General features: G+C 53.8%; 4 protein-coding genes across 4 annotated transcripts in view; 3 read left to right on the forward strand and 1 right to left on the reverse strand.

Moving 5' to 3' along the window:
- The first annotated feature begins 960 nt into the window (after nt 1–960).
- DCAF15 (DDB1 and CUL4 associated factor 15) lies at nt 961–9,901 on the forward strand. The gene is made up of 13 exons (XM_040240907.1): nt 961–1,124; nt 2,930–3,027; nt 3,116–3,251; nt 3,833–3,939; nt 4,020–4,159; nt 4,247–4,417; nt 7,419–7,853; nt 7,962–8,053; nt 8,147–8,275; nt 8,363–8,448; nt 8,678–8,782; nt 8,858–8,973; nt 9,352–9,901. Exons 1-13 carry the CDS (start codon nt 993–995, stop codon nt 9,405–9,407), a joined length of 1,803 nt encoding a protein of 600 aa, XP_040096841.1. The 5' UTR covers nt 961–992; the 3' UTR covers nt 9,408–9,901.
- A 94-nt stretch (nt 9,902–9,995) lies between these two features.
- Nucleotides 9,996–43,136, reverse strand: RFX1 (regulatory factor X1). The gene is made up of 21 exons (XM_040240906.1): nt 42,935–43,136; nt 34,935–35,302; nt 27,569–27,678; nt 27,237–27,320; nt 26,122–26,229; nt 25,096–25,212; nt 23,985–24,080; nt 22,392–22,486; nt 18,194–18,566; nt 16,246–16,427; nt 15,167–15,286; nt 14,960–15,075; nt 14,692–14,810; nt 14,501–14,610; nt 13,915–14,066; nt 13,730–13,827; nt 12,520–12,669; nt 12,208–12,416; nt 11,704–11,857; nt 11,575–11,620; nt 9,996–11,438 (listed from the first exon to the last, which is right to left on the reverse strand). The coding sequence occupies exons 2-21, from the start codon at nt 35,245–35,247 to the stop codon at nt 11,269–11,271; spliced, it is 2,922 nt and encodes a 973-aa protein (XP_040096840.1). The 5' UTR covers nt 35,248–35,302; nt 42,935–43,136; the 3' UTR covers nt 9,996–11,268.
- Nucleotides 43,137–64,731: 21,595 nt separating this feature from the next.
- RLN3 (relaxin 3) lies at nt 64,732–67,424 on the forward strand. The gene is made up of 2 exons (XM_040240911.1): nt 64,732–65,198; nt 66,589–67,424. The coding sequence occupies exons 1-2, from the start codon at nt 65,021–65,023 to the stop codon at nt 66,816–66,818; spliced, it is 408 nt and encodes a 135-aa protein (XP_040096845.1). The 5' UTR covers nt 64,732–65,020; the 3' UTR covers nt 66,819–67,424.
- Nucleotides 67,425–67,604: 180 nt separating this feature from the next.
- The window catches only part of IL27RA (interleukin 27 receptor subunit alpha), a 22,817-nt gene continuing 21,669 nt past the window's right edge, over nt 67,605–68,752 (forward strand). Inside the window, exons 1-2 of the mRNA XM_040240909.1 lie at nt 67,605–67,809; nt 68,244–68,361. Of these exons, the coding sequence (XP_040096843.1) occupies nt 67,710–67,809; nt 68,244–68,361 (218 nt within the window). The 5' untranslated portion in view covers nt 67,605–67,709. The remainder of the gene's footprint in view (nt 67,810–68,243; nt 68,362–68,752) is intronic.

A 68,752-nucleotide genomic window follows, 5' to 3' on the forward strand; every position in this document is an offset into this window, starting at 1 on the left:
CTCACACATCTGAGGTGTATATGTGCCAGCTGTTCAGGAGCAGTACACTGTAAGCCTCAGTTTCACCACGTTTAAAAATGAAGATAATAAAAGGGTCCATCTCCAAAACGGCTTTGAAAGTTAAATAAGCTAAAGCACAGGAAGATGATACTCATATCTGACATTAAACAACTGTTATTACTATTATCTATAAAATGGGCATAACAGTGGTCTACTACATAGGATTCTAAGTGCAGAACTGTTTCTGGTAAGTATAAAGTACTATATAAGTGATTAATGTTGTTATTACCATCATCATGATGTGGTCAGGCCGCCCGCCAGTCCATCTGAATTTGTTTTTTTCTCACGCCCCTCTGCACCGTGGGATCTTAGTTAGTCCCTGGACCAGGGATGGAACCCAAACCTCCTGCAGTTGAAGTCATGAGGAAGTCCTGAAACCACTGGACCGCCAGGGAAGTCCTGAAAGATGTTTTAATCAATTTCATCCTTTTATTTTGTAAATCCCTTTCCTCAGCCCGGCCGGTGGCCCCAGGATGTTTGCCGGGTCCCTCTGTACCCAGACTGGGCGCGGACATCCTTGGGCCGGGGATTATGACCCTTCTGGACCACAGGCTCCCATCGCCCCGCCCACAGGCCAGGACCGCCTGGATCTCCATGGAAACCCACCAGCCACAAGGGGGCGTGACGCCCTGGAGACGGATAGGGTCCTCTGCCTATTGGGTCAAAGTCATCTCAGCAAGGGGCGCAAACGGGGCCTCTGACGGGTGCGTCCTTGCGGGAAGGCGGGAATACGGCGACGGGCCGCCGGGACTGTACCGTCTCTACCAATCAAGGGCCGAGATGGCAGTGATGGACAGGCGTAGAGGGAAAAAGCCAAGAGTGAGGGCTTTCACCCAACCGGCGGGCCGCAGTGTTGAGCAACGGCCAATGAAGAGGCGGCAGGGGTGGGGCGAAGAGGCCGGTTGCTCCGGAAGTGGAGGGAGGGGGTGAAAATGGCGCCCAGCTCGAAATCGGAGCGGAACAGCGGGGCCGGGAGCGGCGGCGGCGGCCCCGGGGGCGCCGGGGGAAAGCGGACAGCGGGGCGGCGGCGGGAGCACGTCCTCAAGCAGCTGGAGCGGGTCAAGGTGAGGCCTGGAGTCTCGGAGGAGCGCGTCGGAGGGAAGGGAGGAGGGACGAGGGAGGCGGCGGGGAGGGAGGGCGTTCGCGGGGTGAGGGGTTGGGGGCGGAGCCCCGTGGGAGGGGGCTTGGAGGAAGGGGGTTGGGCGGGACCCCGGGGAGAGAGCTTAGATTGGGGGGCTGCGGCGGGAGTTTGGATGGAGTGAGTTGGGGGCGGGGTCCCTGAGAGGCGGCTTGGATGGAGGGGCTGGGGGCGGGTTCCCGAGGACGGGCTTGGATGAAGGGGGCCTTAGAGGCCGCTGGAGGAGTGAGGAGAAAGGGGGCGACGCAGGGTCAGACTCGTTTTTCAAAACCCTGCTCCCCCGGCCACTCCGTTATGGAGCCTTACCGCCCCCTTGGCACAGTCTCTGCTACCGGCTTTGGGATTCCTCCGCCTGGGGTTCCTCTGTCTGTCCAGCTCTGACCACAGGAGAGCTGGGAGTTCCTTTAACTGCCTCCCCCATTGAATGGGAGGGAGCTCCCTGAAGAGGGCCTGATCTTCAGCTACCTGAGCAAGGCTCTTGTCTCCCCATGAGACTAAACTCTCAGCGTGCTGGAATCTTTTTCCCCGTCGGGTTGCCAGCTCTGGGAGGGCACGCGTGTAAATCTGCTGTCAGGTCAGCAGCAAGTGGGGCAGGTCTGTGTCTCCGTGGGTCAGGAGTCCTGCCGTCTTCTTCATCAGGCTGGGAACTCTGTGAGGGCAGGGCTGTGTCTTCTCCTTTTGACTAGAACTTCTGGAGCAGGGACAGTCCCCACCCTCAGCCTGATTGCTCCCTGGGTTGGGCTGTGGCTCCGCCCTTAGCTTGGAAGCTCCGTGGCCGGGGACTGTGTCCCCCGGGCAGCCTGGGCCTCACTGACAGGGTTATTCCACTCTGGGATCCCCTCAAGGGCTGGGCTGCATCTCCCCCATTAGACTGGGTAGCAGGATCTGAGGTGCCCTGATTGCTCAATGCTCAACTTGGGCCTGCTCCCCACCCAAAACCTTCCTTGAAGTTTTGGGATGAGGGAGTCAGTTGGAGGGCAGATGTTAATTGAGAAGGGGGAGTCGGGCAGGAGATGGACAGTCACTGGTCAGGCTTACCCCCACAGGGACCTAAGCGCCCCGTGTATAGGCTAGTGGATTGGGAACAGGTAAGTGGAGTTGGTCAAGCCCCCATCTCAGCTTCCTTAGTGATCCTCAATGTCCACAGCTCATTGTGCCTTCAAGTAGCCTTCAGGAAGACAGCTAGGTGGCCCAGTGTGGGCCAGGGGTGACTGAGGGAAGCAATGCCAGTGATAGTCCTCATAGCCTGGGAAGAGGAACGTGTGAAAATGTCAGTCACTCAGTCATGTCCAACTCTTTGTGACTCCATGGACTATAGCCTGCCAGCCTCTTCTGTCCATGGAATTCTCCAGGCGAGAATACTGGAATGGGTTGCCATTCCCTTCTGCAGGGGATCTTCCCGACCCAGGGATCGAACCATGTCTCTTACGTCTCCTGCATTTGCAGGCAGGTTCTTTACCATCTGAGCCACCAGGGAAACCGCAGGCAAGAGGAACCCTTAGGCTGTGGAGTTGGGAGGGTGGCATGAGGCCCTGGTGGAGAGACAGGCTCAAGCCATTCACACCTTCCAGAGCTTGGACCACCCTGAACCGTTATGGTTGGTAGGAAGTAGGCCTGTGTGGCTGGGCTGGACCCCAAAGGTGTTGCTCTGCCTTGGGTGAGGGGAGTGGGGGAGCTGCAGGCCGCTTCTACCACATAGTGTCTCAAGAGCCCTGGCTGCCCCTTCCCCAGATCAGTGGGCAGCTCTCTCCTCGCCTCTTCCGGAAGCTGCCACCCAGGGTCTGCGTCTCTCTCAAGAACATTGTGGATGAAGACTTCCTCTACGCAGGGTGAGGCGAGGGCCAGGCAGGGGTTGGCGGGGTGGGACGGTCGGCCGGCCCTGACCTGGCCTTTGGCCCCTCCCTGCCATCCCCACAGACACATCTTCCTGGGCTTTTCCAAGTGTGGCCGTTACGTTCTCTCCTACACGAGCAGCAGTGGGGACGACGACTTCTCTTTCTACATCTACCACCTGTACTGGTGGGAGTTCAATGTGCACAGCAAGCTCAAGCTGGTAGGGCCAGGCCACCTCCCTTTCTGACCGCATGACCCCACTCTGAGCTTCAGGTTCCATGGCCACAAATTGAAGATAGTGTGCTCGCAGGGCCGTTGTCAGGACTCCAAGTGTTAGGTCGAACTGTAGGAAATTGCCATCTTCAGAGCCCAAAGTGGGTAGATGGCAGGATTTCCTATGGTCTGACGGCTCAGAGCAGGAGGAACCCATGAGGTCTGTTAGAACCAAGCAGGCTGCTGTGCCTGGTTTAGCCCTGACCTTGACTCCTCGAATGTCCCACCCCAGGAGGTGAGTGCTGTTACCCCAGTTTCCACGTGAGTTCAGAGAGGTGAACCGGTCTCAGGGTGGGTCGGGCTTGGAACCGACGGGTCTGCTGTGTCCTATCCTAGGCCTGGCTTCCCTGTGTCCCCTACCTGTGAGGGGAAATTCTTATGCACCTCCTCAGCGTGTTCTCAGGATGGCAGAGCGGGGTGTGGGGTGAAGGCTGCTTGGGGCTCCCTGGCCCGAGACTGTCTGCCGGTGCAGCCTCAGGTTGGCCCCGGCCCACTTGGACCCCACCCCCACGAGAACCTGCTGCTCAGGTCCGCCAGGTGCGGCTCTTCCAGGACGAGGAGATCTACAGTGACCTATACCTGACCGTGTGCGAGTGGCCCAGTGACGCCTCCAAGGTCATTGTCTTCGGCTTCAAGTGAGACTTGGGGATAGGGTGGTGGGCAGTGGGTGGGGGCGGGCGCCCAGGCCAGGCTCTGAGGCTCCGCCGGCCCCCAGCACCCGCTCAGCCAACGGCATGCTCATGAACATGATGGTGATGAGCGACGAGAACCACCGGGACATCTACATCAGCACCGTGGCCGTGCCGCCGCCGGGCCGCTGTGCCGCCTGCCGGGACGCCAGCCGCGCCCACCCAGGTGAGGGGCTGGGGGCCTGGGGCGCCGGGCGGCCTGCTTCCCTGCCCCACGGCCACAGCTGAGCCCGCGTGGCCTGTGTCGCTGCAGGTGACCCGAGTGCGCAGTGCCTGCGGCATGGCTTCATGCTGCACACCAAGTACCAGGTGGTCTACCCCTTCCCCACTTTCCAGCCCGCCTTCCAGCTCAAGAAGGACCAGGTGGTGCTGCTCAACACCAGCTACTCTCTGGTGGCCTGCGCCGTCTCGGTGCACTCGGCAGGTAGGCTCCCGGGTCTGCCCACAGGCCCTGCGTACGGGCTCCCAGCCTCGGGACCCTGTGACCCAATTACTTGACGTCGGTGCCATCACTACCCCGCATCACAGATGAGGTGACTGAGACCCTGGAGAGGTGAGGTCCCTTGTTCAGGAAGTGGCAATGTGGGCTCCAAACGCAGCCACCCTGCCCCCTCCAGCCCCGCCCCAGCACTGCCTACTGGAACTGTCCATGGGGCTAAGAGGGGCCATATCTGGGGTATCTGCCACAGCTGCCACCAGTGGCCACTCGACAGCGGCTCATGTGACCAAGGAACTGAGCTGCTTAATTTTAGTGACGTCAAGGTCAGGTAGCCACATGTCCCCCATGCCGGACAGATTCGAAGAGAGAAAGGTTGATTAAAAACCTAAGGGAGTGGTCAGTGGGTAGAGGGCCATCTCTTGGTTTTGGCTGTTGTTGACAATGGGGCTGGGGATGCAGGGCTCCTGCTCTCCCAGGGCCTTATGGCAACAGAGGGTGCCTGTGGCCCAGCAGCAGCCCTGCGCACAAGCGTGTCCGAGGATTTAGTGGCAGCAGCTGGGGCCCGCCTGGCATTTGGGAAGGTAGGACTGGGTGGTTACCTCCCCCGGATCATCAGGGAGTGCCCCAGCATGCCTGTCTGTGGACAGTGTGCCTTAAAGACATGTTCACGTGCAAAAGAAACACAAGGAGATCTGTAACCTGTTACTGAGGCTGTTTATATATGAGTTTAAAATGTGTTCCCGTTATGCCAGAACCCAGTCCAGTAAAGATGACCACTGGGACTTCAGTGGTCCCAGGGGTCCAGAGGTTAGGAATTTTCACTGTGAGGGCCTAGGTTCAGTCCCTGGTTGGGGAGGACCTAAGATTCTGCACACTGAGTAGCATGGCCAAAAAAAGGCATCAACTGCCTGCATTTAAAATGATTGCCCCTTGGGGAGGGAGGGGATGGACGTGAGAAGAGGTTTCTGTATACATGCTCGTGTGTGTCTGCCCAGTTGCTTCAGTCATGTACAACTATGACCCCATGGACTGTGGCCCGCCAGGCTCCTCTGTCCATGGGGATTCTCCAGGCAAGAATACTGGAGTGGGTTGCCATTTCCTCCTCTGGGGGATCTTCCCAGCCCAGGGATTGAACCTGGGTCTCCTGCATGGGCAGGTGGATTCCTGGCCTCTGAGTCACTGGGAAGCCAGGGGTGTGTTATATGTGTATATATAACTGAGCCCACAGACCAGCAAGGGGCAGTGCGCCTTGTCCTCGAGCTCTTCCAGGGGCCTCCCATCCCTGCCCTGGCCACCTGTACCAGCATGGGCAAGGCTCTGCTTCTCGCCAAACCGTGATCCCCCAAGCTAGGCCTGGATGGGTCAGCTGCCCCCCACCCCGTTAGGAAGGACTGCACGGGACAGGATGTGGCCGTGTGCACACGGCCCAGCTGAGGGGCACTGTCAGCGGATTCGACACTCCTCTCACCCCAGGAGGGTATTTACACAGAGGGGGAGTTTGACGCGAACATTTTCCACTCATCCGCCTCCTCTCCGGAAGTGCCACCACCCTGGCAGACAGGAGTGTGTTGGCATACTTGTATTATTTCTCAGTGTGACCTTGGACAAGTTCCTCTGAGCCTTGGCCCTGAGTCTCTGAACTGAAAGGACAGCTCCCCTTTACAAGGGCTGCTTCTAGGGGGGCCCAGTGGAGTGGGGCAGGCAGAGCCCAGGGCCCGGTGGTGGTGCTGCTTGGCGGATGCATTGGGTTCTCCACATTGAGATTCTCCACAGGGAGATCTGGCCCCCGTCAGGTGGAGCCACAGAGAGGCCTGGGATCCGGCCAGGCTGTGCCTGTGCTGGTCTGTCTTGAGTTGAAAAGGACAGAAGACAGTGTGGTAAACTGTCAGCCTTATGTATTTGACTATGCTGGGTCTTCACTGCCGTGCGGGCTTCTCACTAGTTGCAGAGAGCAGCTCTCCAGTTGTGGTGCGTGGGCCTCTTGTGGGGCGGCTTCTCTTGTTGTAGAGCAGAGCCCCCAGGTGTGCGGGCTTCAGCAGTTGTGACCCGAGAGCACAGGTTCCGTTGTGGCGCGCAGCCAGCCTTGGTTGCTCCTGGGCCTGTGGGATCGTCCCAGATCAGAGATTGAACCTGTGTCTCCTGCATTGGCAGGCGGATTCTTTACTGAGTCCCCAGGGAAGCCCTTACGTAGCTTTTATCTTCTGTCATCATCATAGACTCTCAGCTCCCCAGTTCGGTTCAGTCACTCAGTTGTGTCTAACTCTTTGTGACCCCATGGACTGCAGCACGCCAGGCTTCCCTGTCCATCACCAACTCCCAGAGTTTGCTCAAACTCATGTCTGTCAAGTCGGTGATACCATCCAACCATCTCATCCTCTGTCATCCCCTTCTTTTTCTGCCTTCAATCTTCTCTAGCATCAGGGTCTTTTCTAATGATTCAGTTCTTCACATCAGGTGGCCACAGTATTGGAGTTTCAGCTTCAGCATCAGTCCTTCCAATGAATATTCAGGACTGGTTTCCTTTAGGATTGACTGGTTGGATCTCCTTGCAGTCCAAGGGACTCTCAAGAGTCTTCTCTAGCACCACAGGTCAAAATCTTCGGTTTTTCGGCGTTCAGCTTTCTTTATGGTCCAACTCTCACATCCATACATGACTGCTGTTATCCATACATGTCAGCTCCCAAGGGCAGGGAATTTTGTCTTATTCCCTCCTGTGTCCTCAGTATGGGGCATATGGCAGATGCCTAAGAGGAAGGTTTGAATGAACATGTGTGTGTGTGAGTCCTTTTTCCGTTTTGGTTGGTTCGGACTGATGGCAGCATATGTAAGTCTTCTTGAAGGGCCTCCTCTTGGATTTCTAAGATCCACACCTGCCCCCGACCCCCGCCATCCCCGCAGGGTAATGAGGGAGGTCAGGAGAGCGTTCTGACCTAAACTCATCTATTGACTTCTTCTACCTCCTTCACTTTTTATTTTTATGTTCCAGGAGACAGCAACTTCTGCCAGATCCTATACGACCACACCACCTACCCCCCGGCCCCTCCCAGTCCCCCTGGACCCCAGAGCCCAGAGTTGCTCCCTGTTCTCCCCAGCCTCTGCCCTGAAGCGGCCCCAGCCTGGCCCTCTGGGACCCCCGATCCCTCGCCTGCCATTGCCAAAGCCAAGGAGTTTGTGGCTGACATCTTCCGCCGGGCCAAAGAGGCCAAGGGTGGGACCTCGGAGGAAGTCCGGCCACCCCCATGCCCAGGGCCCTCAGGCAGCCGCTGCCGCCTGCCTTCTGAGCCCCTTGGCTCAGGTGGGGAGGCGGTGCCCCGGGACAGCCCCCCTGCAGCAGAGGCACCTGCCCTGGAGCCTGGATACGTCAACTACACCAAGCTCTATTACGTGCTGGGGTCCGGTGAGGGGACGGAGCCAGAGGATGGTGAGCGGGGAGCCCCTCTGGTGGGCAGGGCCCCAGGCATGGGAGGCTGGCCTTGAAAGCCTCTAGGCCTCCCACTGCCATCCCTACCCCCTTGTCCTGCCCACTCAGAGTTCGAGGATGACAAGATCTCCCTACCCTTTGTGGTGACCGATCTCCGTGGTCGCAACCTGCGGCCCATGCGGGAGCAGGCCGCTGTCCAGGTGGGTGTGGGTGGTGGGGAGGCCAAGGGGCAGCTCCTGGGGCACCTCCTGGGATGGCGGTGGGCGCAGTTCTCCCCCTGCCCTTGTCCACAGGGTCAGTACCTGACAGTCGAGCAGCTCACACTGGACTTCGAGTATGTCATCAACGAGGTGATCCGCCACGATGCCACTTGGGGTCACCAGTTCTGTTCCTTTAGCGACTATGACATCGTCATCCTGGAGGTGGGTCCAGGTGTTGAGCAGGGCAATCCAGGGCCTCCCTCTTGGTGGCACTCTCAGTAGCTGTCACGTCCAACCCCCGCCCCCCAGGTCTGCCCAGAAACCAACCAGGTCCTCATCAACATTGGCCTGCTGCTCCTGGCGTTCCCATCCCCCACCGAGGAAGGCCAGCTCCGGTGAGTGGGCAAGGACCCGCCCTCACCCTTGCCCAGCAGGGCCTGCTCTCATGATAGCTCAGTGCGGGGAGCTGGCATATGATAAAACTCCCCTTGACTCCCCAAAGCTTGGATAGGCTCTTCCATTATTGTTCCAAAGGTAAAAGCCCCTTAGGGTAGCCTGGGTTCAAGCTCAGGGACCCTGTAGTTCCCCACTTTGTCTCGTGCTCACCAGCTTTCCCTCCTGTAGACCAAAGACCTACCACACCAGTCTCAAGGTGGCATGGGACCTCAACACAGGCATCTTCGTGACAGTCAGTGTGGGCGACCTCACTGAGGTCAAAGGGCAGACCAGGTGAGGCAGGGTCAAGGCAGGGCAGGGCTGGGTTGGGCCCAGGGCTGGGAGAGTCGCTCATACCCTCTTCCTCAGTGGCAGCGTCTGGAGCTCATATCGCAAGAGCTGTGTGGACATGGTCATGAAGTGGCTGGTACCTGAGAGCAGCGGCCGATACGTCAACAGGATGACCAACGAGGCCCTGCACAAAGGTGGGGCACTGCCCTGACGACAGCTGGGGACTGGGGTCCTGGTCCTGGGGCTGGGCGGGGCCTGGAGCGGGCGCTGATTGCTAGATGTTGCTGAATGAAGGAGCTCGTTGACTGAGCAGTGGCATGGGGGTGAAGGCTAGGGCAGCCCAGGCCAGGGCCAGGGCGCCAGCTCAGATGTGGCACCTGGTGGCCCCCCAACTATTCATTCATTCATTCAGCAGACATTAACTGAATGGCTGCAGGCCCGAGGCAGAGATAACCTGCACCTGCCTTGCTAGAGCCTTCTGGGCTGCCATCAGGTCAAGGAAAGAGAGAAGCCTCTCCTGCAGACTGAGCCGGCTAGAGGTTCCAAGGCCTTGTCCTCACCTTCCCCTGTAGGGTGCTCACTGAAAGTTCTGGCAGACAGCGAGCGATACACGTGGATTGTGCTGTGAGGGCCCGGCCGCCCTGGACACTGACTCCAACTACCTCCGCGGCCTGGGAGCTGGCCGCCTTCCTGGTAGCCGCCAGCCGGCCGGCCGACCAACCAACCGACCAAGCGATGACCGGCACTAGTGTTAGGCTGCGGGAAGGGGGCTGGGCCGGGCAGCCCCTGGTGGCCTGAGAGTCTGGACGCTTCTTATTTATGCCTATTTAAGTGGGGAAAGGGCAGAGGGAAGAGAGCCCCCTGCCCCGCCTGCCTTGAGCGCCCGCCTTCACCCTAAGCTGGGCGCGGGCGCTCGTTCCTCGAGAGTTCGCCCCTTTCCTCAGTTACAGGTGTGGACATGGCCCCCCACACAGCCCAGGGAGGCCAGATGGATCCCAGACCCCTGCCCCGACCACTCTCCGTCTCCCCTACCTGAGGTGGAGAACCTAGTGGCCGTCACACCTCCCCCTCCTGGCCCTGCTGTTCCTCTTCACATAATAAATGTTTTATTTCTGAACCTCACCAGTTCCCTTCATTGCCTGCTACTCATGAGCTCAGGGCCCAGCTGGCCCCCCTCCAGCCCCCAGGCTCCCACCAAAGCCCGGCAAGTCAGCAGTAGCCAAATATGACAGTGGAATTTATTGTGTTTTAAGAAAGACTACAAAAAAGATAGAAAACAGCTCGGCACACTAGACTACCACACGTGTGGACACTTTCACCGCCAGAAGGGAGGCCCAGAGGAGTGGGGGAGGGAGTGGGCAAACCACTCCCAAAGGCTGTAGCACGCAGAGCACACAAAATAGTGATTTTTATACAATAGGTCAGGCGTGTTTTTTTTTTTTTTTTCCTTTTTTCGCTTTTTGCCATAAACATCTATCTCACAGGTTGAAAACACTGAGAAAACCGGAACAGATAAGGCCATGATGGTTGGAAAAAAACCCAACAAGTTACCGACTCCGCTCACAAATCGCACAATAGTCATGGGCGGGGGCGGGGGGCAGGGGGGCAGAGGTCCCACACACGGAGGAGAAGCATGGTCTCCAGGAGCGGAGGTGGGGGTTGAGTAGGAGCGTGGAAATTCCATTACAAACCAGCGGCAAGGGGGCTTGGGAGCTTGGATACGAGCAAGCGGAGCACCCAGCCCCGGCTGGGGCAGGCGTGGGCACTCTGGGCCCGCTGCCTGCAGCAGGCCCCTCCGGGCTCATCACCCGGCCCAGCCTGCTGCTCTTTGGAAGCCAGAGATGGTGCCCCTTCTGCCCTCCCCCTCTGTCCAGGCTGGGCAGTGTCCCCTTCTGGGGCTGTGGGGCACGGGAGGGTCCAGCGCTGGAGAAGATGCGACACCCACAGCTTTAATTGCACTTATACCAAGGAGGGGGAAGCGGTGGGGTTACTGAGGGAGGGGTCCCGGGGCTGCTGCTGCCGACAGTGGTGGGTCCCCAGGTGATGCCCACCTGCGCCCACCCGGGGCTCAGGGCTGGGCCCAGGACAGGCTGTGCAAAGCCAGCGAGCTGAATAAGTTAACAGTTCTGCAAGGTAGGGGGCCTGCCTGCCTGCCCCCTTGGGTGGCGGGGGTGGGGCTGGGGGAGGGAGGGAGATGATGCAGCCTTTGGGGCCAAGCTGGCTGCCCCAGGGGGCACCTGGGCACGGCGGCGGGTTCCTTAAGGCACGTCTTTTGTGTCAGAGTTTGCAGCTGCGGCTCCGCCTGGCCCTGTGATTGTGCGGGCCCCATGGGTGGGGGGGTACCCCCTAGCCTTCCCTGTCTTGGAGGCCCCCTCCTGGCCCTGGCCGAAGCTGGAGCGGTGACAGCGAAGCCACAGAAGCTGTGAGGGACCCTGGCGAGGAGGGGCGACGGGGAAGGGCGGGCGGGTGGGGAGCGGAAGGCCAAGGGCTTAGCTGGAGGGCAGTGCCTGCACGAAGAGGCCGCGCGCGTCTGTCCGCGCCAGCTTGGCTGGTGGCTCCAGAGCCTCGGGGCCCAGCGCGGGCGACTCGCCGCCGGCCGCGAGCGAGATGTCCTGCGGCAGCTCATCCTCGCTCTCCTCTTCTTCCTCCTCCTCCTCGTCTGGGGCACACGGACCGGGCCTGGCTCAGCACGGCGTGACCGCGCCACCAGGCCCCTACGCGGCGCCCCAACTGGCGCCTCCTCCATCCCAGCCCCCCTGTACCGACCTCCGGACTCAGGTCCTGGCTTTACCTACCTTTGTCCGGGTCCAGGGGGTTCAGAGAGGTGGCCAGATTGGCGAACTGTAAAGTGGGGAGAGGAAAAGGGGTGAGGGTCCCGCCCAGGGGCGCCCCGCCCCGTGCCCTCAGCGTCCCGCTGTGCACACCTCGCCCATGACGGCGATGGGGGTCTCGCCCTTAGCCTGGGCCACACGATGTTCGATCAGGTAGTACATGTACTCATCGTAGAGCAGCCTGATGAGATGGAAGGAGCCGAAGCTGGCGGCGCTGCGCAGGGTCAGGTCCCGGATCACCATGGAGCTGGAGGCGGCGACAGACAGGAGCCCCTCAGGCCCAGACCCACCTCTCGCCCCACTTCCCTGCCATAAGAACCAGGCTTGAGCAAACGAAGCTACCACCACCCAGCCCTGAACAAGTTTCCCCGGGGTGTCCGTCAGAGAGGGGCAGGGCCCTAGACCCACCCACTTGCAGCAGAGTCCTGGCCTTCTTAAAAGGTATCAGAGTGCCTCAGGGAGGCGGGGCTTTCTCTGGCCCCACCCTCAAGGAGATGGTCCTCGTCTAGCCCCACCCTCCTCGAAGAGGCGGGGTCTTCTCTGGCCCTCTTTTGCCCTGCCTGCAAAGCGAGCGCTTCCCGCCCAGCCGGCGCGCACCTGTAGAACGACCACTTGAGGAGGAAGAGCTTGGCGGCCTTGGGGAAGCCGGTGCTGCCCTGGTAGGGCTTGAGCACCTGGCTCACGACGCCGTCCAGCCAGGCCGCCCACTGCTCCAGTGAGTTCTGCTGCTGCAGCGTCACTTTGAAGTCCTGCTCCAGCCGCTGCACCACGCGGTCCTCGCAGCGGCACACCCACGAGGCCTGCTCCTGGGACAGAGCAGGAAGGCAGGTGCCCGCGACTCAGCCGCCACTCCCGGGGCCCGCCCCGCCGGGCCACCCCACGCTCGTCGCCTGCCCCGCCGGCGCTAACCTGCACATTGGCGAAGTCCACGCGGTTGAGATCGCTCAGCATCTGGTTGATCTGCGCAGTGTTCTGCAGCACAGCGCGCGCCGCCTGTGCCAAGTGGTTGAGCGACGTGTAGCGACGCAGGGTCTGCGCGAAGGCGCCGGCTGCTGCCACCTGTGGGGCCCCAGGCTTGTGGTTTTCTTGGAATTCACCCTTGCCCCCGCCCACTCAGGTCCCTTCCCTCACCCACCGTGACCTCTCCGAGCCTTTCTTTCTCCAAAAAGGGAGAAAAAACCTTGTTGCTTTTGTTGGGAGATAAAAGGGTCAGGATTTTTAAACTTTGGGTCATCAGCCATACAAATAATGCGTCCAAAAAAAAAAATCAATGTATCTGAACAGTATTATTCTTCATCAAAGCACACAAGATCTGGGAGGGCACTGCCCAGAAAAGGCACCGCTTCCATAACCTTCTGCTTCATTCTGTTTGGATTATTATTCCCTTGAATGTCAGCTCCGGGAGGGCTGGAGTTTTGTCCATCTTGGTCACTGCTGTGCTCCCAGCACTTAGAACCAGGCCGAGCACACAGCAGGCACTCAATAAATGCGTGTGTAATAAACGAATGAATACATAAGTCTTGCTAATTCCGAAGGACTCCCCCTGGATCCAGCTTTCAGTTTCTCCACAGACCAAGCCCAGCCTTCTGTCCAGCAGACCCTGGGTATCATTCTTCTGACATCCAGTCTTGTTAGCATTTTCAGGACTTTAAAAGCTTTTCTTTCTTTTTTCCTTTTGCTCAAGAGCAAGCCCATCCCATCTATCTCCAAACATCTTGGTAGTTAGTGACTGTGTAGCACTGACAGAGACGGCCATCATTCTGTTTCCTTATAGGTGTGGTTTTTTTTTTTAACATTTTATCTCTTTCTGAACATCTAAAGCACTTTCTGCTGAAGCTCTCTGAAGAGAACTACCTCAAGTTTGCATTTGGTTTTTATTTTAAGATGATGGGTTGCATACAGAAATACCACAAATGGGTTGTGTCAGAAGTGGGCACCTGAGGAAGCTGGCTTGTGAAGACAACACCCAGAGCTCACTCTGAGGGGACAAACATAGGGACGCATCTTAGAGCCTTGGTCAGGCAGAGGAGGCTGAGGTCCCCAGCCCCCCTAACCAGGAGGGAGGGCCTGAAGCTGTGGGCCCAAGCTGGCCCCTCCGTCCCCTACCTCACACCCTCACCTTCACCCGCAGCATCTCCTCGGGGATGTTCACCATGGCGTGGGTGAGCCAGCTCTCCAGGCTCTTGGCAAAGTTCCGGATCGCCTGGGTCAAGGCACCTGGGGGCGGCAGGGGGGCTGGTGGGGACGCGGAGGGAGGTGGGGCACGGGGAGCAGGGGCAGGGTGGGGCAGAGGCGGGCACTCACTGGGGATGGGCCGCAGCACATCGGGGATGAGGATCTCCACCAGGCCCTGGTACAGCACGTTATCACAGTGCTTGGTCCACTGCAGCACGGGCTCGAACTTGGAGAGGAGCACCAGGCTGGCCTTGGGCAGCCGCTTCTCAGCCTCATCGTGCCTGTGGGCACCCACCCGGCCCGGGGCATTATGAGGCTGTTCCACAGTCCTGCACGCAGGGTCAGAAAGGCACAGCACCCTCACCCCACCCTGGGCTCAGGCAGGTACCCTCTGCCTCCTGAAGACCCCCGGGGTCAGGCTGATACAGGCCTCACTGCCCCCAGGATCAGAGAGGGATCTCAATATCCTGCACATGGGGACCCAGGCACCTAGCCACTGCAGGGAGGAAACGGCTCGGTGGGGCCCGCCATCCCACACACAGAGCCTCAGATTGGTACCCAGGCACACTCTGGAGGCGGGTTCAGAAGGCCACAGGGGCCCCACAAACTGGGGGTCAGAGAGGAGCCCCCACCCCCGCATGGTCTGGCCACCCCAGCCTTGAGGTCAGACTTGCAGGTGCCCAACTTCCTCCCTTCCTCCCCCCGGGGCACTCACACAGCCAGCGGCGGCGCCTCGCTGGGCTGGCTCAGGTTGTACCTCCAGAAGGTTTTCCAGAGCGTTTCCACCAGTGGGAACTGCAGGTTCACCATGACATCGACGATGGCCTGTTGGGGAGGCCAGATGCTCGAGGGGGTCGGGCGGCAGCATGGTGCCCCTCACCCCTGCCTGCTGCCCAGGTGCCCTACCTCACAGTGTTCCCGGTATAGGACCTGGAAGGCCTTGATGTCCCCAGGTCCGATGCCCTCGGGCAGCACTTTGCCCTGGAGATCAAGCTCTGAGAAGTCAGGGAGGCTTCTTGAGGCATCTGAGGGGCAGAGAAGAAACCGTGAGCCGCTTCCAGTCCTACCTGCCCATGCCTTTCAACCTCATCCTGGGATCCTGTTAAGTTGGCACCACTTGGCTACCAAGCTCCCCCATGACCAGTTGGGGTGATGAGGTTCGGGGAGCCCTCACCCAGAAACTGCTGGTACTGCTGGACCTGGGAGCTGATGTCTGAGAGTCCAGTGGCCTGCTGTGGCCCCACGGCCACACCGTTGGTCATGCCCTCCATCTTCTGGATGGGTTTCAGCCTGGAGAAGGGATGGGTAGGCAATGGGATGGGGAGTTAGGCCACCACATCCTTCCCTGCCTGTCAGTACCCAGCCAGCCCCGCCTTCCTACCTCTGTTTTTGGGAGAAGGGTTGGCCCCGCATGGCCATGTGCTGCTGGTCCTCCATCAGCCGCAGCAGGGGCGAGCTGGCCTTGATGCGCAGGCCATAGTAGTGGTACTTGGAGTTGCCCCTGGGAGGGAGGCAGAGGGTGAGGGCTGGGCTGGGGGTGGCCCCCGATCATCCACCAGGAACTTTACATCGCACGGACCTCCTCTCTGCTAGGGGGCCAAACAGAGCCCAGGGGGTGAGACCCATGTTCCACAGAACTGGGGGTGCTGGGCTGGGGAAGCCATGGGGACTATGGGGGCCAGGAGAAGCCCCCACTCTTCTGAGCTCTATGAAGATAGGATCAAAGTCGGGGGCAGGCACTTAGCAGTTCTTTGCTGACTGCTAGTCATAACAATTTGCCAGGCACTGTTCTGAGCACTGAGCACGTGTGAAAGCATGTGTTCCTCATCTCTACCCTATGAAGGATACTCCTAGCATCCTAGACTGACAGCTGAGGAAATGGCGGCACAGAAAGACCAGGTACTCTGCCCAGGGTTCTATATGCATGCCTGACTGCAGGAGGTGACACTAAGGCCTGAACTAGGAGCTGGAACCAAGAGAAGAGCAGGGCTCAGCCCAGAAAGGTGTAGGGGATTGCAAAGGAGAGGCAGAGAAGGGTGGGCTCACAGGAGGGCTCCTTGCTCCTTCCTCTGTGAATTCACTGACTCACAAGCCATGATTAAGCAATGACTGTGTGCAGCCCCCATACTCTCAAGGGGTATGCATTTCGGCATTGGGAGACAGATCAGCAATGAGAAGTAACATGAAAGGCATACTGGATGGGTGCTCAGGAGAAAAACTAAGTGAGATGGATGCCACGGAGGTAGAGGAAAGCTGAAGTTTTTGTTAAGAGGGCCGGGGATATTTGAGTCAGGAGACAGGGAAAGGCATGGACAGTACAAAGGCCCTGGGGCAGGAGCATGTGAGTGTCTGAGGAACTGTGAAGAGACCAGTGGGGCTGGAGAGGAGTGAAGGGACAAGCAGAGTGGAGGACCTCGAAAACAGGGTGAGGGCGGGCCTTGCGGCCACTGGGGGCCCCACCTGGTGCCCAGCCGGCGGGTGCGCAGGCCCATGAAGACGGAGCGGATGAGCTTGCCGAAGGAGGCGGCGTTGACGGGCTCCAGCTTCTGTTCCTGGCAGTGCAGCAGGTAGTGGCAGTACAGGGTGCTCCGTGGCAGGCTCACACCCTCGGCCGTCTCATAGTTGTCCACGAGCCACTGGACCTGGGGCCCGAGGGGCATGGAAGAATTGGAAGAATGCTAAGAATGGCTTCCATTTCTCAAGTGCTCGTCGCTAAGTGCTCTATTTATTTCTAATTGTGGTCTTGACAACCATGCTGGCAAGGGTGTCATGTCACCCTTCCCCATGGGAACTAAATTCAGCAGAACTCCCTAGAACTGCGCTGTCCCAGGCCGTCACCACTAGCTGTGGAGAGCTGTTAAATGAATGTAGGCGGAATGGAAAAAGCCAGTGTCAAAAGGTCACGTCAAGTATGAGTCCATTCACAGAACATTCTCGAAATGACAGTGTTAGAGAAATGGGGAACAGATTCGTGATGGCCGGAGGTCAGGAATGCTGGAAGGGAAGAGGGTAAGAGAGACTTTAAAAGGTTAGCACCAGGGAGATCTTTGTGGGGACAGGACAGTTCTGCATTCTGAGTTTGATGGTGGTTCCCAAATCTACCCATGTGATAAAAAGACACAGAAGTAGATACCCCCATATAAGACCAATTGTCAATTTTTGAGTTAGATACTGTACTACAGTTACATAAATTGTAATGAGTGGGGTAACTGAGGTGAGGGGTCCATGGGGACCTCTGCAGCTTCTGTGACCATAATTCTTTCAAGATCGTTTTTTTTAAAAAACAACTTGGCGACTTTCCTGGTGGTCCAGTGGTTCAGGATCCACCTGCCAATGCAGGGGACATGGGTTCGATCCCTGTTCTGGGAAGATCCCATGTGCCATGAGGCAACCAAGCCCATGCAGCACAACTACTGAAGCCCGCACGCGCTAGAGCTCGTGTTCACAAGAGAAGCCTGCGAGCTCAGAAGTCTGTGCCCCACGACGACACAGACTAGGCAAAAGTCCAAGCACAGCAACGAAGACCCAGTACAGCCAAAAATAAATAATTTTTAACAATTCTAAAATTAAAAAAATAACAATTCTGTTTCTGGGACTGTGAAATTCACATTTCCAGCGCTCAATAGCCTCATGTGTCCTGAGGCCTGCACACACTAGGCAGCAAGCAAAGAACATATCCATCACTGGAGGATGTTCTATCAGACAGCACGGGTCTAGGGGAGCACATTTTCAGAACCCACTCGGGGGTCATGAAGTCAGTTATGGGGGTCATGACCAGCATTAAAAAATTCAGACTAGAAGCCAGGCTGTCTGGGTGCATGAGGGAGGTCTTGTCTTCTGAGAAAGCTTCGGTCTTGGTAATGATGTCCACAATGGGTGGCCGTGGGAGAGGGCGGGAGTTAAACATGAGGGGAAGCCACCGCTCAGACCTCAAGCTCCTGGAGGACAAGGACCATCCCGGGATACCCCACCCACAGTCACAGAGCTGATGACAAGCCCCATCAGGATTAGGCCCTAGGGCTGTTCCACAGAGCCGCCCTGGGCACAGGAAGGTTATCTCACTGCCTTCCGGATAGACACAGATCCTTGCTCCGGGTAGCTCCTGGCATGGTGGTGCCTGCACCTCCTGCCCCATGCTATCTATCCACCATCGCCAGTTACTATCAGACTTGATGACACTTCCTCGGGTAATAGCTCCAAGAGCTTCAGGCATATCAGCTGAGGCCCAGAGAGGCTGAGGAACTTGCCTGAGGCCACACAGTGAGGAGTCAACCCCAGGACCTCTTCACCTGAGCGCCCTGGCACCAGGCTGCTCAGACTCCTGGGGACAGTGGCCGGCACCCATCGCCCGCCGCCCCTGCCCAGGACCCCCCACCCCTGCCTCCTCTGGGGCTGAGTGGGCACTTACGGTGGCTGGTGAGGCACGGGTGGTGTGCGAGTAGGACTGACTGGCACCGCCCAGCATGTAGCCGCCTTGGATCACATAGGTGCCTGCTCCGCCGCCGCCGCCGCCGCCGCCCCCGCCCCCGCCACCCCCGCCACCGCCGCTGCTGCCGCCGCTGCTGCCGCCGCTGCTGCTGCTGGCTCCACTCCCACTGCTGGTGGAGCTGGCGACAACCTGGCTGCCAGACACGTACATGGGCACAGAGCCACTGCTGGCCACCGCCTGGGAAGTGGCAGGGGTGCTGACCTGGGCAGCCGTGCCCGCAGCCTCATAGTAGCTGGTGCCTGCCGTCTGTGGGTACAGAGGCGTCTCAGGGTAGGAGTAGGTGCTGGAGCGGCTACAAAAGAAGTAGAGGGCGGGAGACAGGGGATAAGAGCTGGGTGGCCCAGGGGCATAATGAGGGAGGCCCTGCAGTGGAGGGAAGGGGGGGGCAGGGCAGCAACAGCTCCATGCACAGCACACTCCCCCAGTGCCTGATGGGCAATTCTTCACTGAATCCTCAAAGCAGTCCCGTGACTTGGGAGTCCCCGCTTCAGCCGTGAGGAACTGAGACTGGAAGAGCTGAGTAACTTGCAACGGGCTAAACACTTCAGTCGCTCAGAAAACAAACTATTGAGAGAATTCCCTGGTAGTCCAGGGGTTAGGACTTCTCGCTCCCACTGCTGGGGACTCCTGGTCGGGGAACTAAAATTGCTCAAGCCTGGTGGTGCAGCCAAAAAAAAAAAAAAAAGACCAACAACTATTGAAGGCCTGCTTGGGGACTGTTCTAGGTACGCTGGACCCAACAGCAGACACGAGAGAAAAGGCCCCACCCTGGAGTCCGGGGGAGGTTAATGTCCTAGCAAGGGAGACAGAGGAGAAGCCAAGTGCAAAGGTAAATTGAGGGCACTGTGGAAGGTGGCACATATCAAGGGACACGAGGCGCAGAAGTGGGTGGGGAAAAGTGAGAGCTCTATTTCTAAGTCCACTGGCTGCCACCATGAGGGGCTGGTCAGCGATGACTATTAAGGCGCACATGTGTTTCGCTTTGACCCAGCGACCCATCCCGCCCTGGAGAGGTCTCCAACTATTCGGTCACATGAACTCAAGGATGCAAATCCTAGCAAGAATAACATGGATGGATGGGGGGGTAGGAGTGGGGTGCTGTCTATCTTTACTGGGATGTCAAGTTAAAAGCTGATGAAATCCTACGTGGGGGTGAGAGACGAGGAGGAAGGTCTTGAGGTCCCATCAAAGAACAAGGTCCAGAATGTTCCATCAGGTGAACAAAAGAGGCAGGGAGGGGTATGGATGATAGTTTGGGAAGAAGGGAGAGATCACACGGCATTTCGTTATCTGTATCTGCCATTCATCGGGGTGGAGGGTGTGTGGACAGGGGGCAGCCACCTCACTAAACATGGTTGGATACAGGTTTTGCTTTTGAGCCCTCTCGATCCCCTGGAGAAGGACACGGCAACTCACTCCAGTATTTTTGCCTGGTGAATCCCATAGACAGAGGAGCCAGGTGAGCTACAGTCTGTGGGGTCGCAATGAGACAGATACAACTAAAGCAACTTGGCTCGCACGCACAATGTATTAGTCATTTGAAAACATAAGCTGGGCTTTCCTGGTGGCTCAGTGTGTAAAGAATCTGCCTGCCAATACAGAAGACATGGGTTTGATCCCTGGTCTGGGAAGATCCCACACGCTGTGAAGCAACTAAGCCCATGTACCACAACTACTGAGCCTGTGCTCTGGAGCTCATGAGCTCAGGAGCTCTAGAGCCCGTGCTCCACAACGCGAGAAGCTACTGCAATGAGAAGCCTGTGCATCGCAACCAGAGTAGCCCCCACTTGGCACAGCTAGAGTAAGCCCATGCAGCAATGAAGACCCAGCGCAGCCAAAAATAAAGAAATAAAATAAAAGTAATTATAAAAAACATAAGCTAAAATGTTAAAATCCAGAAAGGGAGGGAAGGTGCATCCAGAAGGTGCTGAAGGACGCTGGGGACGGGAGTCCTATGGGCCTCCCAGGGCAGCAAGAAGAGCAACTGAGGTGGGGGTGGGGGGTGTGGTCACTCCTGGTGTACAGCATCACCCATCAGACCCCAGGATGCAGCTCTTGTTCACTGTGTACTGGTTCACACATCCATACAGTCCACATCCATGGCACGAGTGACTGCAGAAGTGTGGGGCTTGAGCCAGTACTGCTAAGTGCCCAAGCCACCCTCTCTGGCAGAAACCAAAACCAGCCCAGCACCCTACCCACAACACTGTGCTCTCAGACAATGTTGCTATGGCAACTGTTCGATGAATGACTTCAGGAATGAATGTCTGTATCTACCTCGACCACCTGATATGAAGAGCCAACTCACTGGAAAAAACCCTGATGCTGGGAAAGATTGAGGGCAGGAGAATAAGGGGATAACAGAGATTAAGATGGTTAGATAGCATCACTGACTCAGTGGACATGAGTTTGAGCAAACTCCAGAAGACAGTGAAGGACAGGGAAGCCTGATGTGCTGCAGTTCACGGGTTTGCAAAGAGTCAGACATGACTTAGCGACTGAACGACCACAACTGGACACAAGCTAAACAGGGCCAAGGATAGAAGCCCAAGGGGTGTGGCTTTAGTCAGAGGAGGAATCCAGACCAGCAAAGGGCTGGAAACGACCCACTGTGAGGGAGAGATAGAAGATATGATGCCCTCAAGAAAGTAAAACAGTGGAAGAATCTGATGGTAACAGCAGACTCTGTGTGATCACTCACACACTATAGTCACAGAGGGAAGAACTGAATCAGAAACCAAAGACAGACCAGAGAGAGGCAGAAGAGCCCTTGGGGGCCCTCAGGAGCTAAGCTCCTCTCTGGAATGTCCTCTGTGGCCTCCGCCAGCACTGGTCACCTGCACAGATGAGAGCCAGGCAGTGCGGGAAATAAATCAACAGAACCATGAGGTCACTGGATACTGTAGACCCTGACTCAGGGGCCGGGGCCCCACACCCACAGCATCAGGACCCAGGGATCAAGTCATTCCATGAGCTAATCCACCCCCAGTGTCATGCCCACAGGGACAGGTGGTTGGGACATGAGAAAGACATCAGGCAAATGCAAAGAAAGTCAATGAAACTTCTCAAAACTCAGACAACTCATGTGTCCATGGGATTCTCCAGGCAAGAATACTGGAGTGGATTGTCATGCCCTTCTCCAGCAGACCTTCCCAACCCGGGGATCAAACCCGCGTCTCCTGCCTTGGCAGGCGGGTTCTTTAGCACTAGTGCGCCCTGGGAAGCTGAACGGACAACTAGAGTAACTCTAAGTCCTGAATTATTACTGTGGAGAGGGGGAGACAGAAGGTGGTGGTGTGTGGAGGATCCCCAGCAGGGAGCCAGAGCCGAGGTTAGGGCAGGCCTGGGGCTGACATATCCCTGATATGGCAGGTACTGAGGCTGAGCTGTGTATAGCACCAGGGAGTGAAGTCGTCTACGTGCTAGCTGGGGGTGACTGGCCATATGACATTCATGCTGCGACTAAGCAGTGGAGTTACACGCAGTGATTAAAGAGGGTAACCGAGACCCACATGAAGAGCTCCGAGCTGTGTGGCAGGGGAAGAAATAGGGAACAGAACACGCTGCCTCTATTTCTCAACACACAAAGCAGGTAATTTCTATTCTCAGAGTATCTCAGGGAGGAAACAAAGAAATGGGGCGCAGCATCTCCTCTGGGGCAGGGTTGGCGATCAGGAGTAAAGACTTCTTTTTCACTGTTTAACGGTCCCTACTCATTAAAAATTTTATCTTGTAAAATTAAACTTCTTTTCCTATTTTGCCATTTCTTTTCGGGCCATGTCTTGTGACATGTCAGATCTTAGTTCCCTGATCAAGGATCGAACCTGCGCCCCTGACATTGGAAGCGCAGAGTCTCGACTATTGGACTGCCAGGGAAGTCCATGTTTTTTTGTTTTTTTGCAAAGAACCAGACTCCCCTCCCTGACTCCAAAACCTGACACTATTCTGGAATGCCTTTCCCAAGATGCCAGGGTCCCCTCTGCTTCACTGTTATCGCCTGTTTTCACCTTGAAGTCTAGCTGGTCTGCCAGAGATTGGGGCTTCAAGTTCTGGGAAGGGATCCTGAGCAGACCCATGCTCCTCCTCCTGTCCCTTTCCCCACCCCCGCCCCACTCACATGGCACTCGCCGTGTAGCTGGCATCGCCACCCTCCACGTACTGCACTTGGCTGGGGTACACGTGTGGGACCGGCACCTGCTGGAGCTGCTGCACCTAGCACGGGAGGAAGGGAACACAGAGGGTCAGGGGTGGGCTGGCTCCCCACCTCCCTGCTTCTCAAAGTCTGGCAGCTGGCCAAGCTCACGGGGACTCCCAGGTCTCCGGCTGGGAGGCTGCACTTAGGGGCGCTCTGAACACCCTGGACAGGGCCAGGGCTGGGAATGAGGCACAGCGGTGTCAGGAAAAGCCAGGCCTCTCTGCTTGGACTGGGGACAGCAAGGTGAGGTGGGTGAAAGGAACCCCAGACAGGGCCCTACTGCGGGCATGAAAGCTGAACCCCAGCGGCAGAGCCAAGTTCTGGTACAAGCCTGACGTTTAGGCCGGAGCAGGGAACTAGCCATGGCTGCAGGCGCCTGCAACAGGGAGGGACCCCTGCCTATCGGGGCGGGGCCTAGGTGCACAGGATGCGACGGGCGGAACCGGGACGAGGGCTGGGGCCCCATTGGTGGGCCAGAATCTGGAACTACTGACAAAGCAGGGCGGGGGCGGGGCCTGAGTTCCCCACCCATCCCCCATCCCAGTCTGTAGGGGGAGAGCCTGGGACCAGGGGCCCGCTTTGGTAGGGGGCGGAAGGGGATAATCAGAGATGGGTCCCCAGGCTGTTTGGGTGGAGGTGGGGTCTAAAGGGCCTGCGGGGCCGGGCGCGGGCCGGGGCCGGCGGATCCCGCCCCCGCCCGCCCCTCGCACCCCCGCCCGTGCGTCCGCCACCTACTTTGAGGGCCGTGGCGGCCGTGCCGAACACTAGCACCTGGGGGACTCTCTGGATCCTGACCCTCTGGTCGGGGCTGGCTCGGGCCGGCAGCCCGGGTAGTGGCTCGAGGACCACTTTCTGCTGCGGCAGGAGCAGGTGCGGGGGCAGGAAGCCCACCAGCTCCACCCACTGCTCGGCGCCCGGCTCGTAATGGGGCGGCAGCGGCTCGGGGCTGCCTAGCTGCGGGGCCTCCCCGCGGCAAGCTGGCGGTTCCGGGGCCAGCGCACCCGGCCCGGGCCCAGGCGTGGGCGGCCGGGGCGGCGGCGGCTCCGGTGGCGGCGTGGGCCAGGGCTCTTGCTGCTCTGCCTTCCTAGCGGGAAACTGACTGCCTGAGCACTGGAGGACAAACAGAGACACTGCGGGGTCACCGGGGCCGGCAGCGGGCGGGTCTCCAGGCCTCCACCGCCCACCGGGCTGCTGACATTAGGCAGCAACCCGACCAGAAGACCCCCACCCGGTGTCAGGGAAGGGACAATCCAGAGCTCTCTCTTAGCAAAGCCTGGGCCCTGAACTGCCCGGTGCTGGCAAAGAGGAAGGCTTGAGGCCCATGGTTGGAATTGGAGTCCAGGGTGGGGCTGGGTTTCTCAAGGTTCCAGCTGCCTCCCCCAACCCAGACCCCCCCAGGGGGGCTCCATTCCCTCCCTGTGGCCTGAGGGGCCTGCACCTTCCCCCCCCCCCCCAACCCCCCCACCCCCGCGACTGAGCCCAGTTTGCCCAGAGGCATGTGGGGGAGACACACACCTCCTGAGCCACATGCACCGGCTGGAGTCCTGGCACCGTGAGCTGCTGCACAGGGCCAGCTTTGGGCGCCGGTGGAGTGGCCTGAACCACCGACCTCTGCGGGGAGGGAAAGGCAAGTCAGGCTGCGACCGGCCATGGCCAGCAGGGCTGCCCGCCTGTCCTCAAGCGCCACCCCCCGTCCCCAGCACTGGCATCAGCCTTTCTCCAGCTTTTCACTGCTGGCCCCACACCATGAGGCTTCCAGGTTCCTTACCAGGTTGACTCTGGGTGCCATGGAGAACCCAGGCTCTACCAGGTGAGGCTGACGGGAAGTAGGACTGAGAGCTGTACTTGGAGCTGACCGAGGTGGGTCCCTGCTCTCCACCCCCACTGCCTACATGGTCATCCCGCAGGTCCTCACTTCCATGCTATGGCAGGGACGCCGGCGTTACCCTCAGGACAGAGTGAGAGACAGAGGCTGGGAGGCGGGGACCAGCTGAATGATGAACCCAGGGCTAGATTCCGAGGGGCTGTGGTGCCTGGCTGGAGAGTATCTGTTGAGTCCCTCAGGGTGGAGTTTCTGCTTTCCTCCAGGGAGAGGATCTATGGCTTTCATCTGGTTTTCTGAGGGCCTGGGAACCACCCCCCAACCGACTGGTAATGACTAGATGACAGACAACCCTTGCCTTATAACCTGCTCTGGCCACGGTGGCTGGCAGCTCAGAGTGAGGCCTCCTCTGGAAGATGGGGCATGGACTTAACAGGCTGAGGCCTCTCCCTGAGCCCCTTGGGGGCGAGCCAGGACTTGGCCTTGGGATTGCCTCCAGGCAAATGGGCCTGGAGATACCAAGGTTGTTTCTTGAAGCTGTTTCCAGTGCCTATTCAATCTGAGGTGCTTTCCACAGCAGCCCCAACCACCTAGCTCCCTGGCCCTCAGGGCAGAAGCCAGTATTTAGATGAGAAGGTAGAGTCTGGAGAGAAGCAAAGCTGCTTGCCGCAGGCCCCAGTGGCCGGCTAGGGCTGGACCCCCACCGGCTTCCCCACCACCACCCCGACAAACAGCTGTAGGAGGATGCAGAGGCTGCTGGGCCGGCACCCCTTGCCCCTGCCACCACCCGCCTTGGCCTGGCACCTCTTGGGTGACGGGGACACTCTGCTGGACACCATGGACTTGCAGCTGCTGTGGCACTGTGCCCGTGGGGGCCCCGGCCGTCTTGCTGGAGGAGCTGTTGGCCTGCACCGGTGACCGCTGCAAGGGAAGGAGGCACAGAGTGTGTGTGGGGCAGCCGGGCCCTGACAAAACCCTGTCCCTAGAGCTATTCGGGAAGGACAATGGCCGGGGGGACGTCTCCCAGCCACCTAAGCTGATAACTGCCCTGGGCGTCCAGATGCCTGGTCCCTCCCGCAGCCCCTGGGATCCCAGGGCAAGGCTCAGAGTTCAGCCCAGAGATGCTGGGGAGGCCCATCTTCCCCAGCTAGAAGGGTGGGGACTTTGGCTTCCGCTCAGCGGCCCCCAGCTGCCTCCATCAGCAGCTGGACTGCAGCCCTGAGGTGAGAAAGGCTAGGTCTGGGGGTCCCCACTTTCCAGATGAGTTGTGAAGGCGCAGATGGGAAGGGACGTGTGCAGGGCCACACAGCTGTGAGTCGTGGCACCAGGTGCTGACCCTGGGTGGGCTGGCTGCAGAGCCCCCATCAGCTCTGTGTCATGGGAAGTAGATGAGGGGTGGGTATTATTACTTGTTTCATGCCTAGAAAACTCTGGGCTCAGAAGGCTCTGAGGGCCTGCCCAGAGTCCCCAAGACTGAATGGCTGAGGCTGGGACCTCAAAGTCTGACTACTGACACCCATCCTCCCAGCCATCCACAGCTCACCTGCCTCCACACCCACGTGGAAATTAGGGGTCCTAAGTATTCACGCTATGGTTGGAAGAGGGCCACTTTGCTTCCTGGGATGCAGGGCCCAGAGCTGGAACTTTGGGATCCATTCTGGCCCAGGAGAGAAGGTGCCTCCTCCTGGAGCCAAACTCAGCTCAGAGCCAGCAGAGCAGAGTCCAGCGGCCGAGCCCCCCTTACCCAGGCTCAACGGGGGCTTCAGAGGAGGGAGTCCTCACTCCTTTGGGGAGGGGGCGGGGAGGATGGCTGAAGGGGCCACCACCTACCTCGGGGGGTGAGTGCACTTGCTGGGTGCCGTGCACCGTCAGGGAGACCTGGCTGCCCTTGCCGCCCGGAGCTGTGCCCTGCACTACCAGACGCTGCGTGGGGAGAGCCTGGAGCGAGAAGGGAGAAGGACCATAGTTCACTGATAATGACCCGTGTGCACGTAGTTTTTTTTTGCCCTCCTCGAGGCATGTGAGATCTGAGTTCCCGGACCAGGGGTCAAGTTCCCTGCATTAGGAGTGCAGAGTCTTAACCACTGGACCACCAAGGAAATCCCCTGGCCTGTGTGTTTTTAATGTACACCTGTGCTGTGTCAGGGGCGTCCCTGGTGGCTCAGTGGCAAAGAACCCACCTGCCAATGCAGGAGAGGTGGGTTCGTTCAATCCCTGGGTCGGGAAGATCCCCTGGAGAAGGAAATGGCAACTCACTACTTTGCCTGGGAAATCCCATAGACAGAGGAGCCTAGTGGGCTACAGTCCACGGGGTCGCAAAAGAGTGGGACACGACTGAGTGACTCAACAAGGTGCTGAGCCAGGTGCTGCCTTAGCGCTGCCTGCCTGCCGGCTCCTGGAATCGCCCAGACAGTCCCGATGCGTGGTGGCTGCATTTCACAGAGGGTGACAGTGAGGCTTAGGACAGCAGAAGCACTTGCCCAAGGTCCTGGAGCCCATACTCAGCAGAGCTGAAGTATTTTCCCAGGGAGCCTGGCTCCACGGGCCTCAAAAATGCGCTCCCACCCTGGAGACTGGGCAGGACTTTGTCCCAGTCCGTGCTGGACCCCAGCAGCCGCTGTGCGGCCTTGCAGCCCACAGATCGCCGTGCACTTGCTCCCGGTGCTGGGCTCTTGGTTCCTAACTGGCTTTGGGCTCTCTGGAACATCAGGGTTGGGCCCACTAGCCATGTTCCTGTCAATCCTCAGGTCTCTCTGTTAAGACGACTCCTGTACCTCCTTCTTGCCCCATGGGCCCTGACTGACACGGCCTCACTGGCCACCCCCAGGGCAGGCCCCGCATCCTCGAGGCTGGTGGGGGCAGATCCGAGCAGGCTACGGGAGTTGGCTCTACACCCTGGGGAGGCTCTGAGAGCGGGGCATGGGGGCCAGAGGTGGGGAGCTTACCTGCTGCGGCACCGGGATGTTGGTGAGCTGGAGGGGTGACACGTGGCCCGGCTTGGCCTGCACACTTGTCTGGACCAGTAGCCGCTGTGGGGAAAGGAGGAAAGACCTGAACCAGGCTGGTTTCTCCAGAAAGGCCTGGCTGGGGTGGGGGAAAGGCAGGGTGGAAGGGTAGTGATTTTTTTTTTTAGCAGTGAGCATCTTGATAAGAATAGGTAAGCAGATGGTTCCAGCAGCAGGACTGGGGGGTGGGGGGAAGCAAGGTCGCTACGGCCACAGCCTCACTGCCCGCGTGGCGTGCTCTCTGTCCACCCCGGGGGCAGGGCGTGTCCTACCTGCTGGGTGCCCTGCACCTGCTGAACCACCTGAGTGGGGACTCCGGTCTGGCTAGCCGTGGAGCCCGGGCTGGCCTCTGACACAGTCTCGCTGGCCCGCATGGCACCCTCTGTAGGGAAAGGTCACCAGGTCAGCTCTGCCTGCTGCCTCCAACCCCACCCTGAGCCTGAGGCCGTCGAGATGGATGCTGCTGCCTGAAGCCAGCTCCAGATGAGGCTAGGCCTCTCCAGGAATCCTGCCTGGCCCCTGGCCAGCCCCAAGACTGCCCATTGGAGTGGGCTGTGGGCCACAAGGACCTATAATCCTTAACACCCATTAGCAGCCGCACCCCTTCCCTTAATTGTCCTGAAGTCAGTGTCCAGAAGGGTTGACTGACAAGCCAAGATGCAGTGGAGGCTTGAGGAGATGAACTCCTTTGCCCAGCAGGCAGGACTGTGGACCATCACCGACCCCACCAACCCCACCTCCCAGGGGTTCCACAGCCCTGGAAAGATCAGGACCACCTGCCTTGAAGGGCCCCCTGGCTTCCCAGGAGAGGACGCTGGTCAGAGGAGTGACCCCAGAGAGTCTCACCGGCCTGCTGTCAAACACCCCCCCCCCCGCCCCTGCCACTGTCAGAGCCTCCCGGTCCTTGGTGGGGGTGGGGCGCGGGAGGGGGGCGGGAGAGGGGCTGGGCAGGCAGGTACTCACGCTGACAGGCGGCCGAGAAGAGGCAGTCATAGAACATGGTGCCCCCCTCCCGCCCCCAGCCCCTGCCCGTCTGTCCCCAGGAGCCTGCCCGGCACTCCTTGATCCTTGCCCACCTCTCCAGGAACAGCAGGGTGCGCGGGTGGCTTTATACCTGCAGCCTTGGGGAGCTAATCCCCCCAGCGCTCCTGGCAGTCCTCTTGGGATAAACATACTTCCCTCCCAGCCTGAGTGGGGCCTTTGAGGGGCTGGGGCTATGCTCTGGGGTCAAGAGGGAGGCTGGTACCCAGAGATGCTATCAGGAAGGCGCAGGTCGGGTTTCATGCACATCTTGCTAAGTGATTAGCAGGGGAGTTGAGGGGGAGGGGCATGGGGCGAGTGTCCCCAGAGGCATTGGTTCGGAGACCCTCATCCCAGCTGGGACACCAGCCACCCCACCCCCTTTGTTGCCTGGTTACTCCCAGCAGTTTCAGAGGTGGGGTGGGGCTGGGACCAGAGTCACAGGCCAGGCCTAGGCTGAGGCCCCAAAGGCAGGGGGATGCAGACTCAGGCATGTGGGTAAAGAGGCATGTGTCTGAGCCAGGGGCTTATGGGGGACACAAAAGGCTCGGAGCATCCTTTTGGGTGTTAGCCTCTAAAGTGGGGAGCTAGGCTTCAGCTGTTGCAAGGAGACATGGAGAAGGCACTGGCTAGAACAGAAAGGTGGCACGCAAGTAGAAGCAAAGACCTCAGGGGCCAAGTCTGAAGCAGAACATGTGGCTGTGTGTACGCTAGGTGTGGGCCAGACGTGGGGTAGGCCCTGGGACAACTCTGCAGCTCATTCCAGGAGACACTGATTCCTCTGTTTTGCTGGAATCATCCCTCGCAACAACTCAGGCTTCCCTGTCATCATCAAAGAGGAGGCCCTCACTGAGCCGGCCCGTGGGGAGAAACTCGAGAAAGCACACAGTCCGGTGGGGTCCCCCGCACGCCTGGGTGTCCATGGCCCCAGGGGCAGTGCCTGACCCAGGAGGCCCGTGGCAGGGTCAGCCTGGCTCAGGGTGGGCAGCGAGCTGGGGGCTTCTCCCACCCCCTCCAACGCCCTGGTACTCTGATGAAAAGCGCAAGGTTGGTCCTTGAGTGGGGACCTGGAGCAGCTGGGGGCCTGGGGGCTTGCTGGGATCCAGCATCACCTGGGACAAGGAAGCTCTGGGAGGCAGTCTTGCCCATCTCCTGCCTCAGGGGTGGCCCTCAAGGCTGGAACCCCCATCCTGGCCAGGCTGCACCACAAGGATGAGCAGGTGAGATTCGACAGTCTACCCTTTAGACAAGGGGCTTCCTGTGGCCAAGGTGGGACCCCTGCCACAGTGTCTCGCCCTGGCTCTGAGTGTGCACGTGTGTGCCTGGGGGACCCTGAGTCCACGAGCATCAGCATCTGTCTGCAAGTTCCACTTTGCACATGCGCACAGGCCAGAGAGGGCCCTGCCATCTCAAATCTCTAGCCAGGAAGCGGCAGCTGATTTCCTGTGCCGTGATCTGATGAGCGTCTCTTCCTCCCTGGCCCCTGCACTTACTTCCTCACTGAGACCTACTCTGGCCTCACAGGCCACTTTGAGCTGCTTGGGAGAGGACGGAGGGAAGCCTGAGAGGCTGGACTCCAAGATGGACCCAGGTCACCACGGACCACAGATGGGGCCGTCTGTTCCTCTTCCTCCTGATCCTTCGCTCCCGTCCTGCCAATGATTTCAGTCAAAGGCTCACTGGGAGGGGAGCCTGTGGATTCCTGATGCCCCAGGGCCCTGGGTCCCTTGTCTGTCCTGACCTCAGTTTCCCCATCTATGCCTGGGGACACTGATAAACACCTTCCGGGTCCCTCTTCTTGATGCAAGTCTTGGACTTCCAGGGGCTCCAAGTGAGACAGAAGCAGGGAAGAGAGGCTGGACATGATCCCTTCTTCAGTCCAGCCCTACCCTCTTCCACCGGCTTGGTCTCATCTTTCTAGGGACGGCCGGCAGGACTCACAAGGTCTTCCTTCCACTTGGGTTTCGGGTGGTAGCCTGGTGGCCTCTGAGGATGGGGACTTATGGATCTAGAGGATTGTTCCTAAGCTGGAAATTTGAGCTTCCTTCCCATCACCTCCAAAGTCACCTTAGGGCAGAGCTCCCGAGGCCAGAGGAGCTGCTTCTAGGGCGGTGGCGCTCCTGGCTGGCTTCCAGTCTGAGCTCCAGGTCTGGCTCCAGGGCCCCGCCCTGCCTCCTGCCTGCAACTCCCTGGGTCCCTGCTCAGCTCACATTGCTTCTGGCTCAGGAGGAGCCCCGGACACCTTGCTGCAGCCTTTGCTGGTGTTAGTTACACTCCCACCTCTACCCCCAGGACCGGCTCACGTGGCCCAGAGGCCACCCTTAGATAAAAGGGACTCTAAGGGTTACAAAGGAACCCTCAGAAATCACTGCCAGGGGTGGGGGAGGGGTCAGCGAAGCCACAGGAGTCCTCACAGAACAAATGCCCGGTAACCATCCCGGGGACAGGCCTGCTGCTGGCAGAACCAGGAGCAGAAGGGACAGGCAGTTCCCCGGGACCACTGTGAAAGACAGTGAGGCCACTGCCTGACCAAAGAAGAGATTCACACCCACAACCGGTCACGTCAACACCGCAACCCATCCACACTGAGTGCTCCATGGCACAATGGGGGCCAGGAGAGGGGGTAACGAAGGCTTTGACCAGTAGGTACCAGGGCCTCCCTGAGGGTAGAGGAGGGGGGTGCTGGGAGGAGCTGGAGAAGACAGGGGAAGAGAGGAGACGGGCTGGGACTTGGGGGATGCTGGGGTCTGCAGTTGTGCATCCATTCCAGACCCTTGTTCTGGGGACCCCAGACACAGCAAGCAGCAAAAGCCAGCACTCAGGAGGTCCAAGGCCAATAAGATGCCGTGGAGGCTATGAAAAGTCCTCTAGCGGCGACAGGCAACCCCTCCTGCCTGCTCTCGGCTGCGCAGAGGCCCCGAGATGGGATGGGAGCGCTGAGCTGGGTCAGGTCAGCATTCATGAGGGATGAGCCACCAGAGGGTCTGGGGTGGGAGAGCTCCAGGCAGAGGGCAATGAGAGTGCCAAGGCTCAGAGATGAACTGAGCCTGGAAGGTTTGCGGAGCCACAGGAAGGCCAGTGGGGCTGAAGCAGGAATGTGGGGGGGAAGGTTGATACCAGGTGGGGCTGGGTGGCCAGCAGGCCTGGATGGCCAGAGGCAGGAGGTTGGACATTTGTCAGTAGTGGCGCAGGGAGTGTGGAGCTGGTCCCTATCACAGGGATCCAGATCTCCTAGGGGCAAGAAAGGCCAGGCCAGGCTTTCTCAGAGAGTGCCCCCAGGGCCACCTGCTTTGGAATAATCCAGGTTGAGCTGGGACACGATGGAATCGAATCAACAGTTATCAAGAGGCTCCCTCTGGTTGCTGTTGGGGAGGACTGTGAAGGGTCTGAACAGAGGCTAGAGCCAGGGAAGTGGGAGAGGTGGTGGGTTCTGGTTGGACTTAGGATGTGGAGCCAAGACAGCTTGCTTGCTCAAGGATGGGTAAGACAGAGGACCTCCCTGGTGGTCCAGTGGTAACGACTCTGCACTCCCACCGCAGGGGCGGCACGGTTTTGATCCCTGGTTGGGGAACTAGGATCCTGCAAGCCACACCATGTGGCCAGGAAAAAAAAAGTATGGGTAAGACAGGAGTCAAGGCTGACCCAGGCTTGGGGTAGGGGGAGAGAGAGGGTGATATTTGCTAGGACAAGGAAGTCTCTAAGGAGGCCAGATTTGAAGAAGGAAAGAAATTCCAGACTGTCATCAGGCCATGCTGGTTTGAGAGGTCTGTGGAACCGCGTGGATGGGTCACAGGTGGCGAGGACTCAGGGCCGAGTCCCTGGGTCCTGACCTCAACGTGGGCATTGTCGTACAGGGGTGGCATCAGAGGCTGAGGGACAGGACAAGGCCCTGGAGCAGAGAGGAGGCCTCAGCTGATGAGGTCGTGGTGCACAAGGTCAGGGACATGAGGAGGAAGGAGCAAGGAGGAACTGAGATGGGGAGGCAGGGAGGTGGGCAGAGACCAGAGCAGGAGGGCATCTCTGGGGGGCAGGGGGGAGGGGGAGAAACTGTCACATGCTGCCCAGAGGCCAAGGAAGAGGAGAATAGAGGGTGACCAGTGGATTGACAAGATGGGGGCCATGGGTGATCCTGCCTGGTACTCTGGAGTTAAGGAGACAGAGCTCCGAGTGAAGGGGCAGAGACTAAGGAAGGGAGGATGAATTCTTTGAGGAATTCTGACTAAAGGGAGGGCTTCCAGGTGGCTCAGTGGTAAAGAATCCGCCTGCTAGCGTGGGAGACGCAGAAGACACGAGTTCTATCGCTGGGTTGGGAAGATCCCTTGGAGAAGGAAACGGCAACCCATTTCCGTATTCTTCCCTGGAGAATGCCATGGACAGAGGAGCCTGGTGGGCAATAGTCCAAGGGGTCGTAAAGAGTCAGACATGAGTTAGTAACTAAATAACAACTGGGGGAAGAAAATGGGACAACAGCGGTAGGAGGTGCAGGGCCTGGGGGCCCTGGTTAAAATGCGAGCGGCTGTATTTTTACAAGCAGGTAGAAAAGATCTACCAGAGAGGGGCTAAGTGATGAGGCTGGGACGGCAGAAGTCCTGGAGGGGGCAGCCTGGAACTTCCATGGGGCCACTTCACCCTTCTAGCAGCAGGAAAGCAGAGCTGGTGGGTGCAGATGGACCCTGGGTGCTGGGAGGCTGGGTGGGTGGGAGATGGGGTCCTTCTTTTCATATGATGATGCCTTGTCCGCAGGGAGGTCGGGAGCAGGGTCGGGGGTTAAGAACACGGAATGAGAGGGAGGTACTAGAGGTGAGGGCGCAGTCGGGGGCCTGGGTTTTTCAGAGAGTGGGCAGGATGCTGGTGAGGATACTGGGCAGCACTGAGAACCCCCTGGAGATGTGGCCCGGCGACCCTGGCCACATCCTGGGCCTGGCCTCACTCTGTACTCAGCTGACTCTCATATGCCAGCCCTCCTCCACACCAGTCTGTGTTGCAAAGAGTCACTGTCCCGAGCCCCCCCGTGCCCCCCACCCTCCCTGGGGACCCTGACACTGCCGGGAGACTCCAGGACACTGCCAGGGCCCAGCTGCTTCCATCGTGGTCCCACGGGGCCGTGTCAGTTGCCACCAGTTTTGACTCTTCATTGTCCTAGGGTCAAGTTAATTGACCTGCACCTTCCACAGCCTTCCAGAATGTTCTTAGGATCCCCACCACTTCCTTTTCCACTGCAGAAAGACCGGGGCTAGCCTCCCCTCTACACAGGGAACATCAGAAACCACTAAAGACGCCCAGTCCTGTCCTGAGAGCCACCTGTTGTTTTTTTTTTTTTGGCCGCACCATGCAGCGTGTGGGATGTTAGGATCTTAGTTCCTCAACTAAGGAAGGAAGCGGTGTTCCCTGTAGTAGAAGCGCAGAGTCCTAACCGCTGGACAGCCAGGGAAGTTCGTCTGAGCTCCACCTTCTCCTTCAGAGGAGTGACCACCTGTCCTGACTCTCTGCTTCCACTTCCCTCTGCTCAGCCCGTCCCCATTCTAGAGGAAGTGGGCACAGGGAAGATGCTCTGAGGCAGGAATCATGGGTACCATGGCCCAAGCTTCCTGGTCATTTGCTCCACAGCCTCAGGGGGGCGGCTGCAGTAACAAACAGGATCCCCTGGCCATATCACACACTCACGAACTCACCCAACCAAGAGCCCTGCTTGGCCCAAGTCTTGTCAAAAATGAAACGGAAGGGAGGGGGAGCAACCCCTCCAGACCTCCCAGTGGACCTCCCTGAACTGCAGCTGGACCACCTCACAGGCAGCCCCTGAGCTCAAAACTGTTACTTTTTGTTTTTAAAAATTTTGACTGTGTTGGGTCTTGGTTGTATCGGCTGTGCAGGCTCCAGAGCGCTCAGGCTTAGCTGCCCTGCTACCTCTGGGATCTTAGTTCCCAGACCAGGGCTCGAACCCAGGTCCCGTGTGTTGTAAGGTGGATTCTTAACCACTGGACCACCAGGGAAGTCACTCGAAGTTGTTACAGTCCCTTTATGGATGACGGGTGAATGCTCCCCCTCCAGTTCCAGCAGGCGTTTGCAAACTAACTCCACTGCCCAAGCCTTTCATTGAGTGACATCTTACTTGAGGACAGAGACAGAACCAGCTCAAAGAGCTGCCCTGGCGGGGAGCGTTCTGGGGGGTACAGAGTCCTCTTTGCTTGGTCTGACTACTTCTTCCCCAGAAAGTGAAAAAAGTCAAAGTGTTAGTCGCTCAGTCATGTCCGACTCTTTTGCGACCCCATGGACTGTAGCCCGCCAGGCTCCTCTGTCCATGGGGTTCTCTAGGCAAGAAGACTGGAGTGGGTGGCCATGCTCTCCTCAGGTCTTCCGACCCAGGGATCAAACCCGGGTCTCCCACACTGCAGGTAGATCGTTTACTGTCTTGGGCCACCAGGGAAACCTTCCCCAGAGATGTCCCGCAAATCCCACCTGTGAACCTGAGACAGTTAAAAGCTTCCCTCCAGGTGATCAGCACAATAAACGACGACGGGAGGGCTCCGGGATGCCCCCACAACCAGAAGGCTAGGCTCCCCCAAACTCCTGCTGGAGTTGTTCACAGGGTGCCCTGGCTCCGAGCACGCGTCCACTTACCGGAGACGGTGACCACGATGTACTGCTGGGACGCTGGGGACGGGGTGGGTGCGCCGGCCGGCTGCGAGGGCGTGGGGGCAGCCGGGAGCTCTGTCACATACGGCTTCTGGCTGCCCGGTGGCTGTGCCTGGGGCTGCGGATTCTGCAGCTCGGTGACATACTGGGGCTGGGGGGTGGCGGCGGTGGCGGGGGGCTGGGGGGCCTGGGGTGCCGCAGAGGGCGGCGGTGGCGGCTGGGCTTGTGGCGGAGCCTGTGGTGGCTGGGATGGTTGCGGGGCCGCCTGTAACTCAGTAACGTACGCCTGTGTTGCCATGCCAACAGTGGGGAAAATGATAATAAATAAGGCTTTTTTTTTTTTTTTTTGCTTGCTTGGGAAGAAGGAGGGAGGGGGGAGAGAGAAGAGGAGGGAGAAAAAGAAGGAAAAACAAGAATTAATCTACAGGCAGAGGAAACCAGGGACAGCTCCTGGCTCCCCAGAGACATGTTTGGGTTCATCAGCAACTTAATTACATCCCGAGGCGGGTGGCAAGATCTAACCAACCCGTCGCTGCATGGCAACTGACGATGGACCAGGGCTGGTCTGCGCCTCTTCCACTCACCCCGACCCAGGATTCCTGCCTTCTTCCTTCGCAGGCTCCAGCGCCTGGGGGACCCCTGGGCTGGGAGACCTCCGACTTTTGCCCAGAAACAAATAATACAGTTCTCCTGAGGGTGCCTGCAGGCACTGCCCTGCATACTTTCTTTAAAATTAACTTTAATATTTTAATTTTGGGGGCATGGCTGGATGACATGTGGGATCTTAGTTCCCCGGCCAGGGATCAAACCCCTACTCCAGGCAGTGGAAGCACATAGAATCTAGTCTCTACATTACTTAATTTAAAACTGCAACAATCACATCAGTGCTTGAGACTCAGAAAGGTTAAGGAGCTTGCCCCAGCCCACAAAGCAAGGAAGAGGTGGGACTGAATCTGAACCCTGGGCACTCTGAGCACTGGACTAGTGGGCTAACTGCTGGGAAGGAAGGTCATGGGGAAAGCTGTCTCCCAGCCAGCCTCTTCCAGTCCCCTCCTTGCCTGCCATCTGGGCTTGGATTCCTGGCTGAGTGTCATTCCCTGAGGCGGGGGCGGCAGAATGCCAGACACGGGGAAGGTGTTTTGAGTCCAAAAAGCCCCCTGAGCTGCTTGTGGCCATAGAAACGAGGGCATTTGTAGGTAGCCACGCCAGATGTGAGCTCCTCCCTGAACAGTGGCCTTCTAGGGCCTGGGGCGACTGGGCTGGGAGCAGGCCCTGGCCACAGAGCAGGCCTGGTAGGCCCCGCTGACTTCAGAACGGGGCCCACCTGACCATGCAGAGGCAGCTTTTCTGGCTGCTAACCGTCTGTGGTGCCTCTCTCAGGAGCTGGGTGTGAGGCAAGTACTGTGGGTGAGGCGCAGTGTATTGGCTAAGCCCCGCCCCTCGCTAAGCCCCGCCTCAGCAGGGAGGGGGCCGCCGGTTTCCTGGCTTCTTCATTAAGGAGCTTCTAGGGACAGTGGAACAAACGCACGAGTGGTTAAGAGAAGCTCCACCCCTCGCAGTTACGTGGTCCCTGGTGGCCCTAGACGAATCTCAGTGTAAGAGCTCTGCCTGTGGGGTCGCGGTGACCTGTGGCCTTCAGCAGCGTGGCACTGCAGGGCTGAGCCTCTTCTGCATTAATCCTCGAGCACCTGTGTGCCGCGGCCAGCCAGCTGCAGGGTGACTAAAAGAGATTTTTCAAGGGGAAGAGAAAAACAACTGCTACTTGGTGATCAGAAACCCCAGGTAATCACTGTGATTACCTCCTCACGGCAGGCTGGCAAGGGCCACTGTGCCCATTTCACACATGAACAAAACAAGGCTCAGGAGTGACCCGCGCACAAGCCTGCGGCGGCAACCAGCGAGGAAAGGGATTTGAAGCCAGGTCTCTCTGACCCCCAGATATGTGCTGTTAGCCCACAGCCCTACTCAGGGAGCCAGGCCCAGGGCTCACAGTCAGTAGATGGCACCTTTCCTGTTTTTCAGATGGAGACACCTAAGGCCCACCCACAGAGGCAATGCCACCTACCCAGGGCTCTGGTTGGAGCAGCAGAACTCAGGGGCGGGGAGCCCACCAGAGCAGCCCGAGGGAGACCACAGGCCAGGCAGCACCCTGGTGCCTGTGCTCTTCACACTTCCCTCTATCTCGCTCTCTGGGGATCTGGACTCTGCCCCTGGATGCCAAACCCAAGAAGGATCCAGGTCAGCAGGGGGCAAGGCAGGTGAGTCACAAACCCTGGATGGGCCTGTGCAGGACTTGAAGTTGACTACCTCCTCGCTGTGTGACTTGCGGGGAGGGTGTCCCCTCCCTGGGCCTCCACTGCCCCATCTGTGCAATGGGAGGGTAGCAGGCCTACAGTGCAGGGCTGCTGCAGAGCTCCATCTGATGGTGCGGGCAGTGTTTGGCCAAGCTCCTGAGCACTTAAGAAATGGCTCTGGTTCCCCTCATTGCCCAGGGCCCTTGAACAAGGCTCTAGACAAGACTATAAGCCTCCAGGCCCTGCCTCCCTGCTTTGGGCTGCTAAGTACAAAGGAAACAAGGGTTGCTGTCTGCACTCGGGTGGGCTTGCTGGGCTTGGGGTATGCCAGGCTCCGATGGCTGGTGTGAACAGAGCTGGCAGAGCCCTGAGGCCACCCTCCCTGCCAAGCCTGGTCATTACAGAGAGAGGAACGGCAACAAGGGCCCTGGTCCAGGTCTGAGGGAGTGGTTCTGGGCTTGCCCACTGGGCAGGATGGAAAGGTGGCTTGCCAGGGACTCAGGTAGCATGGAGAACTTGCTCACCTGGAGAGGGAGAGGCTACTGCCTGCCAAGCACACAGGGAAAACATCTTCCACCAGCCCCTGCCCTCCCCAAACTCTTTCCTGCCAGCATTAGACCGGCCCACCTCCTCAGACCTCCTTGCACTACTGGGTCCAAACCCTGGTCCAGATCGGATGCTCAAGTCACTGCTGCTGATCAGCGCCTGTCTACCAGTATCAGACCCACTTCCACTTGAACCCTGGCCTGTCTCTTAATTCATGAACATGTAACTGATTTTCCTCTGGGCCTCAGTTTCCCCATCTTTCGCGTGGGGATGATAACACCTGATTCACAGGGCTGTTGCAAAGATCCAATGTGATCAGCAGAGCACCAAATAAGCACTGAGAAGTGGAAGTTGCTATTATCATTATTCACTCAACAAGCATCCATGGGGTTGGAGGGGAAAGGAGAGAGCGCAATCCTCAAGCTCTTGGAAATAGGCACCAAGCAGAGATTCTGACTCTGGTGTTCATCAGCCTCCCTGGGGAGTCAGCTAAATGCAGGTTCCTAGGTCCACTGACAGAGTCTGGGATGACCCTGGAGTCTGCTGTTTGAGCTAGTCGCCTGGATAATTCTGGGGCAGGTTGTACTGGGGGCACTGAGGAGCCCTGGCCCGGACTTTCCTAGCCTTAGGAGAGTGGCCCCTTGTGGCCCCCTCCCACCACAAAAGGGCTTTGAAACCTCCGCACTTGCTGGTGCTTTCTCCCCCTCAAGGTGCAAACCCTGCAGGCCTCCTTGTTTCCGCTCAAGGACAGGGGGAGGTGGCATCGACACAACTGAGCTCAAAATGGGGAAGGGGAGATGGATAAAACAGCTAAGCCAGCTTCTCTATTGGAGACCTTCTCAGCATTGTCATTGTAGTCTCCAGGAAGGATGATACTGAATGCCAAATTTCCCAGGGAAATTATTTCACCAGGGAACCTCCCCTTTTTTTTTTTTTTTTTTCAATTGTGGAAGGCTAGGTTAAGCAGAGTTCAGGAGGGTGTTCCCTGAAGAGGAATAAGTCACAAATATCTATACAGGATGAGATGTGTTCCCCATCTATTTGAGCATGACTCAGCAAATCTGTTCCTTAGCAATGAAAGTGCCAAAAAATGCACCAATGGCTGCACCTATCTTCAAAGCCAAGACCTGTTTTTGGAGAATGTTTGAATCCATTCTTTAGGACACAGGCCGGCATATTTCTGTGAAGGGCCAACCAGAAGTCAAGATTTTTGACTCAAGGACAGAACAAGTCTATTCTAGTGACTCAGCTCTGCCACTGGAATGTGAAAGCAGCCATAGTCAATATGTAAACAAGCAGCTGCGTGGCTGTGTACCAATAAAAGTTTATTTCTAGACACTGAGATTTGAATTTTACATAATTTTCACATATCACGATATATTATTCATTTCACAAAATGTCCTTAAAAATATAAAAACATTCTCAGATCACAGGCTGTAAAAAACAGGTAAAGGTTTAGCTGTAATGGTTTACATCTTGGACAAGGCCCTCCTAAGGAAATGAAAGAAAACCTCACTTTCCTCACCTGTAGACTGGCGTCAAAAACAAACTTTTTTGGGAATGGGGAAATTAAATATAACAGTGTGAGTTTCCCTCATCCTCTATATCCAGTTTGGTTTTTTTTTTTTTGGTGGTGTGTGTGTGGGGGGGTGTTTTTATTTGTTTGTTTGCCACACCACATGGCTTGCAGGATCTTAGTTCCCTAGCCAGGGGTTGAACCTGGGCCCCAGCCGTGAAAGCACAGAGTCCTAACCACTAGACGTTTATTTATTTATTTAGCTGCGCAGGTCTTAGTTGTAGCACACAGGATTGACAGCATGTGGGACCTAGTTCCCTGACCAGGGATCAAATCTGGGCCCCCTGCATTGGGAGCACAGTCTTGGCCACTAGACCAGCAGAGAAGTCCCACCAGTTAGTTTGTAAGACTTATCAATAATTCCTCCAGAACAGATCCTAAGGCTGGGCTTTTCCCTCCATCTTTATCAATACCATGCTAGTATTGATGGTTACCATCATCTCTTGCCTGGACCCACTCCTCACTGGCTCCTGGCTTCACTCTTGCCTTTATAAGAGTCTTTGAAACACAAACCCTGTTGTGTCGCTCCTCTGTTGAAAAGGTTCCAATGTTCTCCATAACGGAGAATAAATAAAAACCAGAGCCCCTCCCATGACCTACAGGGCCTCATGGGATCTGGCCCCTTCCAGGCCCCTTTCTCACTCTGAATGTTCTAGCCACAATATCACTCCTTCCCAAATGCTCCAGGCCTTCCCCTGCCTCAGGACTTTTGCCCCAGCTCTTCCATCTACTGGCAAGCTCTCCTCATCTCCGCCTACTGGCTCCTTATCACTCATGTCTCAGCTCATAGGTCACCTTGTCAGGTCTCAAGCACCCCCTTTACAAGCCCTCTGGAGCACATACTCCTGTTTCATTTTTTTCCTGGCCCTGTATCCTGTTTGGTTATTTCCTTCTTCCATCCACAACCAGAAAGGTAAGGGTGCCCATCACTCTATTCCCAGCTAAGAGAACACTGACAAGCACACAGCTGGGACTCCGCTCCACTTTCACTGCCAAATAAGTGTCCACAATACTGGGAACAACACACTGCTAGTGAGTGTCAAAGACGGTTGAAATCTACCGACTGGTGAGAGAGGCTTGCGGAAAAGTTACTGCCTCCTGCAGCTGTGCCACAGGGGCAGGTGATGCCTCCGAATCCAGAACAGGCCCCTTAGGCCAGGAAGACTGTGCACCAAGCAGTTGCTCTCTGGAGGTGGTGTCCCTGGCAGGTGGAGGAGTGGGGAAGAGTCCTGTCTGGCCCAACCCTTGTCTTCAGCCCCAAGATGCTGGAGCATGTGGCAGGAGGGGAGGGTGAGCCACTTAACTCCAGGGACACCTTTCCCAGGTCCCCACTTTTCCATGACACCCAGTGCCCCAGCTTATGCAGCTGCTTCCCAGAAGGCTGAGTCTGAGCCTGGGCCCAGGGACAAACTTTCTCTCTGGGTCTTCTCCTAAGGCTGGGGAAAGATCTTAGGAGAGTGACACCTTCCCACTAGAAACTTGAGTTCTAGGACCTGGCTTCCCAGGATCCCTATCGTCGGCCCACACGGACCAGCAAGTGAGTCAAGCTTTAAACCCACTAGGCTGTCACCCGATTTGAGATGATAAAAATAAATGCGAGTGGTATAATTCCAAGGGCTGAGCAGGAAGTGACAATCGTCATAATAACAGTAGCAGTCAACAAAGTCTGAGCAATTACTATGTATCTGATGCTCAACATGTATTCTTTTATGGGATCCACAGTACCGTAACATGAGATTAAAGTCGTGACCGATGATCACTGCCCCTAGTTTAGATGGGAGGAAACTAAGGCCCAGAAAAGTTAACTTACTTGCCCAGGAGCACACAGCTAGAGAGCAGTTGATTGTTTCAAAGACAAGCAACCAAAGCCAGTATTCCCTTCTGTAGTCTAATAACTGCTCTGGGCTTGGGCCTTTCAAATGCCTAAGATATGGAGGGTGGGGTGGGGAAGGGGGGCGGTCACAGAGAGTGGAAGAAGCAGTCAATGAGACTAGATCATCAGTAACACTGCTTTCTGCCTCAGAATTTGCGTTTCTAACAGGTGCTGATGATCTGACAACCTGGTTATTTCTAGATCTTTACTGAAAAATTAAATCTCTCCCTTTCTTAAATTTCAAGAGGTTCTGACCTGGGAAAAGTCCCTGGAGAAGTGACATCCCTTCTCCCAGCCTTATCTCAAACTTCTGGGGGAAAGCTTTAGGAGAACCTGGAACATTTCTTCTTGAAGTTTATTGATTGATTTTAAAAGAAAACGGCTGCAGTCTGCTGTCAGCCCTGCTGATGCCAAGCTCCAAAGCAAAATGGAGAATAAGCACAGTGGACTTGGCTTGGCTGGCTATTTTAAAAAATCTTCCTCAAGCTGGCAGATCTTGTTGCCCAGCAAAGCAGTCACTCAGATTCTCCTCTAACAAAGTAGAGCACTTCCCCTTGTCTCTGACCTCAGTGTCCCCGCTCCCTCCCCACGTGGCTCTGGAGGCTGGTACCTCTTCAATGACATGTGATCCAGCTGACACCAACTTGATTGACACAAAAACATGTGTCTGACCAAGAGAAGCTGCTTCAGAAACTTCCTCAGGAGCCATTTACTCCCCATGCCCAGAGAGGAAGCCCAGGATAGGCAGAAAAACTAGGAATGGCCCAATCTCCAGGAATAAGCCCCCTGTCCAGGGATAACAGGAAGGAGATCTTAGAGCTGCCCACAGAGAAGCAATCAAGTTTCGGTTCTTCTAACTCAGCCACCCAAGATCATGTCTCTCAGCCAAGGCCTTCGCTCTCTGCAAACCAAATCATCCAGACTAAAGTCATATCCCTAGCCCACAGCTTCAAAAACTCTCCACCCTCACCTCCTCTCAAAGAAAAGGTAGATTGAGGAGGGAACAGCAACGTTGACATCAAGACCAACAGTTAATCTATAAAACACTTTCAGAAACAGTAGATAGGAGTAAAAACTTCAAGGATGAGACTAGAGAAATTTCTGAAAGGAATTAGGAGGCCTGAAATGCAAAAAAAGAGGAGAGATGGCAATGACTGAACCCACTTTACAGGATGGAAAACTGAGGCCTAGATATGGCAGGCACTGAGTACTGGCAGGTTCTAAAGTGACGAGGAACAGGTGGCCTCCATAGCTTCAGGGAGCAGGAAGGCCTAAGAGCAGCTGCCCCACCCCGTTCCCGGGGCACCGGCCAGCCCCCAACCACACCTTACGGCCTGGCCCCGCCCATCCACCTAGATCCCGCCTCACCCCTCCCTCACTCCCATTGGCCCAACCCTCCAAGTCCCGCCCCCTTGTACCTCCCGACATATAAAAGCCCCCCGCCCGGGCCGGTCGACCTCCACTCGCCGCCGGCTTGCGAACGCCCGCCCCTCGCGGGGGCCGGGCCGCGGGGCCCGGGGGCGGGTGGTGTCGCCCCAGCCGGGCCCCAGCCCCCCTCCCCCACGGCCCCGACGGTCGCCGCCGCCATTTTGACCGCCCGCCCCTTCCCCCAAGACTCTGACCACAGCGACACCCGCCGCCTGGGCCCCGCCGCCCTCCCCGGCCCGGCCTGCCACCCTGGGGCCGCCCGGGTTACCTCGGCTTCTTCCCACTTCTTTCTGCGGAAGGGCTTTCCAGAGGTCTCGGAGGCGATGTTGGGAGGGGGACAGAACGTGCCGGGGTCCCCGGGCCGGGCCGGGGGGGTGGGGGTGGGGGTCGGCCGGGCAGTTGTTGTTGTTGACTCGCGTTGCCGGGTTGCTTGGTCGCCACGACTACCGTGGCTATGGCGCCTCCGTTTCCCTCACCGGGGCAACTGTTGCTACCCACCCTACTTACGTCACGCTCGGGGGGCGGGGTCCAGGGTGATTGGCGACACCGGGAAAAGTGATTGGACGGCGCCAGGCCCTGCCGCTAACCTATTGGCCCCAAGGCACGCTTTTCAACACCCTCTCGACTTCCCGGCGCTCTGATTCACCGGTGTTAATGTCCATCAAAGGAAATTGAGCCTTCAAAGGCCCTGGAGCCCGTCACTCCCCCAAGGAAGCATCGGGCTAAGAAAAAGGGGTGGGGTCTGTGAGGTCGGGATTGGTTTGCTGCCTTAAAGTCTGTCTTCTGGTTAGACTAAAGGGATGTCAATCTAACCCAAAGGTTTGCCGCGCTCTCTAGCTGGCACCTATACGCATGCGCGCCACGCAAAGCCCCCTGGGAGTGGTAGTCCGTTCTTGCGTACTTTAAACGCCTTACCAAATGTAAAGAGCGAGAAAGGACAGATCTCTTCCTTCAGACTTCTACCTTTCCCGGTGGGCCAGTTCTTGGTCTCGCGCGCTGACGTCAGGGGAGGAATACGGTGACGCAGAGCTGCTTGTCTGTGACGTTGGTGGCGGAGGCCGGGCTCCGGGTTCGATGACGTCACCGGGCGCTCTTTTCCGCCCCCCCCCCCTACGCCATTGCCCTACGGAGGTGGGATGAAGGTGGGGACACGAGACCAGGGTTCGATCCCGGGCCCCAGTCACAGACCGACCCCCGCCACCGCTTCCGCTTAGGCTCGTCCGGCTGTCTCCCACCTCCCCGCCGCCTCGGGCCGGGAAAGGTTACGGCTGCCGGGGCGACCGCGGCTATCTCGGCCCCGCAGGAGGTGCGGGCCGCCCTGCGAAAGGTCTCCCACAGGCGGGGGACTTAATTAGCTGCTTCCACCGTGAGCGATAAGCAAAGGTCAGCGTCCAGCCCTTCTGGGGCAGCTCGGATTGCTCAACCAAGCTCCACACGCTCTCCTATCCCTCCCCCGTTCCTGCCCCACTCCTGCACTCCTACGTGCCTCAGTTTCTCTAGGGAAGGAGAAGAGACAGAAGCGGGGTCTGTATTAGGTTGAGCGTCTTTGGTACAAAAATTCGACCATCAAAATGAATAATATTTTAATGCAATATTGCAGTTATGTTTTAAATATCAAATTTAATGGGGAAAAAATAAATCCATAGTGAACAGAATAGCAAAATTTTAAATAAACACGGAATCCGTCAGGACTGGGATTAGGGAGAAGTGAAATCATGCAAGTATAGGGTAGAATCTTACCTTTTACTTTTTTGGGGGAGGGGCATGAGTTTTGACCTTTAAAAATATCTTGATGACAGTTTTTTAACACTTTAAATTTTGTGCTCCAACTCCCACCAGAGACAAGGAAAAAGGAAAAAGAAAGCATAGACTCAGAACTTAACGTTCTAATTCAGATTCTGCTGTGTGACACTGAGAAAGTGGCTCCACCTCTCTGAGCTGCTGTTTCCTAGTTCGGCCAACATTACACTTTCTTCTACAAGGCCCTGGTAGAAAAAGTGAAAAAAGAAGACAAATCCCTAGATTCTGTGGTCTACTACAAATAAGAGACATAATAAGAGAATTACCTGGTGGTCCAGTGGTTGGGACTCTGAGCTCCCACTGCCTGAGGCCTAAGTTCTATCTCTGCAAAGGACATTAAAATAACTTCCTGCAGGGTGTGGAATGTAGTCCCCCTTCCCCACTAAATGACACAGTAAGCAGAGACATTAACACTTAAGAGTCTAGGATGGGACTCGCCTTCCAATGCAGGGGATGCAGACTCCATCCCTGGTCAAGATCCCACATGCCTCTGGCAAAAAACCCAAAACATAAGATAGAAACAATATTGTAACAAATTCAATAAAGACTTTAAAAATGGTCTGCATTAAAAAATCTTTAAAAAAGGTTCATAAGAGCTGTGAGGTGCTATTAACTATAAAATAGATAATCAGCAAGGACTGATTATATAACACAGGAAACTATATTCAACATTTTGTAATAACCTATAAGGGGAAATAATCTGAGAAAGAATATGTAGGTGGCTGAGTAGTAGTGAATCTGCCTGCTAATGCAGGAGACACAAGTTCAATCCCTCGGTCAGGAAGATCTCCTGAATGAGGAACTGGCAACCCACTCTGGTATTCTTGCCTGGAAAAATCCCACGGACAGAGAAGCCTGGCAGGCTACAGTCCATGGGATCGCAAAGAGTCAGACATGATTGAGCAACTGGGCATGCACACACACACATAAATTTTATATATATATATAAAGAGAGAGAGAGAGATCTAGAATATATAGAGATGTATCTGAATCACTCTGTCATACACCTGAAACAAATACAACATTGTCAATCAACTATATTTTAAAAACAGCAACAAAAAAAATAAATAAAAAACAGCAACAGAGACTCAAGAAAAAATGAAAAGCTGTGAGAGCAACATTAGACTGTGTGATAAGAGTGATGCTGGAACCCATGTAACCTGAGGAGTTACACGGGTTACATTTGAACCGAGCCTGAGTGGTGAGAAGAAGCAAGCAAGCCCCCAAAAACAGAGATGAAGGGAACTGCAGGAGCAGACATCTGAGGACAGGAGCAGACATCTGGCTGGAGTGGGATGAGCAGAGAGGAAAGCGCCAGGAGGTGAGTTCAGAAATGTAAAGGTAGTCAGATTCTGCAGAAATCCTCCCCAAGAACCCAGCAAAGTGGAATATTCCCCCCACTTGCCAGGTGAGCAAACAAAGGCTCGGGAGGGAAAGGAGAATCCTCTGGGATCATGTAACAGAAGGCAGCAGCAGGCAGACAGGCTGTCTTCTTTTCTGGGACTTCCCAGCGTGCTTTGCTGCCCCTGGGTGTGACCCTAGATGGAACACAAGAAGCAGCAGTCTGCTTGGAAATGTTCACTGAGCCCCAAGAATTAAGGAGACTTCCAGGAAGGAGTGCCCAGAATAAGTCCTGGTTGGCAAAGCAAGTCACTCAACCCATTCAGCTAATTCTGTGAGACAGTTTTGGGTGTCAGAGCCAGCCATGTTGAGCGGTGGGGTGCAAGAAGCCCTATTTTTACTTCCCACCCATTTCCCCACCTTCCTGAGGTCCTGAACCCCAAGTTGGGTCCAACCAAACCTGGAAATCATTTCTTCAATCAAAACTACTCATTATATAACTTAATGGGAGTGGACAGGGGTTGGGGTGGGGGGGCTTCCCTGGTGGTTCAGTGGTAAAGAATCCACCTCCCAGTGCAGGAGACATGGGTTCAGTTCTTGATGCAGGAAGATCTCACATGCAAGGGAGTGACTAAGCCTGCGCGTCACAACTACTGAAGCCCGTGGACCTAGAGCCTGTGCTCCACAGCTAGTGAAGCCACCACAACGAGAAGCATGCACACACACACACACACACAAGAAGCATGCATGCGCCAACTAGAGCAGCCCCTACTTGCTGCAACGAGAGAAAGGCTGCTCATAGCAATGAAGACCCAGCACAACAACAACAAGAAAAAAAAAGGCAAATATTCTTCAATTAAAAAAAAAAAAGCTGGCAAGGAAGGCAGTGTGGGATTAGAAATGTTGTATATTTTTATCTGGTGGCAGTTGCACAGGTATATAGATGTCAAAATTCCCTAAGCTCTCTATTTAAGATCTGTGCACTTTGGGAATTCCCTGGCAGTCCAGTGGTTAGGACTCAACACTTTCACCGCCAGGCTGAGTTCAATCCCTGGTCAGGGAACTAAGATCCTGCTGCTGAGCCAAAAATAGAAAAAGGTCTGAGCACTTCATATACATTATACCTCACTTTGGAAGTTAAAACACACACACATTAACCCATTGGAAGTAGCTTTTAACTAACTCCTTCCTGGAAACGTTACTTATGAAAAGTAAGGAATTAGCATGATCTGGCCTTCCCAGTAGTAGCTTTCCTTGATCACCAAAGAGCCCAAGAATGCCAGCTAAAAAATGTGGAAGGAAGGAGAGAATTAGAGAAAAAAAAAAATCACCATTTTTCAAAAGCCAATGCAGTAATTAATTTAGAGGGTAATCATCAATGGGTGTTACCAAATATCAGGTGAGGACTTCCCTGGTGGCACAGTGGATTACAATCTGCCTACCTGGTGCAGGGAACAAGGGTTTGATCCTTGGTCCAGGAAGATGCACATGCCTTTGGAGCAGCTGAGACTGTACACCAAAACTACTGAGCCCACGCTCTAGAGACCTACGAGCCGCAACTACTGAGCCCACATGCTGCAGCTACTAGAGCCCGTGAACCTTAGAGCCTGTGCTCCGCACCAAGAGAAGTCACTGCAGTGAGAAGCCCGCTCACTGCAAGAAGAGTAGAAAGTGGAGAAAGCACCCCCCGCCCCCCACTGCAATACACACACGCACACACACACACACACACACACACAAGCTGTGAAGACCCAGCACAGGCAAAAGAAAAAATAATTAATTTTAAAAAGCCTCAGGTGAGAAGATGATGGAGCGAGAGATATGCACCGGGTTTCAGAGGCTTCACTAGGTGTGTGGGTGCAGACTTCATCACGGAGGCCAGACTGTCACCAGCGTTAGCTGCGTGAAGCTCACAGGAGAGGGACCCTCTGGCCTCCTGGGCCTCCTGATTCGATATCAAAGGAAGTTTATAGCTTCTCCCAGGACACCCCTTGTCAAAACATTAAACTTGACTCTGATCAAATCTCTCCACCGAACATCCAGTTTGCAGGAAATAGGAAGCATAGAGGAACAAGCTAAACGACATTAGGAAACAGCTGAGAGTGGAGTGTGCTGCAGGACAACTGTCCCGGTCTCTTCCACGTGTCAGTCATGACAAAACGAAGTGGGGAAATTCTAGGGTGGGTGACGTCATTTATATTTGAAGCCAAATTGTTCTTTGTCCCCCGGGTACGTTCTGTGCACTGTGGAGAACTGAGCAGCATTCCTGGCCACCACTCACTACTGCCAGTAGTGCACGACCCTTCTCCATTCGACAGGTGTGACAACCAAAGATTCCGGGTGTGTGTGCGTGCACACATGCTAAGTCGCTTCAGTTGTGTCCAACTCTTTTCGACCCTTTGGACCATAGCCCACTAGGCGCCTCTGTCCATGGGATTCTCCAGGCAAGAATACTGAAGTGGGTTGCCATTTCCTCCTCCTGGGGATCCTCCCGATCCAGGGATCGAACCTGTGTCTCTTACATCTCCTGCACTGGCAGACAGGTTCTTTAACACTAGTACCACCTGGGAAGCCCCAAAGATGTCTCCAGACACAGGCAAGTGTCCTTGAAGAGACAGCCCTAGAGGATGGTGGAGCAACTGACCAAAGGACCCAGGATCGCTAGACTGTCTGCAAGCAGAGACAAACAGTCTCTCGTTTAAACTAGCTGTTGTATTGAGAGCTGTTAACCTGAGAGAACTACAACTGTGCTAATTCTGTTCCAAGTTTTATTTTACTTTACTTTTGGCTCTGCAGGGTTTTTGTTGCTTCTGAGGCTTTTTCTCTAGTTGCGGTGAGCAGGGCTACTCTCTTGTTGCAGCGCACAGGCTTATTGCAGTGGCTTCTCTGTTGCGGAGCACACACTCTAGGGCACCTGGGTTTCAGAAGTTGCTGCACATGGGCTCAGCAGTTGTGCCTTCCAGGCTCTAGAGCACAGGCTTAATAGTTGTGCTGCACAGGCTTAGTTGCTTTCCCGCATGTGGGATCTTCTGGGACCAGGGATTGAACCCATGTCTCCTGCATTGGCAGGTGGGTTCTATACCACTGAGCCACCAGGAAAGCTCAGTGGTAAAGAAACTGTCCCAAGTTTTTATGTTCACTGAGTTTTGCACCAGATAAGAATGCACACTGAAATAGGAAGTTGGAAGCAATGAAGGTGTCCATCCCTAGGGGACCAGAAAGATGAAATAAGAACTGCATGATACAGAATACTAAGCCAACACTGAAAGCAATGACGTAGCTCTCTAAAATCGTGGTGCTGAAACTCAGACACTACAGCATTTTAAAATAAAGCAACATCTGACCCAAGTGGCAAGAGTGAGAAGTCTCCATCAAATTTTGCTAAAAAAGAGAGAGAGAGAAAAAAAAATTAAGAGCCATCCACTAAAGTGCCAGCAATAATGAAATAAGAATCTGCTACTTGGTACATTGAAATACAAACAAGATGTCCTTCTCTTACACTGGAAATTCATCTCAAACGCACGTGCATTTCTGCTTGTTAAACATGAGGTGTAGTGAATGGTAAGCAAGCTGGTTCTTCTAACTTTCCAAAGTATGTACACAATAGGTATGTGTGTGTGTGTGTGTGTATATATATATATATATATATATATATTTGATATATATATATATATTTGATATATAAACACTGTGCAGATATATGCATGAATACAATGGAGTCTAATGTCAGGAACAGTGAACAGTGAAAGTTGCTCAGTCGTGTCTGACTCTTTTCGACCCCATGGACTATTAGCCTGTCAGGCTCTTCAATCCATGGAATTCTCCAAGCAAGAATACTGGAGTAGGTTTCTGTTTCCTTCTCCAGGGGATCTTCCCAACCTGGGATCAAAACCAGGTCTCCTGCATTGCAGGCAGATTCTTTACTGAGTCACCAGGGAAGCCCAGTGTCAGGAACACACACTCAATCAGGTTTGGGGAAACATATTGGAAGCAGGATTTTGATACACGAAGACAATCTTGTGACTCTGAAAGGAAGGAAGACCTGTGAAATGGACTGAGCTTTGAGAATAAAAACATGCTGTAAATCTACGTGAACCAGTGTCAACCTATCCCCCATCCCTCCATACTCCCACTCCCAGCAGAATTACATCTTTTTGTGGGGAGGAAGCTGAAGGAAAGAAGTTCATAAAAAATGCTGTCTATGTGCTTTTAAAAAAAAAAAAAAAGACAAAACAAAATAAACAAAAACATCCCACAATGTATCACTGAAAAAGATACAGATGGAGATCTAGTACACAGTATCACTGTGCAAATTACAACACACTTGTATAAACATGCAAAATAAACTGTAGAAACATACAAACTGATACATCTTATTAATTTAAGAATATTTACCAGTGCTTCCCTGGTGGCTCAGAGGTTAAAGCGTCTGCCTCCAATGCAGGAGACCCGGGTTCCATCCCTGGGTCGGGGCGATCCCCTGGAGAAGGAAATGGCAACCCACTCCAGTATTCTTGCCTGGAGAATCCCATGGATGGAGAAGCCTGGTAGGTTACAGTCCACGGGGTCGCAAAGAGATGGACATGACTGAGCGACTTCACTTCACTTCACCAGTTCAAGAACATGTAGCAAATGCCTCACAGATGCTGGCAGTGGTTTGGAAAGGGCAAGGAACGGGGCATCTGGGTTGGAAGTGAAAGTCGCTCAGTCGTGTCAGACTCTTTGCAACCATGGACTATACAGTCCATGGAACTCTCCAGGCCAGAATACTGGAGTGGGTAGCCTTTCCCATCTCTAGGCGATCTTCCCAACCCAGCGATCGAACCCAGGTCTCCCTCATTGCAGACAGATTCTTTACCAGCTGAGCCACAGGGGAAGCCCTCTGGGATGGAGGAGGCAGAAATAAAACTAGTGAGAGCTTTGCATGATGAAGGTATGACAGAGTTTAGGAAGAGGCAGAGATGGCTGAGACCTGGGTTCAGTGACATTTGTAGAGGCAGGGGCACAGCTGTCACACTGCAAAAGGCTGAGGGCCAAGTGGGAGGGGAGGAATGGAGACAGTGCCTACTGTTGAGATATATTTGGGTGAGGAAGTCAGATTCTAAACCTGCACTGTCTCACACGGTAGTTGCTAGTCCTGTGTGGCTATTTTTACAGGGAGGGAATGCCTTTTATTTCTTTTTTCCTGCTTAATTGCTCTGGCTAGGGCTTTCAGTGCTATACTGAATAAAAGCAGCAAGAGTGGGCCCCCTTGTCTTGCTCCTAATCTTAGAGGAAAAGTTTTCAGTGTTGAATATATTAGCTGTGGGTTTGTCACATATGGCCTTTGTTACATTAAGAGCATTTCCTCTAAGTAGAAGTTTGTTGAGAGGTTTTTTTTTTTCATCATGAAAGGATGTTGAAATTTGTCAGACGTTTTTTCTGAGTCTATTGATCTTTTATTCTGGGTTTCAGTGTTTTAATCAAAGTTAGCAAGGTTTTGGGTGGGGGTGGGGTTACAAAAACAAAGTCAGCATTTTCTGTAGACCATCAAGGTTACAAGGTTCTTGATTTTTCATCATGATTGGAAGATTGTTTTGATGTGATTTTTGATATGATTTTTGCCCATCAGTTTATTAATGTGGTATATCAAATTGATTAATTTGCAGATGTTGAACTTGCTTGCATCCTTAGACTAAATCCCACTTGATCATGCTGTGTGATCCTTTTAATGTACTGTTGAGTTTGATCTGCTAATTTTTTTTTTTTTGGCTGTGCCACAGTGCATGTGGGATCTTAGTTCCCCAAGCAGGGATCAAACCCAAGCCGCCTGCAGCGGAAACGCAGAGTCTTAACCACAAAGTCCCTGATTTGCTAATATTTTGTTTACCTTTCACATTTAACTTCATCTGGGATATTGGCCTGTAATTTTCCAAGTAGCTATTAAAACTTAAAGAACTAAAATAAAATACAATGAAGAATTCTGTTCCTGTCTCACTGGACACATTTTTTTTTGGCTGTGCTGGGTCTTCGTTGCTGTGCTGGGTCTTCGTTGCTGTGCTGGGTCTTCGTTGCTGTGCCTGGGCATTCACTAGTTGCAGAGAGCAGGGGCTACTCTGTAGCTGTGCGAGGCTTCTGATTGCAGTGGCTTCTCTTCTAGAGCGTGCTGTATGACATTTGGACTTCAGTAGTTGTAACACAAAGGCTCAGGGGCTTAGTTGCCCGCAGCATGTGGGATCTTCCCAGACCCAGGGCTGAATCAGCGTCCCCTGCCTTGCAAGGCAGATTCTTCACCACTGGACCACCAGGGAAGCCCTCACTGGACACATTTAAAGCACTCAACAGCCGAATGTATTAATAACTAGTGGCTACTGTATTGGAAAACACATTCTTATCAGAGAAAGTTCAATTGGCCATCATTGCTCTAAAGTATCTCTAAAAAGACATTTCAGAGATTTGGGGGAATGTTGATATTTGCTCTGGTGTTAGATGATCCTGACGAATGATTGAATATTTTGTTAGGTGTGAAAATGTCCTTATATTATATAGAAAAACGTCCTTATTTTTCAGAACTTTGTGTCGTAGTATTTAGAGATGAAAAACAGTGGTAGTAAGATTGAAAAGAGATGGTGTGGGGACTCACGTGGTAGTCCAGTGGCTAGGACTTTACATTCCCAATGCAGGGGGCCTGGGTTCAAACTCTGGTCAGGGAACTAGCTGCCACGTGCCATGAATAGGACCTGATGCAGCCAAATAAATAAATATTGTTTAAAAAGGAAAGAAAAAAGGGAGATAGTGTCTTTAAAGTATGTAAGACAAAACCAGACTTAACAGCAAATCCTCAATAAATGTTAGTGGTCAGTAACTTAAAAGTTTGGAGGAAGGACCAATTGGGAAAAAATATTTGGTACACATTTCGTAACCATATGGTAAGCTTCCTTAGTATATAAAGAGCTCCTAGGGGAGTTCCCAGGTGGCCTAGTGGTTAGTGTCCAGTCCTGCCCTCAAGGCCACAGGTACAAGGCCTTGCACCAAGGCCGTAAAAACGGAGCCCAGAACGGAGGTCACCTTTGAAGCTGATTGAGCCCCTTTGTAACCATTGCCAAAAGCCCCCCGATATCACTAACAAGCTGATATCAGTTAAGCAAAGATGCCCACTGCAGTTAACACCCTATAGCACCCTGATCAGTCATCTAACGCCACCCTTCCAGCAGGAATTTTCTTTGCCTTGAGTCTATTAACTCATGGAAGCTGACAACTCTCCCTGGTCTGTCAGGAGGTTGGCCCCTTGTGCTCGCAGTGCCCACGTTTTCTCTGCTCTTTGTTCTTAATAAAAGCTCACTCCCTTCTGAAATGCTCTGTGTCTGGAAATTCTTTCCCAACCCGCGCTCGGACTGCCTCCTCGACACTTGGGATTCTGAGCCTTCACTGTCACGGCTCAGGTTCAGTCCGTGAGAAGGGACTCAGATCCTGCAAGCCATGTGGAGCAGCCAAAAAATCATTTTTAAATAAATAGCACAACAACAACAATTAAAAAAAAAAAAAACCCTCCTATAAATCAGGAAGGAAAAGATCAACAAAGAGTAATGGGCAAGGAAGGTGGCCAGAATGGAAAAATAAAACTATAAATAGCTCTTAACTACATGGAACTATGAAAATATGTTCTGCCTCTCTTGTGGTAAGGGAAATGCAAATTTTCTCTGTTCTGAGATAACATTCTTTGCTGGTTCTATTGGCAAACATCCAAGGTTTGATGATACGCTCTTGGTAAAGCTGAAGAGAAACAGGACTCTTACCTGTGTCTGGAGGGAGTATGAGTTAACCTAACCCTCAAAGGGGGAAATTTGGTAATATCTGTCAAAATTACAAATGCACATAGTCTTCGAGCCAGAAATCTCACTTTGCGGAATTTATCTACAGCTACACTCGCATGTGTGTGAAATGATGTTTGTATAAGAGTCTTCACTGCAGTGAACAAACGAATGAAAATATGTTTGTCTCCAGCCGTGAAATTAACTATGGGGCGTAGAAGTGGCAGAATACTTTGTGGTTACAGAAAATGACGAGTGCATAAAGACAGCTTTGGAAAGGAGAGATGGCCAGCATTTGTTGTTGAGTGTGTCAGGAGGTGGGGGAGGAAGAAGGTGTCGAAGACTATGTAAAACCTGCTAACTTCAACTGAAATTCTGACACATTCTACCACATGGACGAACCTTGAACTATTATGCTGAATGCAGGAAGCTACACACAAAAGGGCAAATACTGTTCGGTTTTAATTTGTCAAGTACCTAGAATAAGTAAATTCACAGAGACAAAAGGTAGAATGGTGGTGACCAGAAGCCGGGAGCGGGGCAGGGAATCGCTGTTTAATCGGGTACAGAGTGTCGGCGGGGCAAAGCGAAAAGTCCTGGAGCTGGATGATGGTGAAAGTTACATGACAATGTAAATGTGCTTAATGTCGCTGAATTGTATACTTTAAAATGGCTAACATGGTAAATTTTTATGTTTTATATATATATATATATAGCCACAATAAAAAGAAACTTTTTAATGCTACCTTTAATATAAAAGCAGGTGTGTGGGAGGAGGGACTTCCCTGGTGATCCTGTGGCTAAGACTCTGTGTTTCCAATGCAAAGGGCTTGGGTTCCATTCCTGGTGGAGGAACTGGATTCCACATGCCTGCTGCAACCAAAGACCCCACTTTGCAACAAAGATCAAAGATTCTGAGTGCCTCTACTAAGACCTGGAGCAACCAAATAAATAAATAAAAGCAGGTGTGTGTGAGTGGGTGGGGCGATGAAGAAGAAGTGAAGTGACGTCGCTCAGTTGTGTCTGACCCTTTGCGACCCCATGGGCTGTAGCCCACCAGGCTCCTCTGTCCATGGGATTTTCCAGGCAATAGTCCTGGAGTGGATTGCCATTTCCTTCTCCAGGGATCTTCCCAACCCAGGGATCGAACCCGGGTCTCCCGCATTGTAGACAGACGCTTTACCGTCTGAGCCACCAGGGATTTGGATTTCTTTTTATATGTGCCCAGAAATTCTGGAAAGATACTCAGGAAATCAAGAGCAGTAGTTACCTGTCGGGGAAGGGAGGGTAACTAAGATTTGAGAGGAAGATCCTGCAACATAACCTTACACTCTTTGTTTGTTGAAGCATGAGAAGGTGTTAACTGTTCAAAAATAAAATTAATTTACAAATCTGGAGAATGGTTCTATTTAGGATTGGTAAGATTTTATTTTATTTATTTTAAAAAAGTCTTTAATTTGTTACAATAGTTTTCTTTTTTTTTTTTTTTTTTTAATTTTTTTGGCCATGAAGCACGTGGGGTCTTAGCTCCCTGTTGTTTTGTTCAGTGACTCAGTCGTGTTCGACTCTGCGACGCCTGGACAGCAGCACAGCAGGCTTCCCTGTCCTTCACTATCTCCCCAATCAGGTATCCACTGCTTTGGAAGGCTAAATCTTATCCACTGGACCACCAGGGAACTCCCTGTTTTCCTTTATTAATTTATTTTTTACTTCACATCCTCATGGCATGTGAGATCTTAGTATTCTGACCAGGATTGAACCCTTGACCCCTGCATTGGAAGTGTGGAGTCTTAGCCACCAGACCACTAGGATTGGAAAGGATTTGAGTGCATGTTTATGCTGACCATGATAATGATGATGATGATAACAATAATGATATTGGCGTGTGCATGCCCAGTCTCTCAGTTGTGTCCGACTCTTTTGCTATCCCACCCACCATAGCCCACCAGCCTCCTCTGTCCTTGGGATTTCCCAGGCAAGAATCCTGGAGCAGGTTGCCCTTTCCTCCTCCAGGGGATCTTCCCAACCCAGGGATCAAACCCGCATCTCCTGGGTCTCCCACATCGCAGGCAGATTCTTGCCTGGTGAGCCACCAGGGAAGCCGACAGTGAGATTGCTAGCAGATTACCTTTTGAAATTCTTCTGTAGTTTCCTATGGCTGCTGTAACCGTTCATCATAACCGGATGCCTCCAACAATGCAGATTTATTATACCCTCCTCACAGCTCTGGAGGCCAGAAGTTCAAAATCAGCAAGGTGTCAGTAGAGCCGTGGCTCTCTCCAAAGCCTCTTTTGTTTGCCGTTTTAGTCACTGAGTTGTGTCTGACTCTTTCAGGGATTTCGCAGGCAGGAATACTGGAGTGGGTTGCCATGTTCTTCTCCAGGGGATCTTCCCAACTCGCGGTCGAACCCAGGTTTCTGCAGGTGAGTTCTTTACCGATAAGCCATCAGGGAAGCCCAAAGGCCTAGGGAGGATCTTTCCTTGTCTCTTCCAGCTTCTGTGCCTCCTGGCATGACTTGGGCCTCTTTTAACTACATCGCTCCAATCTCTGCCTCTAGCTCCACTTGGCCTAATCTCTTCTGTCTGTGTCAGATTTAGGGCCCACCCAGATGATCCAGGATGATGTCATTTCAAAGTCCTTTGCATCTGTAAAGACCCTTTTTTTCCTGGGACTTCCCCCCGGGGCTAAGACTCCGAGTTCCCAACGCAGGGAGCACCGGTTCCATCCCTGATCAGGGAACCAGATTCCACAAGCCACAGCTAAGAGTTCAAATGCTGCAGCTGAAGATCCTGAGTGCTGCAAGAAGACTGAAGGTCTTGTGTAATGCAACTGGGCTTCCCAGGTGGCCATAGTGGTAAAGAACCCGCCTGCCAATTCAGGAGACATAAAACTGTCACAAACCTAGACAATGTGTTAAAAAGCAGAGACATCACTTTGCCAACAAAGGTCGGTGTAATCAAAGCTATGCTTTTTCCAGTAGTCATGTATGGATGTGAGAGTTGGACCATAAAGAAGGCTGAGTACCAAAGAACTGATGCTTTCAAACTGTGGTGTTGAAGAGGAGATCAAACCAGTCAATCCTAAAGGAAATCAGTCCTAAATATTCATTGGAAGGACTGATGCTGAAACTGAAGCTCCAATACTTTGGCTACCTGATGGAAGGAGCTGACTCATGGGTAAAGACCCTGGGTGCTTGGAAAGATTGAAGGCAAGAAGAGAAGGGGCAGCAAAGGATGAGTTGGTTGGATGGCATCACCGACTCAGTGGACAGGAGTTTGAGCAAATTCTGGGAGATAGTGAAGGACTGGGAAGCCTGGTGTGCTGCAATTCGTGGTGTCACAGAGTTAGACACAACTGACTGATTGAACAACAACAACAAAGAGGCGAGGGTTCGACCCCTGGGTCAGGAAGATCCCCTGGAGGAGGGCATGGCAACCCATTCCAGTGTTCTTGCCTGGAGAATTCTATAGACAGAGAAGCCTGGCATGCTATGACTGACTTAGCACGCACGCACGTACTGCAACCTGGTAGAGCCAAATAAATAATATTTTTAAAAACCCCTTTTTTCCCAAATAAGATCACATTACAAGTCCTGGGGGTTAGGACGTGGATATATCTTTCTGCAGTTCAGCATTCAACCTGCTTCCCTTACTGGTTGCTATGCCCAGTAGTAAGCATTTACATCACTTCACCACAGCCCCATAAAGTAACATATGCTAATTATCTCCATCTTCCCAGTGAACTCAGAGAGGCTCATGGGAAGTGGGATCTGAACCCAGCTCTGTAGGGCTCAAAACTCTGATTCTGTGTGAGGCACAGAAAGAGGCTTCTGGTCTTGGGACAGTCCATTAAAGGCAAACAGTCAGAGAGCAAATATTTTCTGGTGTGTTTGTTCATCAGCAACTCCTGGGCCAAGATCAGGGATATGGAGAAAAGGGCAGAAGGGTGTGGCCCTGGAGAGTAGTCGGGAAAAGAAGAGGCAGAGGAGGGGTGAGGATTATTCATCAGGCCTTTGGAAGCAGTACAATCAACTCTGACTCCTGCCTTCTGGAGTGTTGCCCTTGGCTTTGGGGGTAACTGAGGCCAGGAGTTTGTCATGAAGAAAGGACAAAGGGATAAAGTTAGAATCCAAAGGGGATGTGTCAAGTAGAAACAACATTTAATTAAGCAGCACTTACTGCGTGCCACAGACTTTTACAAGAATTTGATGCACTCATTGAATCCTCCTCGTTTTGCCGATGAGGAAACTGAGGCCCAGAGAGGTTAAGTGACTTGTCAAAGGTCACACAGCAGGACCTAGGCAGAGATGGGATTCGAACTCAGCTCTGCCCATCACCAGAGCCCCTATGGATGATTTTTTTTAATAGAGGTGAAATTAAAAATAAATAAATTGAGGTGAAACTGCCATAATATAAAATTAACAGTGTTAAAGGGGACAATTCAGTGGTATTTAGTAGAATCCTAATGATGTGAAACAGTCACCTCTGTCTAGTTCCAAAATGGTTTCATCATCCTAAGATATACCTGGTAACAATCACTCTCGATTCCTGCCTCCTCCCAACCCTTGGCAACCACAGTCTGCCTTCTGCCTCTGTGGGTGTGCCTCTTCTGGACATTTTCTCTCCATGGGGTCATACATGATGCGACCTCTGATATCTGTCTTCTTTCACTCAGCGTTATGTTCTCAAGGTTCATCCACACCGTGGTGTGGGTCATTGCTTCCTTCCTTTTTATGACTGTGTGATATTCCATTGTTTGGGATGGACCACATTTTGTTTATCCATTCATCTCTTGATGGGAATCTGGGTTGTTTTCACCCTTTGGCTGTTGTGACCGGTGAGACTCTGAACATGTGTGTACATGTAACGTTAAAATGGTCAATGTGGGGACTTCCCTAGTGGTCCAGTGGCTAAGACTCCATGCTCCCACTTCAGGGGGCCTGGGTTCAATCCCTGGTTGGGGAACTAGACACCACGTGTGGCAACTAAAGATCCCAGATGCCGCAACAAAGATCAAAGATCTCGAATGCTCCAGCTAAGACTCAGTGCAGCCAAATAAGTATTTTTTGTGAAGGGTGGTCCATTTTATTTCATAGGAATTGTACCTCAGTGCTTATTTATTTTTGGCTCTGCTGGGTCCTCACTGCTGTGCGGGCTTTGTCTAGCTGTGACGAGCAGGGGCTACTTTCTAGATTCTGTGGGTGGGCTTCTCTCACTGCGGGCTCTAGGGCGTGTGGGCTTCAGTAGTTCAGCTTCCGGGCTCTAGGGCACAGGCTCAGTAGTTGTGGCCCACGGATTTAGTTGTCCCATGGCATGTGCAATCTTCCAGGACCAGGGATTATATCTGTGGTCTCTGGACTGGCAGGTGAATTCTTAACCACTAGACCACCTAGGAAGTGCAGTATTTCTCTTGTTTTTAAGTAATGCTATCAGCTGAGAGAGCCCAGAAGCAGCAACGTCAACCTCTACCCCCAGTAACCACAAGCAGACTCAACATCCCGATCTTGACTTCTCAATCTTGCCACCACTCTCCAGTAAAGGAAACCCAGGAAAGGAATTCCCAAATCTTTGGGAAAACGGCTGATTCTAGGACTGAGGCAGGGAAAATGTAAGATGAGCCTGGAACATCGTGTGATGCCAGAAAGTAAGGAAATACTCAAAAAGAAATATGGAATCACGTCAAAAGAGCAGTGCCTGAGAGAAAATGCTCAGAGCAGGGGCCAACTGAAAGAGCTCCCCATGGCCAAAGCTGGAACAATTTGGGTGGAGAAATAAACAATAATAGTATTTGATTTTGACCCAAAGAATAAAAAAACTCTTCATGAGTCCATATTGGTATAAATAAATGATGGCGCAAGTAAATAAATGGAGATGAATCAGCTCTTCCTTACAGAAGAATTCCAAAGAATAAATAATAACAAATGCAGAAGGAGAGAGGTAAATGGAAACTTATTAGTAAACAAATAGCACAGTAATAATTTCTGCACACACAATCCACCAACGAAGGCTAAACTCAGTGGATGGAATGGGAAGCAGGATGTTTGCATCACCTCAAAGCGTCTCACACAAAGTATTTCTTGGCTACTATGGTTTTGACATTGTAGATGTTCAGTCACTAAGTCGTGTCCGACTCCTTGTGACCCCATGGACTGCAGCACCCCAGGCTCTGCGGTCCATCACCTCCCAAAGTTTGCTCGAATTCATGTCCATTGAGTCAGTGATGCTGTCTAACCACCTCATCCTCTGTTTAACATATGTCCACAAATTCTACCATACTCCTCCAGACAGTGGAGCTTAACTCGCTCACTCTGGGTGAAGACTGGGAATGTTCTGTTTCTGGACCTAAGTAATGGATGCAGAAGTGTGTTCTGTTTGTGAAAATCCTTCTGATATCCACTGATGGTCTGGGCACTTTTCTGTATGCATATCACGCTTTGATAGAAAGTGAAACTTGCTGGAATGGAGGGGAAAAAAAGGGAAAAAAAAAGAAACAGATTCAGTTTTGATTCAGAGATTCAGTTATCTTTTTCAGAGATGCCCTGTTGGTGTAAAAACTAATGAAAACCAGGACTTCCCTGTGGTCCAGCAGTTAAAAATCCTCCTGCCAACGTAGGGGACACAGGTTAGATCCCTCATCCTGGAAGATTCTACATGCTGAGGGGCAACTAAGCCCATGGGCTACAACTACTGAGCTGTTGTTCCGCAACAAGAAAAGCTACCATGATGAGAAGCTGTGCACCGCAACTAGAAAGTAGCCCCCACTTGCTGCAACTAGAGAAAGCCCAAGAGCAGCAACGAAGACTCAGCACAGCCAAAAATAAAATAAAAAATAAACTAATGAAAAGCAGGGAATTCCCTGGCAGGCCAGTGGTTAGTACTCACTGCCAAGGGTCTGGGTTCAGTCCCTGGTTGGGGATTGAAGAGTCCACAAGCCAGCAGCCAGGGGAAAACCAAACAAATGAAAAGCAGAGAGATGATGACAGCCGAAGTCAGGATGATGGTTACTTGGGCATGGAAGAAGGACTTGTGATGGGGAGTGGGGGCATCAGTGGAGCCGGCACTGTCCTCCTGATCTGGGTAATGATGACATGAGCGTTAAAAAACCCATTACTTAAAATAATATATTCACTTATTTGGTTGTGCAAGGTCTTAGTCACAGCATGTGGAATCTTTCAGTTTCAGCATGCAACCTCTTAGTTCCAACAGCTAGGATCTCTTTCCCTGACCAGGGATCGAACCCAGGCCCTCTGCATCCACAGGCTGGAGTTCTAGCCACTGGACCACCAGGAAAGTCTTCGAATCATTATTTTTTTAATTGCACAAACTGAGATTTTTTTTTTTCATATTTCAATGGTGTCCTAGAGCCGGTTTATACTGACTCGTGAGAACTGATTAATAACTTTTCAGGAAATTGGCTATATCACACTAACATCATGTTGGTAGCTTGAAACTGGCCAGAAACCTGTAACTGCTAAAAATCAGGACCTTTTTATTTCTGGAGAGGCCCTTGAGTTGTTTTCTCCTCTATTTTTTGCCTTGTTGTTTTTTCATATTTTTAAAAATTGAACTATAGTTGATGTACAGTGTTGTGTTAGTTTCAGGGGTACATACATGTATACACATGTGCAGACACATATGTGTGCTGTGCTTAGTCACTCAGTTGTGTCCGACCCTTTGCGACCCCTTGGACTGTAGCCTGCCAGGCTCCTCTGTCAATGGGGATTCTCCAGGCAAGAACATTGGAGTGGGTTGCCATGCTCTCCTCCAGGGAATCTTCCTGACCCAGGATCGAACCCAGATCTCTGGCATTGGAAGCAGATTCTTTACCATCTAAGTCACCAGGGAAGCCCATATATAATATATATTCTTTTTCAGATTCTTTTCCCTTGTAGGTTATTACAAAATATTGAGCATAGTTCCCTATATATAGTAGGTCCTTGTTGGTTATCTATTTTACGGACAGTAGTGTATATATGTTCCCCTGGAGGAGGGCATGGCAACCCTCTCCAGTATTCCTGCCTGGAGAATCCCATGGACCGAGGAGCCTGGCGGGCCACAGTCCATGGGGTTGCAAAGAGTCGGACATCACTGAAGTGACTTAGCACGCATGCATTCAGGCTGTATATATTAACCCCAACCTCCTAATTTATCTCTCCCCTACTCCTTGGATGACCGTAAGTTTGTCTTCTATTTCTGTGTGTCTATTTCCATTTTGTAAGTAAGTTCCTTTGTATCTGGAGAGCCCACTGCTAAGCATTGCCCCGTACAGGACAGTTCGTCTCTGAATGGAGTGGGTAGCCTTTCCCTTCTTCAGGGTATCTTCCTGACCCATGGTTCAAATCTGGGTCTCCTGCGTTGCAGGCAGATTCTTTACCATCTGAGCCACCAGGGAAGCCCATGTATGATATTAGTTAAACATATAAAAATTATTTTTTAAATTATGGTAACCTACACATAACATGAAATGTACCATAGTAACCATTTTAAGTGTCCAGTTCAATGAACAGTTCATTCACATGGCTGTGTAACCATCACCACCATCCATTTTCAGAACTCTTCATCCTGTGAAACTGAAACTCTGTCTTCATTATTTTTAAAAAATTCTTTACAAATTTTCCCTAGAGGGAGAGATAAACTGGGAGGTTGGGACTGACATAAACACACTACCCTAAATAAAAGAGATAACTAATAAGAACCTGCTGTATAGCACAGGGAACTCTGCTCAATGCTCTGTAGTGACCTATATGAGGAAAGAATCCAAAAAAAGCAGTGGAGATATATATATATATATATATGTATAACTGATTCACATTGCTGTATACCTGAAACTAACACAACATTGTAAATCAACTGTACTCCAATACTTTTTTAAAACTTTTTTTCCCTTTTGGAGAGCATGGGCTCTGGAGCCAGAGGCTCTGTTTAAACTTCAATCTCCACTTTCACCTACTAGCTAACCTTGGACACCTTACGTCACTGTTGTTTCCTCATCTGTAACGTGGAGACAATCTTAGTCCTGATCTCATAGTCCAGTGGTTCTCTAAAGTGTGGTTTCTGGAGACTTCCCTGGTGGTCCAGGGGATAAAACTCCACACTCACAAGGCAGGGGTCCCAGGTTCAATCCCTGGTCAGGAAACTAGATCCCATATTCACAATTAAGAGTTCAGAGGCCACAACTATTAGTAAAAAGATCCTGCATGCTGCAGCTAAGACCCAGGGCAGCCAAATAAATAAAGTTTTTTTAAAAGTGTGCTTTCTGGACCAGCAGCATCTGCACGGCCCAGAAATGTGTTGCCAGTGCAGATTCTCAGCGGGGTTTCCCCAGTGGCTCAGTGGTGAATAACCCACCCGCCAACGCAGGACAGGTGGGACGTGTGAGCTCGATTCCTCGGTTTGGGAAGATCCCCTGGAGGAGGAGATGGCAACCCACTCCGAAGGAAAGCTACATGGCTCAAAATAGCCTGGAGTTAAAACTTCCCTCCAGGTCCTCCCCTCCATTCTATACGGAATAACAACGAACATTTTCCCCCAAAGAAAGGAATAGACATTAATATTGATTACGTTCAGCTCCCAGCTGATCCCAGTCTCCGGCCCGTCTCAGGAATTCCTTACCCCAGTTGCTGAAAGCTAACTAATCAAAAATAATCATGAGGAAAAAGAGATCCCTTCAAAATGATGCATCTCCGCATATGTATGTTTTCTATATATACCTACTCTCTTCTGCACTAAGTGCAGCAGCCCACTAATCTGACTGCTGCCCCTTCTCACCTCATTAAAGGTGATCTGTTCCTCTAAAGTGCCGCTCTTGTTTGTTTGTTTTTTTTCTCAGATCTCGTCTTCTCTAACTCCCTTTCCTTACACACTCCAGTATTCTTGCCTGGAGAATCCCATGGACAGAGAAACCTGGCCAGCTACAGTCCATGGGGTCGCAAAAGGGTCAGACACAACTGAGGATCCACACACGCACAGATTCTCAGATGCTCTGCAAATGGTGCCCAGCGATCTGTATTTTAACAAGCCCTCCAGATTCTGAGGCTGGCTCAGATTTTGAGAACCATTATCATAGGTTATGGAGAGGATTAAATTGATTAAACAATATCTGAAATATTTAGAGCAGTGCCTGGTCCCATACCCACACAGTGTAAGCGCTTACTACTGTTATTACAGAAGAGGCCCAGGACCCTAGCAGTAGCGGGGTAATGAGGGGCTGGTCGTGCCCTCCCTCCCGGTCTGGTGGGGGTCTGGTTCCTGCTGATAGCTTATGGTGAACGGTGTCGGATTCATGATCTCTGAAGATTTAGTTTCGGGACCAGGTACCAGCTTTGTCACTAAGAGCTGTTGCATAGCAGAGTTTTATTAAAGTGAAAAAGAGACAGAGAAAGCTTCTGACATAGACATCAGAAGGGAGACAGAGACTGCCCCACTCGCTAGTCTTAGCAAGGGAGCTATATGCTTTTCAGTTGGTTATTAACAATAAATCAAAAGAATGTCTCAAGGTTGTAAAGGTCTTACCAGACCCACTCCCACAATATACATTTTATAAAATGATAGGATTAGTCAAAAGGTTCTCAAGAAGGAGAAACATGTCCTCAAGCAGGATACGTTGTTGTTATATAGTCATTGGTACAGAATTAAAGGAAAAACATATCCTTGAGCAAGATGAGTTGTTTTGTTGTGCAATCATCAGCTCAGGAAATGGCAACCCACTCCAGTATTCTTGCCTGGAGAATCTCGTGGACAGAGGAGCCTGGTGGGCTGCTGTCCATGGCGTCGTACAGAGTCAAACACGACTGAAGTGACTTACCATGCATGCATGCATTGGAGAAGGAAATGGCAACCCACTCCAGTATTCTTGCCTGGAGAATCCCAGGGACAGAGGAGCCTGGTGGGCTGCTTTCTATGGGGTCGCACAGAGTCAGACACACTGAAGCAGCAGTTCAGTTCACAACTTAGCAGCAGCAGCAGCTCAGGGCTTAAAGAAAAAAACGTTTGTCTTTTTCTCCTCCTTGAGAACTCCAGACTCTTATCTCACCTTTAAAAACTCCAGACCCCTTTCTCCTCCTTGGGGACCCTGGATTTCTTATCAACCTAGCTAAGAATTGACTCCCTCACTGGTCTCTGCTGAGCGGAGGCCTTCTCACCTCTCTCTGTTGAAGATGACGGCCGATGATGACAGCTGGGCCACGTCACTCTATTCCTTCTAAAGGTTATCACTTGGTCCAGAAAACAGGAAAGGTCAGGGTTGGGGGGGGCATGCCCGCCTCCCCTCTGCTGATGGAGATAAAGGAGGTCACTCAGGCCCTACAGGACAGGAGGGGGAAGCTAAGATGTATAAATGAGGGGCCAGGAGGCGGTAGAGGCACCAATCACCAGGAAGCTGCCTTGGTGTGCCCACTCTTGCCTCTCAGGCAGCCCCGTCCAGCATGGTCAGACACCTGGTCCTGCTGCTGCTGGCCCTGGGGGTGCTGGCTGGGGACCTGCTGCCGAGGACCGAGGCCCGGGCGACACCCTACGGAGTGAAACTTTGCGGCCGTGAATTCATCCGAGCGGTCATCTTCACCTGTGGGGGCTCCCGGTGGAGACGTGCCCGCGATGCTGTGGGTAAGGCTGGGGAGGTAGTGTGTGGCCACGGGATTGATGGGACATGAGGTGGGTCCCAGAAACCAGAGATGGAGCTGAGATGAGGGGCTGGGACAGGAAGGTCCCTCCTTTACCACATGCAGCTGGGGAGATGGGTCAGGCCCTTGAAGCTGTGCCAAGGCTGAGGGAGCCGGTTGGCAGAGCTGCAGAGCTGAGACGGGGTGGGGTGGGCGGCAAGCCATTCGAACCGGCTAGAAGTCTGGGACACTTGCTACGTGTGAGCCCTGTGTTACGCAAGGCTGCTGTTTGCCCAACCCTGGTCAGTACCATTCAGAAGCCAAAACTAAAGTGTTTTCCAAGACTCAGGGAAGGGAGTAAGAGGAGTGTGGTGAGGACAAGGCTAGATTTACCACCTAATAGGTGACCCTCCGTCTATGGGGTTGCAGAGTCGGACACGACTGAAGCGACTTAGCAGCAGCAGCAGCAGGTGACCCTCTACCAAGTTGCTCTTCTTCCCTGATCAGCTTTATCTACAAATAGGAGGCACAGCTCCTGTATCTTCCACATTAGTTAGGTGGCAAAATTGAGTCTAAACTGATTAGGATAAAACTGAGTGCTTACCGTATATCAGATGCTATTTTAAGTCTTTTTTTTTAATGCATATTAGTTATCTACTCTGTATAAAACTCTGCAAGGTAGAAGTTTTTAAAAATTTTTTGATGTAGACCATTTTTAAAGTCTTTATTGAATTTGTTACAATACGGCTTCTGTTTCAAGAAGCACGAGGGATCTTAGCTTTCCGACCAGGGATCAAACCTGCATTCCCTGCATTGGAAGGCAAAGTCTTAACCACTGGACTGCCAGGGAAGTTCCAGGAGTTATTATTATCCCCACTTTGCAGGCAAGGAACCTGCAGCTCAAGGATGGTAACTGGACTAGGGCTCAGTCAGTTCAGCTCCCAGACATGTGTTTTCCACCATCAGGTCCTCAGTAACTAAGTAGGAGGGGAAAGCTGGGCTTCCCAGGTGGCGCTAGTGGTACCCAAACCTGCCTGACCATCCCTCGGTCATGAATGTCCTCTGGAGGAGGGCAGGGTAACCCACTCCAGTATTCTTGCCTGGGGAATTCCATGGACTGAGGAGCCTGGTGGGCTATGGTCTATAAGGTTGAAAAGAGTTGGACACAACTGAAATGACTTAGCACGTAGGGCAAAACCTATGACGGAAGAGGAAAGTCAAGCTCAGTGGGCTTAAGCTGCTCATCAAAGAACGAACCCACGTCTGAGCAGAATCAAAGTCTATACTCACGAGGCTTATTCACACTCAAGAACAGAGAAGTAGCTGGGCCAGCCAGGAGCTGGGACTCTGGGTGTGACACAGTCCCGGGCACTAACTCTTCTCATCTTTTGCAGAAGATGCCTTCCCAGAGGTGGACACTGATTCAGAGAGTGAGCTGGATGAGGCAGTGGCCTCCAGCGAGTGGCTGGCCCTGACCAAGTCCCCTCAGGCCTTCTACGGGGCCGGACAGGGCTGGCAGGGAACCCCCGGGTCTCTGCGGGGCAGACGCGACGTCCTGACTGGCCTATCGAGCAACTGCTGCAAGCGGGGGTGCAGCAAGAGCGAAATCGGCAGACTCTGCTAGAAGCAGAACTGGGCGGCAGGGGGCCACCAGGGTGAATGCCCCAGCCCTGCCATCCACCTGACCGGTGTCCGGCTGGGCACTTGTTTCTGGTCCCTCGCGCATTCATTCATCAGCGATTCACAGAGGTCCGGCACTGTGGGCTCAGAGTCCCCCCACCCAACCTCGATCTTTGAGCAGTCCATCCCACCCCTGAGCAAGCTATGCCGCAACCTGGCCAGATGGGGACCCTCACGTCTGAGCAGCCCATACGATGCCTTTCCTGGCCTGTTCTGTCTCCTGTTGTCCCTACTTACCCAAGCTGGCCACACTCACACCCTTGCCCAAGCTGCGACTCTCTCCTGTCCCACCTGTGACTCTCTCCTGTCCCACCTGTGGCCCTTCGCCAGCCCAAATTATGCCCCCACCCCATTCCAGCCTTCCTGCCTGCCTGCCAGCCCCTCTCCCTCCAACCCAGCCCTCTGTGAGGGGTTCTAAAGCTGTAGACCCCAGGGTTGGTGGAAGGACTCCTGGTTTTTTTTCATATCCCGGGGTGGGAAGCTCAGTGTGTGTGTGGTGGGAACGGATCAGAACCTTCTCTAGCCCCTCAAAATAAAAAGTTGCAAAAGACTTGGCAGTGTGTGATGTTTGGGGAGGGAAGGGGCAGGTATCAAGGGAGCTTCGGCCACGCCCTCAGCGCAGCCCCCACCCCCTCCCCAGCCCCTGCGAGTTCTGCCGGGAACTTTCCGGTGCAGATAAGGGGCGGGGACCCGCAGCGCAAGGTGCGGAGGCGGCCGGGAGGGGTGGCTCTGCTTCCCGTCGCCGCTCAGGCGTTGGTCCCCGAGAGCGAGGCGGGCGGCGCGGCCGCGCTGGGCCGGGAAAGGCCGGGCCAGACTGGGGGGGCGCGGGAGTGCCATGCGGGGGGCCCCGGCCGCCCCCTTCCCACCGTGGCCGAAGCCGCTGCTGCTGCTGCTGCTGCTGCTATTGTTGCTGTTCAGCCGGACTCGGCCCCAGGGTGAGTTCTGGAGCGAGCTCGTGTCTCACGCTCGCGAACGCGCCCATCACCCTCCAGGGTGACCCTCAAGTTTGCAGAATGAATGGCAGAGGTCCGGAAGTCACGTTGCTCTCCCAGGCCCCGGAGTAGGGGCCGGGCGATGCGAGGGGATGGGGAATGGGCGGTAGCGAGGTGGGTAGCGAGGCCGGGGTTGGAGGCGCGGGGTAGGGTAAGGGCTTTTGTCCGGGAGTGGGGGGGTAGTTAACAGGATGTGGCTGGTGGGAGGGGAGGAGTTATGCCCAAAGGCTGGGGAGCGGTGGCCAGCGCCCCCTTCCTGCTGCTCTCTTCAGTAAGGGACCCTGAATCGCCCTCCACAGTTGTCAGAAGTTCTGGGGTGTACCCAAGGCTGGGGGAACTGACCCCCTTCCTTGGAACCCTCCTGCCTCCCTCTCCAGGCAGCCCGGGGCCACTGCAGTGCTATGGAGTTGGACCCTTGGGGGACCTGAACTGCTCCTGGGAGCCTCATGAGGACCTAGGAGCCCCCTCCGTGCTGTATGTCCAGAGCCAGAAGTAGTGAGTACAGTAGGGTAACTTGGGGACACTGAAGCCACTCAGGTTCTAGCCTTCTCAGAGGACCCATTCGTCCTGCCCACCCTCACCTCCCAGCCTGACCCCACTCTAGCCCTGAAGTTCCAGATTCCCTCATTTCCTTGCTGGTTACCATGAACCAGTCACTTTCCCTCTCTGAGCCTCTGTTTCTTCCTCTATCAAACGCTGATAATAATGGAACCTGGTTCCCAGCGTTGGTTCTGAGAATTCAGTGAGTTTAGGCACTTGGGAAAGAGAAAATGCTTAATGATTAGAAGCTGTTTTTTATTGTTGTGTGACCTTAGGCAAGTAGCTTAACCTCTCTGAGAACATGGAAAGATAGATCATTTGATCTGGTGCTGGGGATGCAACAGTG

The sequence above is a fragment of the Oryx dammah genome, unplaced genomic scaffold (assembly GCF_014754425.2).
Source record: "Oryx dammah isolate SB20612 unplaced genomic scaffold, SCBI_Odam_1.1 HiC_scaffold_5, whole genome shotgun sequence".
In the NCBI taxonomy this organism is placed as follows: domain Eukaryota; kingdom Metazoa; phylum Chordata; class Mammalia; order Artiodactyla; family Bovidae; genus Oryx; species Oryx dammah.

What these genes read in the sequence shown, in the direction of transcription:
- DCAF15 (XM_040240907.1), top strand. Translation starts at nt 993, where the DNA reads ATGGCGCCCAGCTCGAAATCGGAGCGGAACAGCGGGGCCGGGAGCGGC. An exon ending in TGCACAGCAAGCTCAAGCTG is followed by an intron (nt 3,252 to 3,832) that starts GTAGGGCCAGGC and finishes CCTGCTGCTCAG; the next exon opens with GTCCGCCAGGTGCGGCTCTT. An exon ending in ATGACATCGTCATCCTGGAG is followed by an intron (nt 8,276 to 8,362) that starts GTGGGTCCAGGT and finishes CCCGCCCCCCAG; the next exon opens with GTCTGCCCAGAAACCAACCA.
- RFX1 (XM_040240906.1), bottom strand. Translation starts at nt 35,247, where the DNA reads ATGGCAACACAGGCGTACGTTACTGAGTTACAGGCGGCCCCGCAACCA. An exon ending in AGGTGCAGGGCACCCAGCAG is followed by an intron (nt 27,321 to 27,568) that starts GTAGGACACGCC and finishes CTTTCCCCACAG; the next exon opens with CGGCTACTGGTCCAGACAAG. An exon ending in CCCGTGCCTCACCAGCCACC is followed by an intron (nt 16,428 to 18,193) that starts GTAAGTGCCCAC and finishes CTCGGGCCCCAG; the next exon opens with GTCCAGTGGCTCGTGGACAA.
- RLN3 (XM_040240911.1), top strand. Translation starts at nt 65,021, where the DNA reads ATGGTCAGACACCTGGTCCTGCTGCTGCTGGCCCTGGGGGTGCTGGCT. An exon ending in ACGTGCCCGCGATGCTGTGG is followed by an intron (nt 65,199 to 66,588) that starts GTAAGGCTGGGG and finishes CATCTTTTGCAG; the next exon opens with AAGATGCCTTCCCAGAGGTG.